The 72,089-nt window shown below is 40.4% G+C and overlaps 1 protein-coding gene across 4 annotated transcripts; it reads left to right on the top strand.

The window, feature by feature from the left end:
* Positions 1–20,759: 20,759 nt before the first annotated feature.
* Positions 20,760–71,301, top strand: ASB5 (ankyrin repeat and SOCS box containing 5). 4 transcript variants are annotated; one of them, XM_002928157.4, is made up of 7 exons: positions 20,760–21,059; positions 61,234–61,313; positions 63,931–64,038; positions 64,756–64,906; positions 65,071–65,205; positions 67,621–67,812; positions 69,241–71,301. In XM_002928157.4, the coding sequence occupies exons 1-7, from the start codon at positions 20,864–20,866 to the stop codon at positions 69,366–69,368; spliced, it is 990 nt and encodes a 329-aa protein (XP_002928203.1). In that variant the 5' UTR covers positions 20,760–20,863; the 3' UTR covers positions 69,369–71,301. The 4 variants fall into 4 exon arrangements, with proteins under 4 accessions (XP_002928203.1, XP_019664507.1, XP_019664506.1 ...); XM_019808948.2 differs by lacking the exon at positions 20,760–21,059 and adding an exon at positions 45,814–45,865; XM_019808947.2 differs by lacking the exon at positions 20,760–21,059 and adding an exon at positions 49,556–49,828.
* The last annotated feature ends 788 nt before the right edge of the window (positions 71,302–72,089 follow it).

Genomic DNA, 72,089 nt, shown 5'->3' with positions numbered 1-72,089 from the left:
ACTTTCTCCAAAAGGTGTCCCCTCGCTTCCCTAATTGTGGGTCATCACGGTTACGTTTTGTTACAAAGCTGCGTTTATTTCCCACATTACTCTCATCACAGTCTGTCTTTTAAATTCTTATTATTTGGCTTCTCCACAAGAACATAATAAGCTCCATGACAAAATTGAACGCTGTTTTGCTCACACTGGTCTTGCTAATATGTAACCTAGTGCTGGCCGATAGCAGGCACTTAATACATTTTTACTGAATCAATGAATGAATGTGAATCTTCAACACGTTTTCTCATTAGGGAAGTTTCATAATTGCCTACCTCAGACTGATCTAATTGTCTGTGTCTCAGTCAGACAGGCTAAATGCTGTGGTAACAATTTTAAAACTTCAGTGACTTAAAAATGCAAAAGATTTTTACTGCTCCCTTCATTTGTCCCTGCTGGGGACGTGGGAGGCTCCATTCTGTACTGTCTTCATTCAAGGTCCCAGGCTGCACAAGGCTTATATTCTTGCTTCCATTATTTGCTAAAGCAAGAAAGAAGGAACGTGATAAATTGTGCACAGACACCACAGGCTTCTTCCTAGAAGTGACCTACATGTGCTCACATATCACTGATCAAAGCAAGTCACATATTCAGGTCAGTCCAAAGGGGACGGCTCAGGGCAGCAAGGATTCCAACTTAGCTTTGGTCTTACAGGGTAAGGAGACAATGTCCACAAGAAAATGTCTGTGGAAACTAATATGTTTGCAGCAGTTTTGCCTTTTGTGATGAAATTACATTTTTATCTGGAAGGTCACATTATGAAGGACATCTCTGGGCACCTCACATAAAATATTTAATGAGAAGCCATCATGTGGCCAAAAGTGAGCCTACCTGGCATAACCCATCACTGGGGTATAATCCGTTTATTTATGGACATAGGTAAGGAACTTGAGAAAATCCATTGATAGCTGAGAATCGTTCCAACGGGGAAAACAAAACCTGTTTTTATAATGCATTTGCAAAATTATTCCAAGAATGCCTAATTTCATCTCAAAGCTGGATTGTAACAATGATTTTTAGCATTTGGGTTGCCAGAAAATACAGTTTGTGACATTATTTCTTTATATGCCTCAGCTGAGTTTAAGGAATTTGCAGCAAGAATCTTTTCCAAGTTATCATCCATCAATTCCATTTGTGTGTGCTTGTGTGTGTGTTTACATGGGTACTGACAATTGTAGGACATGTATTTCAGGGACATCGTAGCAATAATTAACACTAATATAGTATCAAAGCAACTTTAAAGTAATTATTACAAGTATAAGAATTATTACAGTGTCTGTCTTACTAGAAATACACAATATTGTTGCCATTAATTATAATAACAATAACTAAATTAATGATGGAGCTATCCCTACTAATGAATTGTTCAAGGGCGAGATTGAGAAAGAAGAAATAAATGATTAAAAACAGAGCTTGATACGTAGGTGTGTGGTTACTGGAAAGCATACCCGGTTGAAGGAAATTTAAATGATAATAACTTTACAAGGTCACCTCACACAATTATACAAGGCCTATAACATAAATCTGATTAGCAAACTTTGCCAGACATGTATCGATGAAACAAATCAACACTCCACTAAAACTAAATGCATCTTGGCCCACCTGGACATTAATCGATAAAGTGGATTATCATGAGATAAAACTAAGGAAGGAAAAAGCCTCAAGACTTTATATATAAGACAGTTTCTAAAATGGAGTGTTATGGGGTATTTAATTAATTAATTTGTGCTCAGTACAATTAAACTATTGAATAAAGTCGCTCCCTGTTTGACAGTGACCTGATTATGGTAATTCTCTGCTGTCAATTTATAAGGATGTACTTTTATATCTACACGCAGATGTGGAAGAGAAAAATGGGTCAGCCACTGACAATAGTCTTTGTGACTCATCACCAATCAATATCATTTTTTTAATTAATCATGGAGGTCTCAAGAACTCAAAGTCTACTCTTACCTTCTCGACTTTCTTCAAATAACCTTTATTTTTGTTTACTCTTAGAAAACTATGGATCAAAATTTGGGCATAATTTTTTTTTAGTGTTTGAGCCTAATGAATGCCTTTTGTTTTAAGATACAAGAACATAGGTTCCATGAGGGCAAAGAACTGCCGTGTTCATCACTGTATTCCCCAGTGATTATTGAAAAACAAAATGCCTCAAGTATTTTTAACTACCTTTATTTCAGAGGACTAGGCATAACTATTTTAAGAACTATTACTGGCTTATTGCGACACATAAAGCTTTTGCTTCAGTCCTTCATTTTTCTGCTTGTAGAATATGCTTAAAAAGTAAAAACAGGGGCGCCTGGGTGGCACGGCGGTTAAGCGTCTGCCTTCGGCTCAGGGCGTGATCCCGGCGTTATGGGATCGAGCCCCATATCAGGCTCCTCCGCTATGAGCCTGCTTCTTCCTCTCCTACTCCCCCTGCTTGTGTTCCCTCTCTCGCTGGCTGTCTCTATCTCTGTCGCATAAATAAATAAAATCTTTAAAAAAAAAAAAGTAAAAACAAAGAAACAAAAAAAACCGAGCATAATTTCCCTCCTATTCTGCCAGTCCTTTGAGAACTCCTAAATATTCTTAACATGCGATTGACTCTTTGGAGGGGAATACTTCTCCTGATGCTTTTTCCTAGGTGTAGGGACTCAAGTGATCTCTCCCCGTATTGCTTTGTTGACTCCCCCTCTTTCCCATCCCTGCACTGAGTGACTAATCTGATTGTCAAGTGTGGGGAAAAGAATCTAGACATGCTCCCCTCCGTTCTATGTTCTACCTCTTAGGAGCTAGCTTCTAACCAGAAGGAGGCCTTCTCTGCTGTTCCTCCAGGAGCAAGCTCTCCCCTGCTTCACAGAGCAGTCTGCTTCAGTCCAGAATTGCCAGCAACCGGGCAGATAAATGTTTCCCAGTTCTTATAGTAAGTATAAGAGTCAATGGATTCTCCAACCGAGGCTTTATTGATAATAACAGTGATATTTTGACCCCATCTTCACTGCTATTTGTCTTCTTCCCTTGGGAGGGATAAAGGTGTTCATTATTGGACCCTCTCAGGACTTCATCATTGGTTGCATTGGCCAGAATCACAGAGAAATAAGTTATAAGGAATAAAACCTAACAAGGTGTCATCGAAGTCTGGGCTTAGGGTTTCAATTTTCATGTGCGGAGGGTACACCTGTTGTCAGGACCAATTTACCCTGTAGACACAGTAGGCATAATGCCTAAAGCCAGGATACTTTTAGGGGCCCCTGAAAATGTTTTCATTTCTTTTAAAATCTGAACAAAATAGGGGCGCCTGGGTGGCACAGCGGTTAAGCATCTGCCGTCAGCTCAGGGCATGATCCCGGGGTTGTGGGATCGAGCCCCACATCAGGCTCTTCCGCTATGAGCCTGCTTCTTCCTCTCTCACTCCCCCTGCTTGTGTTCCCTCTCTCGCTGGCTGTCTCTATTGCTGTCAAATAAATAAATAAAATCTTAAAAAAAAAATCTGAACAAAATAAATAGATATAATCCACCTTGTATTTGTCTTTATACCAATGCAGTCATAAAATACAATTTCTGATATTTTAAGATACTTTTTCTATTTTATAAGGGGTCCCTGAAGGCAAAGAAGTGCCTAGGGCACACAGAGGGCATAATGCAGCTGGGCTTGATGGACCAGAGGAGACTTTATTAAACTGGTCAGACATCCACAGTGGTGTAGTCAGCTTTTACTGCTCTGGCCTAAGTTAAATTGGCTTGGAGATGTTATCCTGCTGGGTGCATGCAGCTTATGGCCTCTCTATTCCATGCAAGGATGAGAGGCTACTCCTAATAAAGGGAGAATTGCAAGTGTGCAAGGCTCTAAGCAAACAGCGCTTGGACAGCATCTTTCGGAAGCAAATGGCATGGGGACAGCAGCAAAGGTACAATCTCAGGGTAGAGGCTGCTACAGCTTGCCCTGGAGGTACGTCTGTAGAGTGTGGGGCCTCAGGGGATGCTAGTGTGACAAGCACTGCAAGGAGGATTCGTTAGAGAGAAATACACCTTACTGTATACAGACCTTTTAGACCACAGAAGGCAGAATATATCAATTGCTTTTAGAATGCAGGGTAACTGATTGCTTTGCTCCCACAAAACACTAGTAATGTTCTAGAATTTAAAGTGGGATGTCCCCAATTTTTTTTCTTTTTCAAGTTTTTATTTAAATTCCATTAGTTAATATACAGTGCAATATTTCTTTAGGGTGTAGAATTTAGTGATTCAGCACTTACATACAACGCCCAGTGCTCATCACAAGTGCCTTCCTTCAACCCCATCACGTCTTTCACCCATCCCACCTCCCCTCTAGTGACCATTAGTTTGTTTGGTTTGTTTTCTTTCTTTCTTTCTTTCTTTCTTTCTTTCTTTCTTTCTTTCTTTCTTTCTTTCAAGATTTTATTTATTTGAGAGACAGTGAGAGCACAAGCAGAGGGAGCAGCAGAGGGAAAGGGAGAAGTAGACTTCCCGCTGAACGAGGAGCCCGATGTGGGGCTCGATCCCAGGTCTCTGGGATCATGAGATGAGCCAAAAGGCAGATATTTAACTGACTGAGCCACCAAGGTGCCCGTTTCTTGGTTTTCTTCTCTTTTATCCCCCCGCTGTTCATTTGTTTTATTTCTTAAATTCCACATATGGGTGAAATCATATGGTATTTGTCTTTTCCCTAATTGACTTATTTCACTTAGCATAACACTCTGTAGCTCCATCCACATCACTGTGAATGACAAGATGTCATTCTTTTTTATGGATGAGTAATATTCCTGTGTGTGTGCATATGTGTGTGTGTGTGTGTGTGTGTGTGTACCACATCTTCTTTATCCGTTCATCAGATGGTGGACATTTGGATCCTTTCCATAATTTGCCATTGTAGATAATGCTGTTATAAAACATCCCTTTAAATCTATATTTTTTTATCCTTTGGGTAAATTCCTAGAGGTGCAATTGCTCGGTCGTGGAGTACTTCCACTTTTGACTTTTTGAGGAACCTCCATACTGTCTTCCAGAGTGGCTGCACCAGCTTGCATTCCCACCAACAGTGTAAGAGGGTTCCCCTGTCTCCAAGGATGTCCCAAATTCTACATTTAAGTGCAACCTGGACTACAGAACAGTAGCCTGGAATTCGTGTGGCTTCTCCATGGGATCAAAGGTAAAAATATTCAAAGAATCGACAGATAAACTTCAAAGTAAATCAAAGTGGAGTAAAGAGAGCATCTGCAGCAATTTTTTTTAAAAGATGTATTTATTTATTTTAGAGAGAGAGAGTGTGTGTGAATGGGGGCAGAGGGAGAGGGAGAGACAGAATCTCAACAGACTCTCTGCTGAGCACAGAACCGGACACGGGGCTCGATCTCAGGACCCATGAGATCATGACCAGAGCTGAAACCAAGAGTCAGACACTTAATCAACTGAGCCACCCGAGCACCCCAAGTAGCTGTAGATAGACCGCCCTAGGCCTCTCAGGGAGCAGGCTTTCAAAATCCCACAAGCAGGCTTCAGTTTAGGAGTTTCCTAAGAGTGATTTTCCAGTTTGGAACACATGTAGAGAATTTGATAAACACTTTCTCTGAGATACACGTTTCTTAAACGGTAGCAACCCTATAAGAAAAGACAGTGGCAGCAGCCTCTGAGGCACAAGACTGAAAATATCAGCTTACAAGATAGTGCTGAGCCCCAATTACCATAGAGGGCTCACACATAGCACCCTAATTGCCAGAAATGTGAGGCTCGTGGGGAAATGGACAGTACCATATTTTACTATATGGGAAGAAAAGTCCCCCAAAGGACCTGGTGACTGGAACTGTCTCCATTGCAAATTTCGAGTCTTTGCAGAAAGACTTCAGTGCCACAAATATCCCCCTCTGAGAGAGGAGATAGTATATGGGTGGGCTTTTCCTTCCATAAGTTTGTAAGTTCATAGTAGCCTAATTAAGCTCTTGCTGAAAAATCTCTTCTCTTGACATTCACAGTTGTGGATGGTGTACAATTGGCATCTTTTGATAGGCAATCTGGTGAAGATAAAACCCGTTTTTGTCTTGGTTTTGTTTTTTGGTTTTTTTTTTTTTTTTTTTTTTTGGTCTACTCTCCTGTGCTCAAATACAATTGAGTTTCTGCCATGGCTTTTGGCAATAGTAATCCTGGGTTCTAGAAATGTTATTTTCCCTGGGAAAATTGCCAGGAGCAGGGAATTGGTTTGTTTTCTGCATTTGTTGGGTGTGGGGCTAGAACTGCTGACGATCTGACAGGCCCTACTGTCTCTGAACTTTTTGATACGTTAGAAACATCAGAGAGTTGGCATTGAGCTGAAAGGACTTTTGATGCCCTGAAAGTATTCCAAGTGAGGATCTGGGGTGGGGATGTTGTAGGAACTCTGGCTGTACTCGGCTCCTGACAACTCCTCCGACTAGGCTGAGCAGAAGGAGAAATTAGGAAAATCATGTTTGAATCTTAATTTAGCTTGAGACTTTTTTTTTTTTTTTTACTTCGAACTGGTAAGTCACAAGAGCAAATGAGTGTAATTTTGGACTCCAAGTCCTTTACGTCAACATACTAAGGAATTTATTCCCTTTTTAAAACTTATAAAATTCAAAAGCATCTTGAAAATTGCACAAAACAAATGTCTGTCTTAACCAATGATGATAAAGTGGTAACCCAGGTGCAAGGAATAGGACATCGCCCCTGTTCCACGTGCCCATCCTGCTCCCAAAGAGAACTCCCAACCTGGTAAACCTGCCTGGCTATTCCTCATTATACTCTTACCACCTAGGTCTGTATCCCTAAAAACAATGGTCAGTTTTGCCTTTCTATGATCTTTCTATAAGTGAAATTATACAGTCCTTTTTGGGGGGGTGGAGGGGATCATCACGTCAGTATTATGTCTGTGAGAGTCATACGTGTGGACAGCTGCAGTCTGTTTCATAACGAACTAAAGGCCTGAACTAAACTGACGGTTTGGCTCAGCGGGAACCAGATGGCGTCCATTGGGTCGCTGTAGCTGTTCAACCTCAGTGCCCACAATGCAGACACGAACACAGATGTGGTTCTCCACTCAGTGGGGGAATTCAATCCCACACTCGTAGTTCTGGCCAATACTCCCCTTGATGAGCCTCATTTGATTTTTTATGGATTTTTGGGCTGTTGTCAATAGCCTAGCTGTTTGGTCTGCCACTGGGGAAAACCGCATGTTGGCGAATTTGACGCTCTTCTTCAAGGCCACGAACAATGAAATCAAATCGTGCTACTAAATGAACCGTCTGGGTCACTCATGCAGATGCCTGTGGTAAGGGCTCATTCTGATGAGACCTACTCAAGCGGCCGACTGAATCTACATGCCCGGCTTTCAAGCATTGCTGCCTGGATCCATCCAGCACAGACCATGGCAACACACAGACATAACAGAGTGGGCAAAAGAGAAAGATTCTGGTTTTTTTGCAGAGCTAACGCTGCATCAGACTTGTGACTCCTGTCTGAGGCTGACTCATCTATCCCGCAGTCGGGGAGTCTGCATGTCCCGCCCCCCCCTCCGCCGCACACTGACTATTTGGGGACTTTGACCCTCTCCTGGGGTTACCAGTGGTGCCTCACTGCTGATAACTCCCTTCTGTTTATGTTCCTTTCTGTTCCTCCAGTCTAATCAGCCAAACACCATGGCTCTCAAACTAATCTGTGCCATGTGTTTGGCTTTCTGGTTCATTTTCAGTCGGTCTCTCAATGGTGTGTTTTTTCTCACAAAAACTATGTGATAGATGGACAAAGTATTTGATGAAGCTTCTGTGGTCCCTACCATCCACCGGCATCTGACCCTATTAGAAAGGCTTCCTCAAAAATAAACTAAACAGGAAATTCTGCCCTTACCTCTCACGCTTCGTCCTGATCTACACACCTGGATAAGGCAGATTGATCTGTATGTGGCTGCCTCCAGGACAGGAGCCCCCTCCGCCATCTGCTTCCCGGCTAATAATCAGAATAAAAGAGACACAGTTTGAGAGTTTGGGGTTCTGCTCTGATCAGTCCCAGGCATAACACATCTTCCTTTCCCCCTAATAGCAACGAGCCTGGTTAGTACTCCCTTCTGGAGGCAGCCAGCAAAAGGCAGGCGTTGGATATTCAAACAATCCTAGTTGAGCCACCTGGAGACATTTCATTTGTTGGGCTGGCATGATCCTAGATCATGAAGATAATAATGACCGGTTGGGGAATCTGCTTGCCATGTCCCCACTACAGAGGCTAAACTTGGAGATGGAACAAGTCCCCGTGCCTTCTAGAAATTCCCTCATCCCTGTTGCATCTGACCCTTTTGGATAAAAAGTCTGAGGGTGAGTAGAGGAGCACTGAATACAAGGTGAAATTTCAGTTACTGGAGTGCAGCCAGACCATTGTGTGTCCCTGGAGGGGGGTCCATAATCGGGGCACATGAACAGGGAACCCTTAGACCCTGGGAGGCATGGGAAGGGAGGGACAATGATGATCTTTGCCCTCCAGATCTGCTCCCAGAGCGTTCCTCACAAATAAAAATGGCCTGTAGCTTTCCCAAACTGCTGAAGGCACTCTCAGCTTAATGGGCAGCTGGACGTGGTGCCTCCAGCCACATGGTTCTAAGCACAGTTTGATCACCATCCCTGTAACCATATTGGGGAGTCTACTGGAAACTGTAGGGGATGGCCTCAGCTCGTGGACCTCCCTGTCACACCTCCAATGCCTGCTGTACCTCCACTCCCGGAGCCATCACTCAGTTTTCCCTGAGGCAGTTGAAAGCTAGCAGTCGTGGTATGGACCAACTGGACAGGTTTTACTGACTATCCTTAGGCAGTTTCCTTTAAAAAAGCGGGGGAGGGAACTAGATTTAATTAGCAAACTATACTGGAGCCCTAGGATTTACCAGCCAACAGGAGGCCATGTTTTACGGCATCATCTACCTGTGCCCCCTGTCCCCAAGTAGTGTAGGGATCACTTGGAGAGTCCCAACAATTGTAAACAATGCTTTCTTTCTCAGGGCACCATAAGCATCCTTGGGGTGGTACCTTTTGTGTAGAAGCCAGATATTAACTTACCTCCATCCTAAAACCAAAGTGGGTTGCACTTAAGGAGTGATTCAGAAAACACCACCAGTAGATCATGTAATCCTCGGGTTGTAAGCAGAATAAGAAAAAGGAAGATGAGACATAGCTTTCACCACTGAAAAAAACTCATTTCAGGCCTCAGCCGCCTTGTGATGTATGCCTGACCAGCACTACTTGCCCAGAGCACGTTTCTTGCAGAACTTCCTGGGATATGTTGAAATGCAGAGGAATAGACTTCAGTAGTCAATGATTTTAAGGGAACAAAAGAAAGTGAGAACAAACAGCTACATTAAGGCCAGGAGATACCTTAATCATACCAGAACAGTGAATCAGTGGTAAAATTCCCACTGCTGTTTCAAAAGCAATGATTGACCTGACGCACATTCCATTGTTGAGTTTTCTTTGCAGGATTTAAACCCCTTTGAGCACTCAAACACCAGACCAACTGGAGCCAGAGAATCGATGATACCAACACTTGCTGATCCTCTTGACTTCGATCAACTAAGACCTGGACTCTGGCACCATAAGATGATTTTTGCCCCAATTCCACGCTGAATCCCCGTTATGCAAGCCCCTTCATGAATATGCATGCATTCTTAGCCTAAAATTTCCCTAGTTTCTTTGTTTAGGGAAACACTGCTTTGGGAAATATTCCCAGAGTATTCCTTTACTTATTGCAGGTAAAACCCTTCCTTTTCCTATTCTTTGGTGTGGTTGTATCATTTGATCTGACACCCACCAAGAGGCAAACCCATTTTTGGGTAACAAGATGACTGCAGAGATCTCTCCAAAATGGCGCTGCCCTTGATCACTTGGAGTTGCTCCCGAGAGAAATAGGCGACTCATTATTTATGCATACTTTGAGGGTAATTATCCCTACAATAAGAGAATTGCATTGAGAAAAGATGGTTCAAAATTTGTCCCTCATTCCTCAGAGCCCTCCAGCCCTTGGGTGCTGACCACCAGAGTCACTGATGGATGCTGAAGNAAAATTTGTCCCTCATTTTAGCGATCGATAAAACTACCTTGGCACAAGGAGGCAGACACTAATGGCATAGGAACTTGGCAGCTGGTTGGGTCCAGGAGTCTGGAGGGAATGGTTGACATCACTATTGCAAGATTTTCCTCATCCCACTGCTTGGAGTCTTGTAAACAGTAGTCTTATTTTCACATTGTATGAGACAAATTGGACGGATTTGGTCCCAGCCTCTGTCAAAGCTTCCGTTGAGTCTTCAGATTTGGCACAGTGGCTGACAAGAGTGACTTACTCATGGGAAAATCAACCAAAAGCCAAGATGGTACAGAAACGAAGGGTGAAGATGTTGGCATGCAATTCTCCAGGGGTCTCTTGAATCTGCGCTCTTCTAAGTAGAGGCACTTGCTGCTTTTTTCCCCTAGACTATCCTCTCAAGGGTGTTTGTAGAGTACATAGCCTTGGGAAATAGAGATAGATCAATGTCTTTCTTTGGAGCAGAGAGCAGTTTTGTAAAATGTTAATGGTCTCCCTCCAAGGCAAAGCTCAGGCTGGCTTTCTGTCCATTACAAAAGATTTGGACTCCTAAAGCTTGGAGTTCCTCAGCTGTGACACAAATACACTTCAAGTGGGGCATATTCCTGAGCCCCTCCATGTTGGCCCTGAAGGCCTTGGAGGCAAGAGGAATTGATGCAAACACTCGATTCTTGCTATTTTCTGTGCCATGAATAATAAAGTCCTCTGACCAGAAAGAAAATCTTTGACCCAGAAAGCTCATGTGTTCTGTCAGCAGCCAAGAAACTATGGCAGGCTAACCTACCACACTGCAAGTAGAATGCTATCTTACATCCTTCATAGTTCTTGATGGGGAGGGTTTTTTTTTTTTTTTAATTAGACTGCTTGAGAGTCAATGAGCTTCTTGATTTTGTGGATTGATATCTTTTATTAGTTTGGGGATATTCTCAGCCATTATCTTTCAAATTTTACTTCTGACCATTCTCTCTTTCCTCTCTCACACCTTGATTAAATATATGTTAGATTTTCTATTTCTATTCCTCTTGTTCTTTCTTCTGCTTCTGTCATCCTGGATGGTTTGTTCTGATTTATCTTGAGATGTACAAACTTTCTCTTGGTTTTATCTAACCTCCTGGTTCACCCATCCATTGAGTTATTAATTTCAGGTATTGTGTTGTTTTAGTTCCAAGACATCTATTTTTTTATATTTTGCTCTTAAATCTGTGATATCCTTTTTAAAGATTCCAGTTTCTTGCTGAGAATTTGAAGTTTGGCTTCCATCTCTTATCAGCTTAATATAATACTTGACACATAGTACGTTTCTGGAAAACTTCATTCTCCAAATATCTATGGGTCTGTCATTTGTTGTCTGTGCTGGTTTTCATTCATATTAATCCATCTTTTTGTGCTCCCTTATTTTTGAGTGAGTGCTAGATATGTGCGAAGAAAAATCTTTCCTTGGTTTCGTGGACCTCAGTGTTAGGCATATTCATCTTTATCTTTGTAACATGTTTACAGAGCCCACTACCGCCTTTGGTGACATTACAGTCTAGGGCCAGGTGGGGGAGCTCACCAAAGCACACTAGATAGAAAGCTTCACCAGGCCAAACTCTGGAGGCAGTTCCTATGGAAAACGAAGCCCAAATGACTTGTTAGAAAAAAACAGGCTTGAGAATGGTGAGAAAGATGAGGAAGGAATAAAAAACACTGAACGAGTGCTGAAGTTGGTGGTCAAATGAAGGCTTCTCCTGACTTTTTGATGATTTTACATTCTGGGCACCAGACAAAGAAAAGAGCAAAACAAGTTGCATAATCTCGAGAAAATCTATTGTTAAAAACTGGATAATTCATCTGTTCCAAGCGCGGACTGAGTCAGCTGATGCTGGGTTTAACATGTGAGAGCAAGGACCTCATCTCCCTTGTTCAGCATATGTTTTCCAGTGCCCAGCAGAGCCTGGACGCACCCAAGAGGTAGATGTTGAACGAAAGAGTCTTTCCTTGACTTGCAAAGCAGAGGCGGAAGTTTCAGACGTTAATCAGTGGTGAGCTGCAGTTCAGTTATTACTGGAGGGCGAGATTGTTTTTACTATTTTAGAAAGGGCAGTGAAATCAAAGGCTCATAAGTTGAGGTGTTGCCTTTGAAGGGAAATGAAAATTCTCATACACATGTACAAGTCCATGATAGACCTATTACCCTGTTTTACAGATAAGAGACCAGGCACAGAGGGTTAAGGAACTTGTCCAAATTTGACAGCTCATAACTAGAACAACTGGGTCTTCTAAAGAGCTCACCGTAGCACTCTTCACTGCCTTATCCAGTTTATCCTGGGATACACATAATGTCGCAGCTAGATGCTTATCGGACTAAATGTCCAGGCTCTCCACTGGCCATACAGCTTCCTCTGTCTTCATTCCCCTTCTTGTACAACTTCGGTTGGTTCATGGGCCAGTTTAGGGTCATAGACACATATAACAAAATATATTTTGCCATTACCATTCTTACTATCATTGCCATCCATTACCACTTCAGGGAGGATTTTTACATTTCCAGTACCTTAGTTTCTTAACCCAGAAACCATGGATCCCAATGTGAGATCAGCTTTATTTCTAAGCCTCGAAGTACCTGCTTTCCTCCTGTGTATCCAAAACTGCAGAGTACCTTTGTCATGGACCTGGGAAAATATATAAAGTATTACAAGATATTTGTGATGAAACAATTTCTTAGGAAGTTATAGCTGTCCTTCATATATTGATACAAAACTGTATCATTTATTCTGTTTCTAACATTGTTTTTAAATACCGGTTGTAGAAATGGGCACATTTTCTAACACTGGTGGGAGTCTGATAGATTTCTTTTATATGAGTACACATCTGTTGTTGGCAGAAAGTATAGTCCTACTAGACGTTGGACATTTAGTTAAACAAGCATACGACAAAATTTTAGTGCCTGTGATTCAATAAATTCTAATTTAAATAATTTAAATAAAATAATAGAAATCATTATAATACGGATAATATCTGCTGAACTCTTCTCACGCAGCATGAAGTGCTATGCATTATCTCATTTAAACCCCACAACACGTGAGGCAGATGCTTTTATAATGGAATTCATAATTGCAGGCAAAAAACAGATTTGAAAAGAGATCCTATAAGGCAGTACCTATGTTGTCAAAGAAACTGTCATCTCAGGATCCTAAACAGATCATTCACGGACTCCAACTTTATTAGCCAATTGACCGTATCCCAGGGAAATCGATATGTTTTATGTCTTTGAAGAAATGATAATTATTAATTCCCACAAGTTTATATATTAAAAAGCTGATGAAATCGGCATGCTAGAAGTGCTTGAAACAACATTGGTACATCATTTCACCTGTAATGTGGTCCCACCCTTTTGACCTTCAGAACGATGCCACAGGGAAAGTCTTCTTTTTAACCGTCTTGAAAATAGCTGGTTAGAATGAGATGGTTAGAACAAAATCTTAATACCAAAGATGTGAGTGGGCCCCGTAGCTTTAACTCCGTGAAATACACAGTATTTAGCCAAAGACTATTTATACCGGCAACATGGCAGGAATATGTGCTATACATCACAGGGTGGGATAGAGTGGGAGGACAGTGAGACAACATGAATGTTTCAGCTCTAACCTGTGAACAATGACGTGAGCAGAACTGTAGCAGGAGCTGCTGTGGGAATCGCAGCACCTGCACTTCAAGAGTTATCATCTCGTGCAAATTACCTAGCATAAGTTTTGGGTCTTCATTTGCTGCACAGAAGGGATAATGATAACTACACCTCATTATTCTTAATTTTTTAAAAAAGATTTATTTATTTATTTGAGAGAGAAAAAAGCAGACTCCCCACTGAGCAGGAAGCCAGACTTGGGGCTCGATCCCACCACCTGAGCCGAAACCAAGAGTCGGACGCTTGGCCCACTGAGCCACCCAGGCACCCCTCTCATCATTCTTATAATGACTCCAGAAAATATAATTGTATCAGGACTTTTTCTCTAAAACTGAGAGAAACCTCAATGCATATTGGTTTAATTAACAACAACAAATTTATTATTCCGTAATACCGTCAGAGTCAGCAGCCTCTGGTGCAGCTGGATCCAGTATCTGTTCAAATGAAGGTGCCGTAATACTACCTTTCTTTGCACTGGTTTAATTCCTACATGGGCCATTTCCTTCCCGACCAGGATAGCTCCTAGCATCTTAAGGCTTAGATCTTGCTATCTTGACTTCTGCTGAGTCAGAGCATCTCGCCCAAAATTCCAGCAGCCAAAATACCTTACGTTGGCTGAGTTTGGTCAAGTGTTCTTTTCTAGAGCCAGGATATCAAGTGCATGGACTGATCCTCTAAAGAAATGCCAGGTTTACAAAAAAAAAAAAAAGAAAGAAAGAAAGAAAGAAAAGGAAAAGAAAAGAAACAACAACAAACAAAAAACAACAACAACAACAAAAAACCTCCATTGGAATAGATAAAATATCTAGAACAGTGCTTGGCCCATAGTAGATATCAATAAGCGTATGTGAATTTAAAGATAGCATCTCCTTTTCAAACCCTCAGATACGTAGAGAAACCAGCTTTCGGGCCACACACACATGACAGAATCTCTTCCACCTCAGGCAGCCTCTAGGGAGAGGTGACCACCATCAACGACATTGAACGTGACTCCATTTTAAGGATAGAGGCTGTTCCGATTTTCCCCAAAGAGCCCAGTGAAATCTAAGTCAATGATAATTTGATGAATAACATGTGGGGTTTTTTTGTGGGTTACCATAACGTCAGCTAGAAGAAATTACTCTTGGGTTCCATTAGACTGGAAATATGGCTAGAGGCCGAAAGCCAGCATTTACTCCCACGTAGTACAATCAAACAGAATGTAATAGGTCTCAACCAAACTATTCCCAACTAACAGTATAAATAATCGTCATTACGATGATTATGATGTCTTTGAGAACTTATCCTTCATCGATAATTGAAGATCTCCAGCAGGAACCGGAGGCATCAGTATCCATAGTGCTGCTGTGAATACAGTAGTTGTCTGTGACAGGAACATGATATCACAATGTCTAGGTCTCCATAAGAAGTCATGCCAGTGTGCTTTGGTTCACCTTTGTGAGCTATCTATTTCCCCGAGTACAGCTTTTGGGTGAGTGAAGAAAAACCAAGGAAACCGAGTCTACAGAATCTACCATGTTGGAGATAAAGCTCAATTCAGTTATTAATTCCCGTTAAGGATTTCAACGAAAAGTGTAAACATTTATGTGTTTATTTCAAATTCTTATGTGTTCTGAGCATGTAAGACTCCAGGGCACTCTCAACATCAAAGAGCTTCATTTGTCTTTATGTTTACTAGGAGGTATCACAAAATGAGAAAAGGTTATATTTTCAATGGTGTTTTAAGCACAGCAGTGAGCTATTACGTCACCAGTAACAACTTGCATACTCTTCCCCTTACATTTTTATCAGCCATCACTGACCATCAGACTTATGAACAGGGGACTTTTCTCAGTTTGCATTTACGGGGTACAAATCCTCCTCAAAAACCCTGCTCTGGGGATGGGAAGATGCCTGCCATTACGCTGACCATTTACAAACTTGCTGTTTGAAATTATTCCTGTGGTTCTGTTTTTTGGAATCTTAGGAATAAAAAAGCCCATTTAAGCCTTGAGAATTCTACCAGAAAATAAGGGATCAGATTTCTTTTTTAAAGGAAATGATCATTTCAATGAGATGACTGTATTTCCTCTACGTAAAAATATTTATGCTAAAGTTTATCAACCGGAAAGCACTAGAAAGAGGCTTTTTCTCTTTATGTTCCATCGACATTTTCAATCTAATAACTTGCATCAGTACTGCAGCTAAATCAAAAGAATTTACCCCATAATCTCTGGAAATGAGATTGTTCTATGAGAATTTAAAGGGTAATCTGGCCACATGTGAAAGTCATTATCATATTCAACATCTGCATGACGAAATCTAGTCTATGAAACACGCCAAAAAAAAAAAACAAACCAATTCATGTCATTCCCTAGGATGCTAAAGGGGGTGGAGCAGGAGACTGGACAGGAGACAGGTTAAGTGGCCCAAGGACTGGCCATGGAGAAGACTCTTTGACACCCACATGGTGGAGAGGAGCGGAGCCAGTGCCTAGAAAGTTTACAACAAGTGGAAGTCAAGGAGCCTTGTTTCCTATGGAAGTTGCTTTAAGGATTGTACCTTAAAACTGACATCCCCATTCCCAGCCCATTACCTTATTAAAATATTGAGTTGAAAGTCACCCTGACCCTTTCTGGCTAGACTTAATTACCCTTTCTCCAAATCCTCATTCTTTTCGTTCCCACTCCGTTATCTGACCCTGTTTTGAACACTCACTGTTTCTGATGTACTCACTCTCCACTACCCTTCTCCTAAGCTCATCTCTCCGCTGCTTCTCTGTTGTTTTTATGAGAGCTTGTCACTAACTCTTTGCTGTGAATAATCCCTGAGTGTTAGCCCAGTCATGACACACTCCCACTTTCCTTTATTCCCATTTGTTGAGCTCACTCAAGATTCTGTCTCGTTTAATCATCAGAGCACGTGTGCCCTGCCTCACCTGTTCAGCTACTAATTCAGGCTCCTGATAAAATACAGTCTCAGACTGATCCCTTCACTGTGCGTGTGAATCTGTGTGACTTTGTCTCCGTGTCTGTATAGAGAAATCACATTTGCTCATTCAGACTGGAAAGGCTTAAAAACAGAAAACATGAGCGGTGACTTGAGCATATATTTCGGAGTCGGATCTATGTTCAAACAGTGCTAGTCCTCATAAGGAACGTGTGCAGGACACTAAAGCTCTCTGAAGCCAGTGCGCTTGATCTTTAAAATGTAAATAACAATAATAGTCATGCTGAGAGAGAATGAGAGAGTGAACGAAAACATTTATATAAAATATGTAGCATATACCGGACTCTCAATAAATTATTTCTTCCTGTGTTTTTAATGTCTCTCGTATCATCCATTCTAGAAGCACAATCGCTGAGCTCAATTTTGGTTTGACTGATCGATTGATTGATTGAAACCAACAAGATTAAGACAGTTGGGATACACTGACTAATCCCCCAAATGCCCCCACCACATCATCTCAACATGGTCAATAATGAAAATATTCATCTCAATAAATGACATAAGTTACTCATCGATATTTTATTTTTTTAAGAAAACACCAATGTCTGGAAAATAGGCTCATGATACTTTTCATGTGTCTTTTAAATATTACTAAAGTTATTCTTGGCGTTATTTACGAGGGTCTATAATGTGAAAAATACAACATCTAGTTTCTATTTGATGATTTCACTGACTGTGAGTTATTCTATTTAGTCTTAATTTTTATTGGTGATTAGAGATGGTAAAGGTCGCCAAAGGAGAGTATATACCAACACAGAAAATAGAGGTAGAGATCAAAGAACTCCTTAAAATGAAACCTGGCATCCTGACATCAAATCCTAAATATTGGGCAGGCGTGATTTTTCTCCTAGTAGAACCACAGGACTTTAAACTCAGTTCCCCCATGATACCAGCCTTATTGAAATAAATGTATTCCTCAACCCGAAAGTATCCAGGCCCCTGCTTAGCTGATGTGGAGGTAATTATTTATAATAGCACTTACTGGTAAAGAGGAGGGAGTGAAACCTTAGACGTACACTTAGGCGGGTTTGACTTCTGATTGTAAAGCACTAAAGTGGAAGTCAGAGCAGTGACTCAGAGCATTGTGATGGCCCAGCTGTCTGCAGGCAGGCCTCGCCAGGGTGAGGTCACGCCTGAGTGCCCGTGCCAGAGGGAAGACTGACTGGAAGGGGATCGTCATGTCATTGCTTCACTGACACAGTCTCACTACCAGTGAGAGAGAGGAACGGCGCGTTCCTTTCTCTTCAATACCACGAAGTTCATTGTCATTGATTCCCAAAGTGCATACATCTGATCCAAGTAATGGCCACTCACAGGGTCTAGTTCTGTGCCTGTGAATTCCATGCCACTGGCCATTTTCATAGAGAGCTCGGGAATTTCTTTCTAATATAGTGACCTAATTTATTTTTCTGGGAGCCACTCAGTCACTGGAGAAAGAAGCAGCCTGCTTCATTGGACACATTTATTTTTACAGCAATGTCTCCTTTGTCTTAGGAATGTTTCATGTAAATCACTCCAATCAGATAAGAAAAACAGCATGAGAAGCGTATGCCAAGACAGATAAGCACGAGACACTTACAAGTATGTCCAATCATCGATATGCTGCTTTATCACATTGAGCCACTTCTATTTTCTGAAGTCTATGTTAATATTTATTATTTTGGAGCTTCTCGGAAGGATTGAGAAGCAATACACAATAAACAGACTCCAAACCTGGTCACAAAACCATATGAATAAACTCCCTGTATAATATGCCATTTTTAAAATCTTGACATGCTATTTTTGACTTAAGTGCCAAAATATTGTCATTATAAATTATTCTTCTTAACAATTTGCTTTATTTCTCTTTTAAAAATATAGTTTGCCTAAGCTGGTACAGCCACTCTGGAAAAACAGTATGGAGGTTCCTCAAGAGGTTAAAAACAGAGCTATCCTACTACCCAGCAATTACACTACTATGTATTTACCCCAAAGACACAAATGTAGGTACCCGCACCCCATTGTCATAGCAGCAATGTCCACAATAGCCAAACTGTGGAAAGAGCTGAGATGTCCATCAACAAATGAATGGAAAAAGATGAGGTATACACACACACACACACACACACACACACGCACACACACAATGGAATATTACTCAGCCATTAGAAAGGATGAAATCTGGGGCGCCTGGGTGGCACAGCGGTTAAGCGTCTGCCTTCGGTTCAGGGCGTGATCCCGGTGTTATGGGATCGAGCCCCACATCAGGCTCCTCTGCTATGAGCCTGCTTCTTCCTCTCCCACTCCCCCTGCTTGTGTTCCCTCTCTCGCTGGCTGTCTCTATCTCTGTCTAATAAATAAAAAAAAAAAAAAAGAAAGAAAGAAAGGATGAAATCTTACCATTTACATTGACATGGATGGAACTGGAGGGTATTATGCTGAGTGAAATAAGTCAATCCGAGAAAGACAATTATCATATAGTTTCACTCACACGTGGAATTTAAGAAACAGCACAGAGGATCATAGGGTAAGGGAGGGAAAACTGAACGGGAAGTCATCAGAGAAGGAGAAAAATCGTGAGATGCTCTTAACTATAGGAAAAAAACTGAGGATTGCTGGAGGGGAGGTGGTGGGGGAATGGGGTGATTGATGACAGGCATTAAGGAAGGCACACGATGTGATGAGTATTGGGTGTTATACGTGACTGATGAATTACTGAATGCTACATCTGAAACTGAATGCTACATCTGANAAGTGAAATAAGTCAATCCGAGAAAGACAATTATCATATGGTTTCACTCACACGTGGAATTTAAGAAACAGCACAGAGGATCATAGGGTAAGGGAGGGAAAACTGAACGGGAAGTCATCAGAGAAGGAGAAAAATCGTGAGATGCTCTTAACTATAGGAAAAAAACTGAGGATTGCTGGAGGGGAGGTGGTGGGGGAATGGGGTGATTGATGACAGGCATTAAGGAAGGCACACGATGTGATGAGTATTGGGTGTTATACGTGACTGATGAATTACTGAATGCTACATCTGAAACTAAGGATGCACTATATGTTGGCTAATTGAATTTCAATAAAAAATAAAAATATAGTTAAATAGACTGCTTGCTTAAGGATGCCCTTATGGACACTTGCCCTTATGGACACTCATTCACAAAATAAACCAAATTAGGGTTAAAGACTACCAGCCTAAAAAGGATATTGTTTTGCTTGGTTTTGGACAGACTATATAAAACTCTCATGCTTATTTGATAGTTCTCTGAATATGCCACCTCCTCCTGGAAGTCTTTTCTGACTCTTCCCAATGAGGATTAGGCCCTTCCTCTTTGTGCTCCCATGGCATCCTGTCCTCACCTGTATTTATCTGCTATCTGTTTCCTCCGTTTGACTATGGTTCCTTGTGGCGGGGACATTACATTCTTCTCTGTCTCGCCAGCATCCAATAAAATACCTGACAGTCGGTGGGTGCCTAAAAAGTGTTCACAAGATGAATGAACAGTCTAAAATTATTATTCTGTGGCTTTCCAGTCTATCCATTTATAAGAAAAAAAATTTTTTTTTCTGACAACGGCAAAAGCAACATAATTGGCTAGTTGATGAGTTAGTCATTAAGATCATCCAGTCATGGACTATTTGATGTTTTAGCTCATGGTCTACAAATACGCCACTTTAAAGGCTTGAAGTGATGGACTGAATTTTACCCAATATTGTGGAAATTATTGACATTAACAACTGGAACCCCATACACAATCTTCAAAGCGTTCCATGATAATTAGATGCCCAGAAAGGAAATCATCCGTATATGAATCTCAATGTCTGGGTTTTGAAATTCGGAGCAGAGAGGCGGGGGGTGTCATTTTATATTGAGAATGGAAAGTCAGGTGCCTTGGCGAGTCGAGCACGTGTTGCAACTGCTTCCCGGGAACATCGTCAGACCAATAGCCGTTTGCGGAGAGCTTTTATGGACGGTATAAATATTTTGAGCTCGGGGCATCATTACCAGCTGACATTTTCCTCCCTCAGGACCAGCTGTTCAGGAGCATCCCGAACGGGAGCCAGGCACATTTGAGACTTGGCTGGGAGCGGAGAGCCCCCGCACACGCTGGTGCAGCAATGGCGGTGTTAGAAGAAAGCCGGCCATTTGCTCAACAGTTATCCAATGTCTACTTCACGATCCTTTCACTCTTCTGTTTCAAGCTTTTTGTGAAAATCAGCCTTGCCATCCTCAGTCACTTCTACATAGTGAAAGGCAATCGCAAGGAAGCAGCAAGGATAGCAGCCGAATTTTATGGAGTAACCCAAGGACAAGGTATGTTTACGGTAATGTGCTGTGTTCACGTGGCGCTTAACTATGGCTCCAGCCACGATCCAAGAAAACGTCGCATGTTTTCTCTACGGGCTGCTTCCAAGGGAATAAGCGCCGACCGTCCCCTTAGGAAAACATATGTTGATTTCATGGCTTCATAAAAAAGAAAATCATCTTGCTGTGTAAAGGTCTGGGTTAATAAAATCAAGGTGTCATTGCAAAATAGATGAGTGGAAACCTCCCACGGAGAAAAATGTATTTTTCTACTAAAAAATATTTTAAATCTTTAAACATTGCGTTGGCCAGCCTATACTTTTAGAGGCTTCCATTACTGATTGTACTTTAACTGTCCTTTAACACGTACCCAGACTTTTATGAATTTTTAAATCGGTTCTTTAATCATAGGTTAAACAATTGTTATTAACAAGAGAAGATTTGAAGGTTTCATATGTTTTTTTGCAACTTTTGTTTGGCCAAGATTATAAAATAAAAGACGGCATATCAAATACTGAGATTTATGACATGTGTTCTCTTGGATGAAATTGTCATTGCTTTGCTCAGCTTGTAAAAAGTTGACTATAAGACGATAGGAACATCAATTAACAAATTTTATGTGGGTAGCCAGGTGCATCTGTTCATGTTTTTTAGACGAAATCGAAGTATGAGACCAAATGAGAAACCATCATTTTAACCATAGAATTTCAAGGGTATAAAACCATTCACATTCTATTGGACTGAGGCTCTGTACAGTAAAAAAAAAATTGTTATGGTGACCTTCAAGGTGACATTTAATTTCTTACAGCCTTTTGATTAATTGCTGGTTTGAACATCAGCAGGCAACTATGCACATTTTAGAGCCCAAATGCCTCTAAAGTAACTTAACATTTCAGACTCAAAATAGACTATCAGAGAACATGATTTTTTTTTAAAAGAGCATTTAGAATGAAGAAATTGCCTTCTTAAAATCAATTCTTCTACCTTTTTGGTTCGTGGAGTAATTCATTTTAGAATCTAGGTTACTCTGTAGGTACATGAAAAGCTAAATGAAGGTAGATAATCTCTTATGGTATGTAAGGTGGATAGTAAGTCCACCCCCACCCCCAGGAAGAGTGTTCTTATGCAAAGTGAGGAATTTATGTACTCTTTCAAAGCGAGGTCAATCTAAATGCCAGTATGAAACTCTCACAAGAAGAGGAGTTCTGCAGGAAAGAGGAAATATGTAATCCTTCAGCTGACAGCCCTGCTTCAGAAAGGGAATACTATTTAAATGTGCTACTCATTATGTTCTTAAATGAATTATTTTGTTTCAAAAGCAGCAAACATAGGAAACTAGATTGTAAAACAAAAAAAATCCCCCCATATTTCTAGATCTAATTTGAAATCGAGCACATGATCATAAGATGATGAGATTTACTCTCATAGGCCGCCTATAGCTCATTACTTCATAGTCAAATTTCTTGTCTACCTATTATGAGAATTGCCATACATAAAAACATGAAATACTGGCTAAAAATCTGCATGTTTTGTGGAGTGGCAAGTGTTTTAGAGAAAGCTATGGAAACTGCTTTTGGTACATATTTATAAATAACAGGAAGCAATTGTCCTCTGTTCAACCTGATCTCATTGTTCTTACGCTGGAAGACACAGGAATATATGAAATGGCTCCCATGCTCCCGTTTAGTTTCAGGAGTTTGTGTTAAGATATATTAGAACTCTAGGATGTCCCAAAAAGGAAAGAAAGAAATCAGTACTCACTAATGGAAAAACACTTTTCCTAGGAATATAAATTGGGAAATAAGATTTTTAAAAATTATTGTGTTGTTTTAATATTATATCTATTTAACAAAATTCTTATTTCTCATATCTTGTATTAAGCTATAGACTAAACAATAGAATACATTATCATAATTTTTATTCAGTGCAAGCATAATTAGTCTCCAATTTTATTGTAATATTCGGAGGACAATCAGGTACCTTACAAACTCTTTTTCTTTTCTTTTCTTTTTTTTTTTTACAAACTCTTTCTTGATCTCCTACCTTTAAGAGTTCATTTTTCTTTGCCTAGGAAATTATTAAATTCTTCATTTTGACATAGCTCTTCCTTTTATTTACTACAATTAAACTATTTTTATTTTGTTTATATTTTTATAATTAACCAATCAGGCTTAATTATCTTTGTTTAATCTAGCAATTTCCTCCTTCCTAGGAAAGATTATCACCTTCACTCCACTTTGAATTAGGCTTCTCATTCCTACTTTCAAGACTTAGCCAGATGGTTCCCCAACATTTTTGATGTGGAGTTGCCAAATCCCACGAAATAGTAGATGATGTGTGTATTTTCATGTCTCTCATAACCACAGAGGGCCTTGTTGACAACATTCTGGATGTCCTCCCCATGCCATAGTACTGTGGTACGAAATAAAAGAAACTCTGTCTTACTAGATCCTAGTGCAAATCAACTTATTGTATTTGAGTAACGCAGGGAAGGGTTTTTTGTTTTTGTTTTTTTCTTCAAGTACTTTCTAGTCAGGCTTGAGACCAAGGTAGGATTACACAAGGACGCTGGAAGCTAAATGGCAACTAAAATAGTTTTAAGATTATTTCCTGCTTGATCTCCTTGAGATGCCAATAAAGTTTACAAATCTGCCTCTTCATCTTTTAAACTGAAGACTTTTATCAACTCCACCATCACAATGAAGGGACCAATTTATTACAACGTTTCTCTGTACCTGCTTCCTTTTTCATTCCTGCTGTTAAATGTCCTGATTACAATCTCTAAAATATCAGAGCACTAGTCTATTTTTAAAGCTAGCACTATACTTTGAGACTAACAGTGAGGCTAACAGGAGCTGAAAGGTGTTTTCAGCTGTAGTATCAAACAGTACAGACAGCAAATGAAGATGTGGGGGGTACATAGATTTTATGAAATCACTCCAAGAGCCAAAAAGAAGCCATTAACTACTAATGCCCCCAAGGACACTTCAAGAGGCAGCAACTCTCTTCTGTTAAGAGTAATAATTTTCACATTCTATCTTGGGCTCTGAAGAAAGTTCAGTAGTATTACCTACAAGTGGACAGGGCCAGTTCTAAGCGCCTGTTTTTTGAGCACCCCTGGTATCTAGGCACTGAAAAAACGAGATATGAAAAGGCAAATGTATTTTTTCCACTTGAAGGCAGTTGATTCTAATTGAGAAGGCGAATCTTGAATTGACCTCGGGAATGAGCAGAGACATGGGTTAGGAGTGCTCACAGAATATTAAGAAATGGTAGATTTGACTGGAGTGAAGTTTCATGCAGCACAAAAATGATAATAAATTGGGCACAGATATGAAAGAATTTGAATAACAGGTTAAGCAATTCGAACACAACTTTGAAGGCAGCAAGACTCACTGAGAGATTTTAGTGTGAATGAAAGTGGGAAAATGGCAAAAGACATGTATAAAACCTTAAAGTATATGTACATATCGTAGTGATCTTGGGAGCGGGGCAGTGGGACAGGCTTGAAGTAGATAACGAAGTCAGGCTCCTGCGGTGGGGAGATGAGGACGTAGATTTTCCCGGTGGTGGTGGTGTGGATAGAAAAGAAAGAATGATATACAAATATATAAAAAGAAGAGAGGAGCCTGGCTGGTTAAGCATCCGCCCTTGGCTCAGCTCCTGATCCTGGGGTCGAGCCTGCATGCGTGGGGCTCCTTGCTCAGCGGGAAGTCTGCTTCTCCCTCTGCCCCTCCCCCACTGCGCATGCTCTCTCCTTCTCTCTCGCAAATCTTAAAAAAAATGAAAAGAAGAAAGGAATGAATTTGATGATACCTTTAAATGGCATTAGCAGAGAGCAGATGTTACTTTAGGGGAGCTGCCGTCTCCCAGAACTAGATGTGGACACACCTAGAGGAAAAGCATGTCGGTCTGCAGAGGAACCGATGAGCTGCGCAGGCGCAGGCGAGCCCGCAGCGTCCACCCAGGACCGCTGCTGGGGCTGGACTCTTCGCTGCTTGGTGAGTCTGTGGGGTCACCTGCCCCTAGTGTGAAACATTGGGGTAAATCAGGAAGCAATAAGACTAGAATCTGTATTCTAGCCTTACATCTGATTTATTTCTGTCTTCCTTTTGTTCCGCTTTTTCATCACCAAGTACCCTTCTGATTATGATTTTCTCTTCCTGTGGCTCTGTCCCCAGGAAGAGAATGAGCTGGCTTGCCCCCAGGAGTGTGTTAGTCCGTCTGACATTGACGCTTCTTGTTGTAAATTAATATATTTGCATCTTGATACCACTCTTTGGTAGTGTTTTGTGTTCTTCGAGTCGTAAGTCCACCTCTGACGTGTGAATTTGCTCCGGCTTTGCTGATAGATCAGGTTTCTGAGCCAGCAAGGCCACAGACCAGATTTTGCACTGTGGAAAATTCATCAAAGTAACGTCTCTCTGGGAGGCTGTTTGAAAAACAAACCTCGTGACATCCAGACTCTTCAGGCACTCCTTTCACAGTTGAGACTTTATATAGAATACAGAATGCATGTGTAATCATCTGAGAGAAGATCGGTTTTGGTGATTTCATAAATTTCGTTTTGGGAGTTACCTTTAAGCATGCACCTTTTTTTTTTTTTTTTTGACATGTGTACTGTTGACACTTGAAAATAGGCTAAACATGCCACCACAAGTCAAATGGCAAAAGTGCCGGCCATTTTGGAGAATAGGGTAAGCTGGGTAGGAAAAGCGGCTAGAATTTTAAATACTGTAATACCTAGGTTTTCCACCACAAAAAGCCCCTCTTAGGTCTGAAAGCAGCTTCAGGAATTTAGCTTTCCAGCAGATGTCAACCACATCAGCAGCAGTAATAGTCATTTTGTCTGTACCCAAGGAACCACATGGTTCATAGAGTTTCTGGTGCCGTGTGTTGATTGTGTTGGGGTTAGTTATGTTAAGAATGTGTCTCAGAATCTCAGCAGTGAGAAATTGCAAGAGGCAGGTCTGTAGGATGACTTCTTTCATGGTATTCATTATATAAAGGTATAAAAATACCTTGAAGATGTGAGAGCTTTGGACACATTTTCCATGCTTAGGTGGAGCTCTCTGTAAGAAAAACTTGAGCCAATAGAACTGTTCTTCTATGACAAAAGGCAGGTCATTATAATCGAAAGTGCTACAAAAAAAATTTTTTTAAGCTATTTTCATTTTGCCCAAGCTCTACTAGTTTTTGGAAATGTCAGAGCACTTTTTTTGGAAGAGACCATTATAATACTGTGAACGAAAAACGGAATCTGGGAACAAAGTTCCAAGTTCATGGAAAACTGTCATATTTTTAATGTATTACTATCTTTCCTCTCCCTGTATATTTGGAGGAATGAATGGCTATTTGGCATTAAAGAACTTGGCATACTGATAACAGCTTGCAACGGGTCAGTTTTCCTGGGAATAGTCTTCCCGTGCCTTTTGTCTCTCTCCCTTCCTTACATCATTCAATTATTTGCTTCTTTATTACTTATAGTGTTGACTTGTGTGTATTCTGTGTCACAGGCCCTGTGCTAGGCATTAAGGATAAACTACACAAACGAACCACAGTCCCTTTCCTAAAGGTGTGTATCATCTAGTGGGAGACAGATAGATAACCGAGCAGTTTAAAAACGTGGGAAGTGCCATTTTACAAAGCTAGAGAAGTTGCTGTGAGCATACCGGTGAGAGAATAGGGATAAGAATAGTTCTGCCCAGGACATGTCAGTTAAATAGAAGTTGTACTAGGAACATACATATTCTTTCCTGTAATCGTGCATGTATCCTTGTTCATAACTCTCAAAACCTTCCCAGTTCCCCACTTTCACTCCCCCATTCTCCTTTTCACCTCAATTATTATTAGTTATTTATTATTATTATTATTTATGACTCACATTTCTCCTGCCTAAATTTTTATCTAAAAGCTCAGAGTTTTATAGTTAAAAGAATGTATTTTTAGGAAAGAATAAAGTATGCTTATTATTTATCCACTAAAGTTTTTGAAAAACAGCAGGCATTGTGGAAAAAAATTTTTAAAAACAAATTTTGTATCTATTAATAGAAGGCATTGTTATAATCAGTTCTATAGTTTTTATATAATAAGGACAGTTAAAGAGTGAAAACTAGGTCTGGACCTTCTGCTTTCCAATTTACTATCTCTTTTAGAAGATGATAAATTATTAAAATAAGATTTTTTCTTGTTAGTTGACGTAACTGATACAGTTTTCAATTTAATTCCACTCAGTACTTAGACCCCTACTGTGTTCCGGGTTCAGTGTTATGTGCTACATGTAGATAGATGAATACATATGTCTGTATACACGTGGATATACATATGGAGAGATTTGTATATTTATCACAGGTACCGCAAGACTCACCTTTTGAGCCAAAGGAAACTTGGTTAAGTGGAGCCAAACTCTGCACATATAAAACAGCCGAACAGCAAGCAAGCAGAAATTCATAAGGTGGTAAATAAAACATTAAGTTCTGTAATGACTGTTTTCTAAGGAAGTCCGTTGAGAGTATCAGGTGCTTCATCAAGAAGGTGGGGCTTAAGATAAAATTTCAGAGGCAGAACGTTACCTCGTTATGTACAAGGAGGGATGAAAAAAGGTGAATATAAATGCAAAGAGGAAGTTTAGAATGTGGAACTAAACAAGCCTGGTTCATGGGGGCAAAGATTGTTGTATAAATATTAGATAAGGACGCATAGTTGGGTGGTTAATAATAAATGCACATCTTCTCAATCACATATCCAAAAGTAAACAGTTCTATTAAGAGCTTTCTGCTGCCTTTACTAGATTCAGGCTCCACAAAAAAGAGCCATTACCTAACGATGGAAATAATCACCACTAGGGGTATTTTACAGAATCTTTGGTGGGATGAGATAATATGTCATTACATTTCACGAGCTCCATCTCAGAGAAGACAAAGAACCTCTCGACGGGGACTCAGCAGCGCCCATCCTCAGACTGCCTCGATGGCAGTCCTGTGGATTCCTGCGGTATCGCACAGTCAGCTCATTTTCCAGCCTGGGGAGAAGAGAGGAAAGTTCGTCCCCAGTGACAGATGAACCGTGTCATGGAAAGCAGGTGGAGTATTTGGAACGCCTCTTACTTTGAAACCACCCTCAAACCCTTTTAAAAAAAAGAAAGAAAGGAGAGTTTGCTTACGGACTCTGTAGACCTTTTGGCATTTCTTCTCTAACAGCTGCACGAAGAACAAATCATTCATTCTTTCCAGCCTTCTCTCAGCAGTGCTACAAAGGAGACCATTGGGTTTTTAGAAGGCAAATGCCCAAAGGGTATCAGATCAGGGAAGGAGAGTAGCATAAATTGTTAAACTGTTAGCACTTCCAGGTGGCCTGTGATTAAACAAGTCCACTCTGTGAAATTAATTGGGGGAGAACATATATAAGAATGATTTTTTTTCCTTATAATTTCTTTTCTCAATCTTATAATTCTCCATTGGTTACCGTGGGACAGGTTTTTAAAAATCTGCCCTCTAAGTAGCTTTAGGAGTTTTCTAGAAAAGCCCATGGGATTGAGAGGCTAGGGCAGTGTGCAGGGGCAAGATTCCTATGGGCCCCATCCCCTTTCTAAACAGACGGCTCTGCCGTTGTGAGGTTTCAGAAGTTGGACTTCCAGAGGAATTTTTCTTTAAAGAAAAGGATAAAATGATGTTTATTTTTTAAAAATTTTTTTATTGTATTATGTTAGTCACCATACAGTACACCCCTAGTTTTTGATGTAAAGTTCGATGATTCATTACTTGCGTATAACACAGCCAAGGAAACAGTCAAAAAAAACTAAGAGGCAGCCCACAGAATGGGAGAAGATATTTGCAAATGACATTGCAGATAAAAGACTGGTATCCAAGATCTACAAAGAACTTCTCAAACTCAATACACAAGAAACAAATAAACAAATCAAAAAATGGGCAGAAGATATGAACAGAGACTTCTCTAATGAAGACATACAAATGGCTAACAGACATAGGATAAAATGATGTTTAAACAAAAACGCTCTCAGTTTGTTGAAAACATGATGCAAGTTACACGCATCTTTACAGAACCCAACCACCTTATAAAATGAGTCACAACGGAATAGCCTTTCAACATTCTTTCCTAGGGATTAGAACAACAGTAAACATGCTGGGCCCGTCAGGAATGTGCGCGACAACGCGAAATGGCGCGAGTCCATTCTGTCTCCATGAGGGCAGCTAAAATTTCCATGCCACCATTACCTACTGAGCAAAATAGAAACATTCAGAAATACACACACGCTTTCCAGAAGGCTTAGAGGCTTAAGCTATGGACGGAGGACAAACAAACTGAAACGTAATACCGAAATGCCATTCATGTTCTTAAATAGAAACATTGGCTCATCTCAGTCATCAAGTGTGAGGTTCGATTTAAATGGAAACTGACAGTGATACCATGAACGTTAAGGCCCATCCGTTGAAATCTGCCCTTCACCCTCATAATGCTGCAAAGTTCTCGGGAGCTGATGGAGTGGGGTAGCCTGTTGCCAGAGTGCTGGAGGAAGCTTTCTCCTAAGGAGGTCCCAACACAACACAGCGGAAGTCCATAATGAGCACAGAAGTTGTGACTCCGGGGGACGGAAGCCCTCCGTAACAACCGAACACATCTTTGATCAACCACCGAGGGATTTATGAGCTCCTTCTGTGTTCCAAACGACCTAATTCACTAGAGAAGCGATGATTCCTATCACCCATCAAGAGCAAGTAGTAGGTGCTGTTCAGCGTGAATCGATGCACCAAATGCATTTCTGAATTTGGAAGCTTTGTGTCTTCTTTCTCTCTCTCGAGCCACGATCCAGAATGGGGAAATAGGAAAAGGAAAAAGCGCTAGTTTCTTCAGAGCTCAAACACATCGAATCACAGATCTATTGAGTCTGGGCAGGAATGAATATTTCTTCATAGTGACTCTCCAAGAAGTAAAAGAAAGGAAACTAAACGAAAATGTGAACATTGTTCTCTCCATTCCCTGTGGTTATGACAAAATTGTTCATCTAGTAAAATCTCCTTTGGCAGCCAAGTTTTATGGCTACTTACCATCATTCAAACAAAGACCAAAACAAGAGTGATTTGGGTTGGAGGGACTATCTCCTATGTAGCAAGTATTGAGTCCTGAAAGAGTACTTGTGCCCCTCATTGGCATGACCCTCCAAGGATGTGGAAGGCGAATCTGTTTAAATAAGCCCAATCTTTAGGGCCCGCTGGAGGTAGTACTGGTTCTAAAGAGAATTTTATTTATGAAAGTGAGATTCCATGATATTTTTATAATCATTGAAGGGTTCGTTTTAAGTAGCACACCCAAATGACCATAAACCTGGTTCTACAGCATTTTAACAGCTATTTTCATTATTTAAAAAAAAAATAAGATGTTTGAAAGACAAAGGATTTAACTAGAACAGAAAAAAAATATAAATTTGTAATTAAGGCTCAAGAGGCAAACACAATTCTTGCCAAATTCGTGGATACTGAATTGTAACAAGACTGCAGGGCAATTACAATTTACTAAGCAAAAAGTCGCTGGGACTTTGCAGTAACTCCCAATGGCGTGTAAGAAAAACAGTGTCTGGGATGTGGGAGGAACTCCGCTACTACTTATGGAACGAATAAAATACCGGAAACTAGGGGGAAATCGAGTTTCAGATCACTTTGCAGGTAACAGTGACTTAGCCGTACATAAATTGTTCTGCCATGTTTCTAGTGCCTTCCAGCTGTGAGATCTTAGGAAAATTGTGAAGTCTGCAGCTCTCAGTTTCTTCATTATTAAAATGGAGATACCGATATTTATTTCAGAGGGTTATTGTAAATTTCCTATGAGATAGACTTTTAATTACTTCAGCTATTTGTCACAGTGTCTTGGAATATAGTTACTCCATAGAAGTGAGCTCTGTATATTATACAATTTACAAGACTTCAAAAACAACGCAAGACTGCCTACAATTCAGTCGCTCAGAGAAGCATCGATGAAAAAGGGTAGTGGAATTATAATACATTGTGTTGGCTAAGCACTTGCTGTAAGCACATGCTAATGCTAGGACATTTTTACTAAGCGACTAAGTGTTCTGCCCAGCATCACATTAGGGCTTCGGGTAGATGGTTTCAGACCTTAAGTGCTTGGCTTTATTTATGTGTTTATTTAAGAATAAGTACCTGAAGTTCTGAAAGGTTAAGTCTTTCTGAGCTATCACTTAGGATTGCAGTAGAGCAAGGCTGAGGGTTGGCTGGTGTGTGGCAAGGACCTAGATGGAACGCTATGGTGGAAAGGCGAGTTTAGAGCTGGCTGTTTTTAAATTACTTGCAGACATTTCTTCTACCATCTTACTCTGTCAAAGGAACTCTTCTCGGCAGAAATCCTTTGGATGGGAATGTTTTCCTGGGTCAAATACCTGGTCAGGCTATACTGCAGGAACGCTTGGTCTTTTCTGGAAAGGCATTACCCTGAAAGCGTAATGGCACGTTAGCATAGACTGTCGCAGCCTATCTCTGTTTACTGCTCCGGGTGAGTGTCTTAGAAGGAGCTGAAGCTGCTTAACCTCCAAAATACCAAAGCACCGGATATTAGCTGCCTCTGCCAAGCCCTCTTGCCCTTTTATTTTCTTTCCTCTTAATCCCTGGCAGCTGAAAAGGGAAGACAAAAGCCGGAAATGACAACAGGAGCTGTGAAGAGCTGAGTCAGCTCAGACAGGGATTTGGCTTTTTTCCTTTATTTTCTCTGCTTCTCTCTACCAGCTGGTCTCTCCAGGAAGCAAGCAAAACATAATTTTTCACTGGACCTATCTTACAAAAGTTTTTTTTTTCTTATGAGACAGGAGAAAAATAACCCTTTAAAAAAAAAGCAGATCTTATCTGGAAATAAAGATGCAGGATTATTTCATAGGATCATTGAATAACCTCAAAGCCTATCAATATTTTAAATGGTCTGGGGCTCTGTGCACAGGTTTGCAAAATATAGCTCCAGGAGCTTTCCGAAACACCTGCTTCTTTATGAGGCCACCGCAAAGGTTATCTGAAGGTGGCTATGCCTCTATTCAGAAAAGAATACATCACAGATAATGATCTCGCCTTCCCTCTTCAATAGGAAACCATTAAACTGTGTGTGTTATAACCGGGGAACAAAGTGATGATCCAAACCACAGGAATATTCAGGCCCTTAGTTGCAAGGTCTGAGACAGGAATACGATAATGGACAAAGCACTTTCTCAAAATGGCGACTTCACTAACTGGGGAGTAACACAGGGACCCCCACATTTTCCTGACGTAGCTCAGTCTAGCCTCATCTGCAGTAGGTCTGTGAGGAGCAATGAAGTTGATCCAATACTGGCCATTTGTTTTATGAGATGAGAGGAATCTGTTCCCTGTTGTAATATCAAAATTGTAATGTTCTGAAAGAAGCGCTGTTTTTCCCCATGGCTTCGTCCTCAGCGCTTTTAAAGCTATGTTTAAAACTTGGTAAAATACCCATCAAATACATATATACCAGAGTACATGCACAGCTGTGCTTAAAATTTGTGTACAAAGCAGCTTTTAGTAAATTACTGGATTTTTGTCTTCCCATGTATTTGTCACTTAAAAGAGTTCCTTTGGAAATAATCTGTTTATTTTGTAAATATAAATTTTTCATATACTACAGTTTCTTAAATTGAGGTGTTTTCCTAATAAATATTAGTGGTTAATATTGTAGGAGAAGATGAGAAAAGGAAAAAAGTGAATCCCTTGTTTTCCAAATTCCCTGTAATTGGACTTAATAAGGGTGCTTAGCATGTCTCTTGACCTTTTATAACCCCAGCTTTGATGCTAAATGACCTACCTCACACTTTCTGATGGCAATATGTTATATTTTTTTGTATTTCACAGTTTTCCATACATTCTATCCCTTTTCATCCTCATAATTGTCCTCTACAAAGTCATGGTATTAATGCTTTTTTTTTTCTTTTTTTTTTTTTTTTTAATTTGAGAGTGAGAGAGCGAGAGACAGCATGAGCTGAGGGAGAGGCAGATGGAAAGGGAGAAGCAGACTCCTCACTGAGCAGGGAGCCCGATGTGGGACATGATCCCAGGACCCTGGTTCATGACCTGAGCCGAAGGCAGACACTTAGCCGACTGAGCCACCCAGGGACCCTTTAATGCTTCTTTTACAAAAAAGGAGTGGTTTAAAATTCAGAGGAATTTGCTCAAGGTTATTGATCTTAGAGGAAAGTCAAAACAGGTGTCCTGGTATTTTGACATTGTTTCTGACATCACTCATCCTGCCCATTTGTGGGACTTTGTTTTTTAGTTTATATTATGAAGCGAGCAGTATTCTTTTTCCAGAGCCAGCTCTTTTTTGAGTTGCAGTCCTTCTATCAGGGTCTTCATAATAATTCCAGCCAGACACAGAATCACTTAGCACTTTTTGGGCTGGTGTCCCAGCCCCCCTGCACGTGATATCCTAAACAAATTCAACACTGATTATACCACAAGGTCGGATCCTTACCAGACTGTGAGCTTCATGAACACAGGGATTTGCGTCATCCTCAGAACTTAGAAAAGTGCCTAGGACATGGCAGGTACTTACCAAATAATCAAAGAAGGAAGGAACAAAGGAAGAAGGGAAAAGGGAAAGGAAAAGGAAGGAGATTCAAACTGAAGTCCATGGATTTTGTTACCATTTTCAATGCAGTGCTTTGCCTGTTCTCCTCATGCCTTGCGCAGTGGTGTAAATGTTCACACACTGAGTAAACGCTCATGGAGAGACTCAGGGAGTTAATTCTCAAAGAAAATGAAGACATAAAATCAACACTGTCCAGAAGTTAAATCTATAATAATGCCCTCCACTCCTCCTTCTTAATCAGACTTTTTGTCCCTTTTCCCTGATTCCTTTTAACCTCATGGATTGGTATGAGCCCTCCACCTCAAATAAAACAAACCCATTACCTGTGTCTTTTTGACTGGAATTAGTTAATGGCTATTAATGTATTCAGGTATCTTACTGAGCTCATATAAACTTAAAGATTGCTTGCCTTTTGTGAAGGATGCTACTTGTTAACCCTTGGATTTCTCACTTTAAGTGAATGCATTTTTATTCTTAAAATGTTAGACGTTCTGAGCCAACCTTCAAATATTACTAAATGTTCATTCTTTGTTCACTTTAAGCTGAATGATCATTACGGCCCTTCAACATGTATATGGCACACAGAAAACACCACAAACGCCATATATGAGAACTATAACTGAGAGGAGATTGCTCTCTTTTTTCCTCTAAAGCAAGTCAGGAAATGGTCAAGTGCTAGAAGATGTTAAAAGAAGGGGTTTGGCCAATAGAAAACTTAAAATCAATACCTGTTGTAAACAATACCTCTGGACTTCAGCTCTTCACTCTTCAAGACTGTGCCCCCAATTCTTTAGAATCTGTTTTAGATAGCAAAGTGGTAGGAATGATAAAAATATATATTTTTTTAAATCTTGCTTTTGCCAGGGTGCCTGGGTAGTTCCATCGGTTAGACGTCTGCCTTTGGCTCAGGTCATGATCTCAACATCTTGGGATCGAGCCCTGCATCGGGCTCTCTGCTCAGGGGGGTGTCTGCTTCTTCTCACACTCTCCCTTTGTATGGCTCTCTCTCTCTCTCAAATAAATAAATAAAACCTTTAGGAAAAAGTCTTGCTTTTCCTGTGCACACAACTGGCTTCTTCATACATGGGCAGTGAAAGGATTACAGTGGGAGGATTGGTTTGTGTCCATGTCTGGAATCCTCTGTAGTTAAGGTAACACAAAGGCAAGAGAGAGCAGGAGCCCCCACAGCGTGGGGTAGGACCTATTTGGGGACAGTTATGCAAGGACAGACTGACCCTAGGACCCTGGAGACGCCCGCCAAAGTGTATGTGATGCCACTGTGGCATGCAAGCTGCAGTTGAGGCCAGCACACCTGGGACTCCTGACTTTCTCTGCTTTGTGCTTTAAGACCCTTTTTTGCAAGTACATTCAACGCAGCAGAGACAAATGTCTGTACACCTCTCTGTTCAGTATCAACAGAAAACGCCGTAGCTGTTGCCAGCACCTCAGCCTTCCATGAGCACATGGTTCATGGTGATAAAACTATTTGTGGCTAGAACTATGGGGAGGAGAGGGGCATGTGTAAAATTGTTCTTATATTAAGTCCTTGTCCGGGGTGCATATCAAATTTTCTTCCTGGCAGCTGTTGCGCTCAGACCAGAGAACCCAGGGTGCTGATTTCATTCCTTGTATGAATTTGTGGACCTTGTTTAAATTTCATGCTGGCAGCTGGTAGAGATAGAACGTTGTAACCAAGTGGGTAAAGAGAAGGAAGGAGGACAAAAGTGTCATTTTATGAGAATATGATAGCAAACACCAACCTGGTTCTTAGCTACGTGCCAGGGACTGTTCTAAATTTGTATGATCATAAACTCATTTCATCCTTACAAAAAAGTTATGATGTAGGTGCTATAGGTTGTTAGATCTGTTTTTTGCCTTCTTTATTTTTTTTTAAAGATTTTATTTATTTAGAGAGAGAGCACACGTGAGAGGTGGGAGGGGAAGAGGGAGAGAGAATCTCAAGCAGACTCTGAGCTGAGCGTGGAGCCCCATGTGGGGCTCGACCTCATGACCCCAAGACCACGACCCGAGCTGAAATTAAGAGTTGGATGCCCAACTGACTGAGCCACCTGGGTGCCCCTTGCCTTCCTTATTTTATGTTCACTGGTTTAGATTTGTCTGCCTGTGGTGTTAAGTAGCAATACGGTACATTGGAAAGAGAACAGGTAGGGAGCAGACAATCTTGGCTCCAGTCTTGCTTTGCAGTGACACTCTGGATGACTCTGGGGACACTGCCTACCCTTTCTCCACTTCAGTTTCTTTATCTGCAAAATGAAAAAGTTAGACAAGATCAGTGGGTTTTGAATTTTTTTTTTATGCTGTTGACTTTTTTTTTTTTTTTTTTAATGATCTGGAAGCTCAATTTGTGAAGCAGATAGAGTGGCAGCTGCACTGTTTGAAGGCAGAGCCCCATGCTTTGCCGGCACGCGCCAGGGCAGCTCTGTTGAACTCCCAGGGCTTTGAAACCATTCGTAAATCACTGAAGTAGATGGCATCTAAGTCCACGCTTAGCTCTGAAGCACCATGATTCTTTCATGTTATTTTGACTATTGGTGGATCATTTTTGACCAGAGAAGCCTTTAGCACAGAGAACCTGAGTTCCTTTTTGTGAATTTATCACACCCGTGACCTCACCTGCCCTAGGCCGGAACATGGAAAATGTAACTCAGCTGCACTGCTCAGAACTGGTGCGAGTCACCACATAACTGATAATGACAATGATTTTAGGACAGCCCCTGTGGTCCTGCAGATGCATTTTCACGTATTCACTTCAGGGGTCACCCAAGGTCACTGGAGGCTCATGGTTGGCAACTTTCCTCCGCAAACATGCTAGAGTAGTGCTCTGCCATGTGCTCTCTCTTCCTCTCCCCCGTGCTTCCCTTTCCATCCACAACATCCTCTCCTTTCTCCAGAGAGAGAGTAAGCAGTAAGCACTTTCTTGCCTTTATGGGTTTCGCTCCCCTGACTGTGCCTCAAGCAGGTAACGGTCTGGTGTAGCCTGCTTTTAAATTTTCTATCATTTGACTCATTCTCTCAATATTCTTTCATGATTTACTTTTTTCACTGACCAACATGATAGAAAGATTTATCTACGTGTACCTAGAGTTCATTCTTTTTCGGTGCTGTAAATTCCAAATTTGGGGTAATTATGAATCACATTGATAGAAATATCTAGTACAAATAAGTTTGTCTAGCTGCAGGAGTGGAAATGCCAGGTAACACCACATGTGTATCTTTGGCTTTTTAGTTGCTGTTACACTATTTTCCAACATGATTTTATCTATAGTGAGATCCACAGTGTACGGGAATTCGTGGTGCTTCCCATTATTGCTAATATGTGGTGTTGTCAGTATTCTTAATTTTTCCCAATCTGGTGGGCATGTAGGGCTACCTTATGGTTTAATTTTCATTTCCCTATTAATGCCATTTTAATGTTTATTGGCCATCTGTACTTCCATTTTTTGCGATATGCCTTCCAAATACTTTGCAATCTATTCTACTGGGTCTTCTGCCTTGTTTTTCATTGATTCTAGAAGTTATTTATATGGTCTAACAATTACATGGAAAATGAAAAAAAATCTTAAAAACACTACTTACAAATATGTTTTGTAGCTTGGCTTTTCACTTTTCATGGTTTTTCTTTGGTGAACAGATGCTCTTTATTTAAAAATAGTCAAATTTAGGGGTGCCTGTGGGTGCAGTTGGTTAAGCGCTGGACTCCTACTTTTGGCTGGGGTTGTGGCATTGAGCCTCGCATATGGCTCCATGCTCAGGGTTCAGTCTAATTGAGACTCTCCTTCTTCCTCTGTCCCTTCCCCCCCATGCATGTGCTTGCTTGCTCTCTCTCTCCAAATAAATAAATAAATAAATCTTTATAAAAAATAGTCAGATTTATAAATTCTATTTTGGTTAATACTTTTTGTGTCATTTATTTTTAAAATTCTTGCTGTACTTCAAGATAATCAAAGTGTTTTTTTGTATTCTCTTCTTAACGCTTTCCTTTCAAATTATCCACTTGCAATTGAGTTTTTGAATGGTGTAAGCCCATTTTTTTCTAAGTGGGTAGCCAATTATATTCACCCCATTTAGTGGAAATTCAGACATGCTCTCTATAAACCATAGTAACTGCGGCACCCCCTCCACATAAGTTTAGTGTCTGTTCATACAAAGGTCTCTTTATGGGCTTTCTTACTGGGTACGTCTCTCCAGACCTAAACCACACTACGCTGGTTTCAACAGCATTCTAATATCTTGATACTTGGTAGAACAAGCCCTCCCACTTTGTTCTACTTTCTCAGTGGCTTTGGCTGTGCTTGGTAATTTGAAATTCCATATTTTAGAGGCAACTTCTATCGTTCACAAAACACCTGTTGGGTTTTTTGTTGTAATTCATTTAACCTATCAATCATTTATTAAAGGGGTAATTCACATCTTTGCAGTACTTGCCTTCCAATGAATAAATATGATATATTTCCTCATTTATATAGGTTTTCTTTAATGTTTCTCAGTAAGGTTTTAGTATTATCCCCTGAGGAGGTCTTACATATTTTTGTTGAATTCATTCCTAGGTATTAAATTGTTTTATGCTATTGTAAAAAGTATCTGGTTAAATTGTTTCATTTCCTATCTCTATGTTGTAGGCATAGAGGAAGACAATTTTCATATATTAATTTTATACCCAGCAAACTTGCCAAACTCTTATTAATTCTAATAAGAATCTGTAGGTACTATGGGGTTTTTTTTAGGTAGAAATCATATTATCTGTGAATAATGCCAGTTTTGTTTCTTCCTTTCCAATTGTTATACCATTATTTATTTCTTCTTCCTCAGTTACTCTGTGGATTAACATCTTCAGTACAATGTTCAATGGAGTGGTGATAATGAGTGTCCTTTTTTTATTTTTCAATTTGGAGGAAAGCTTTCAACATTTTGCCATTAAGTATGTTTTCTGAAGGTTTTTGTTTCTTTGGTTTTGTAGATAACTTTTATCATTTTTAAGGAAGTTCCTTATTATTCCTGTTATGTTAGCTGAGTTTTGTGTGTTTTTAATAACTCCAGCACTTTCAACTGGGTGGACATCTGGAAATTCTATTAACTGAAGGAACACTTAACTTCTGCAAATGCATTTTTTTCTTTTTAGCATTCCTAATACTATCAATGGTGTAGTTCATATTTTAGCCTAATTATCTGGAAGACAGTCCACTCTTTCTACTCACTTCATCAGTGATATGCTATGGCATGGGGTGCCTACACCTGCATTCTGTGGTTGTGTCTGGTACTATGATACTGATTTAAACTCTTTGATCTCTCTGGAATGCACATTCATGGTAGATGGTCTGGAAAGTTCTTCTTTTTCACAAGTTTCTTTTTCAGCTTTTAAAAATCTTGTCTCAGAAAAATCTGACTTAACAATATCATTTTTCCTTTCTCCTGTTATACCCTAGCCCACCAATTGTCTTTAAAGTGTCTGTAAAAGGTTTAAATAACCATTATTAATTTTACACCAAGGTCAACTTTGGGATTTTTCTGTGTTTTATTATGTTTGCAAAGTTTCTGTAATATGCACTTCACTTCCTGGTAATGAACTGAGGAAGGATTTTTTTTTTTTTTTAACTGAGGAAAGATTAAGGTAATCTGGAAACTCTTGAAAAGCCAAATTCAGAGCACAAATTATAAAGAGCGTGGTGGCTGAAGTGGAGGAATGGGTCATTTTAACTGAAGTGACTATTCAGTTTGGCTATTTTCACGTGGTAGCAAGGTAAGATGGAGATGTGGCAGAACTGGCCATTTGTAGAGAATGATTTTTTTCTCTGCATTGGATGTGAGGTCTTGTGTCCCAAGAGATTTAAATCCATATAGTAATTCAGAGTCATAATTGGCAGGTAATAAGTAGCAATTTTTGTATTTTGTGCTATAGATTTAAGTAGCTACGATGTCAATGTGGTTTACATGTGATGCCCCATGTAACAATGAATTTGTGCTTTGGCATGTGGGACATGTGCCACTCCAAACTTATACGTGAAAGATGTCACTTCTGCAGACAAGATTTTGGGTATAATTTTATTCTAGCTCTCTTTAGTGTTTGAAAATTTTTTGTTTATTTATTTTTGTAAGAGAGAGAAAGTGCACTAGCACTTGAGCAGGGGGAGGGGTAGTGGGAGAAGCAGACTCCCCACTGAGCAGGCAGACCAATGCGGGACTCGATCCCAGTACCCTGGGATCATGACCTAAGCCAAAGGCAGACACTTAACCAACTGAGCCACCCAGGCACCCTCGCTCTCTTTAGTGTTTGAGTCTGAATAAAATATTAGGCACAGAGTTAAAAAGATACGATACTTTCAGAGAGGAATAGGGGAAAATGGAATTATCAAATTAATCAAACCAAAAGAACTAAAGAAAGAGAACATAGAAACGGTGGGGAAAATACAAAGTACAAAACTAATATGGGAAAAATCAATCTAAATATCATACCAGTAGCTAAATATATCAGTAATTTAAATAATTTTAAATAAAAAAATTGAGTTCTCTAGGTTAAAGATAACAATTTTCAGATTTTTTGGGCAATACCCAGCAATATATTTTTTTAAATGATCCATCTAAAACATAAGGATTCAGAAAAGTTGAAAATCAAAGGATCAAGAAAGATAGGCACAATAGAAATACTCCCTGAAAATGTGTCACCATATTAATATGAGCTAAGACTTGAAGGCAAAAAAAACGTGACTAGATGCTACTATATGATGATAAAAGATGAATTTACTTAGAAGCTATAACGATTCTGTGTATTCACCCAATAAAATTGCTTTAAAATGTAAACTTGAAATACTGACTTAACCAAAAAGAGAAAGAAAATTTTAACAGAATTCTCTTACTTATTGATAGATTGAGCAGACAAACATTGATGACTGTGCAAACATCCAGAAGAAACTGAAAATGTAGATCTAATCCGGATATGGAACTCTCTGTTCTCATTGCTTCATGTACATTTTGAACATTTGAGTTCAACTGAGTTCAAAACTTGAGTATACACAGGGCCATAAAACATGTCTCAGTAAAGTTCAAATGATTAGTATTATATAGTCCATAGGGTGGCAAACTTTTTCTGTAAAGGTTCAGAGAACAAATATTCTAGTCTTCGTATGCCATATGCTCTCACCGCTGCAGTTATAGTGTAAAAGCAGATGATGTGTAAATGAACAGGTTTGGCTCTATTCCAATAAAACTTTATTTACCAAAACCGATGGTAGGCCAGATTGGGCCCACAAACCATCATTCACCGCCTCCGATATGGAACATATCTGCGACCCTCAGTAAAATCAATGTAGAAATCATGAACAAAATGTAATTCAATGAAAACTCCTGTGTTTGGAAATTGAGAAAATGTCTTTAAGGAACTCAGGGGTGTAGAGATCAAAATTATAGAAAGAACAACGCAGTCAACTTTCACACATAGAAGTAAGAAAATATTAGAGCCACAAGCAGAAATTAATAAAGTAACTTATTAGAAACAAATTATAAACAAAGCTAAAGGGTGATCTGTTGAGAGACTGACTAATGAGATTAGTATACCTATGTCAAAACAAGGTGTAAATAAACAATAGCTGGAATTCAAAAGAGATTGTAAAGCAGATGTCATTGATATTTTTACAATAAGTGGTTTTATTTAACAACGTAATGTCAATGATCGGGAATATTTGGATGAAATAGGGAATTTCCTAAAAAACACAACTTGTCAAAGCTGTTTTTGAAGAAATGAGGAACTTAACTCATCCTAAAATCACTAATAGAGATATATCACAAGTTTAAAAACTTCCTCAAAAAAAAAAAAATCCAAGAGCTGATGATTTTACCAGGGCCTCTACCAAGCATTGTAAGATAGAAATATTTCTAACAGGTGAACCGTGACAGCAGAGAAAGCAAGGGACTCGTCCCCAACTCATTTCATGGAGTTGGTAGCCGTTCCCTGTAGAGGCTTTGTACCGCATCAACTCAGTTAATAGCAGAAACGCGTCCCAGAATTCCCTTCCTAGTGTTTTTCTGGGTTGGGACTGGCCGGCCAGAGGAGAACTTTGTATAACATTCGGGTCGCAGATAAAGGAGCTACGGGGTTTTACGCTCTCAAGGTTGGGGTAGGCACTGCTGGTGGCTTACACACGTCACTGGTCACCTGGGGCACCAAATCCAAAGCACATTCCGCTCCCTCCAGACTGCCTGCTTTGATGTCTCGGATCCCAGGCCAGGTGTGTGTGCAGTCTGTGGTCAAGGGCTCCAGCTTCTCCTCGGGTCACCCACATCGCTGAGGTTGAAGGTGACTGTTTCCGTTTTTCCTCAGAGCTTCCAGAAGTCTTTGCTCTCCCTGACATCGCACTCAGCTCTGTTGCCAACCGTCAGCCAGACAGCCCACGCCCAGCACGTCTATAAAGACAGCAGACTCGCAGAGAGAGATTCCTTAACCTGCAATTGTAGGGGGTCTATTTGGTATGATAAATTCCTCATTCTATAACACTCACAGTGATCAAAGTTTCACTGATACATGACCCAAACTCTAAAAAGTCATGACAAGACAGGCAAATTACAGGAAGCCAACCTCACTCATGAACACAGCTGCAAAAATCTTAAATAAAATATCAGCAAACCAAATCTAGCATGAAGAATCAGGTTTCTGAGAAACCTCTTATGATAAGGTTTCCTACTTTAAATAACATCCTGGCCCATCAACTGAACGGAAAGATAACACTCTGTTATGAGATATAAGCTGGCTTTTGCAGAAGCACACAATCAAACCTGCAAGGGTTACCTTGGGATTATTTTGAGGCAAATCCCAGACGTGTCACTTAATCAATAGAGAATAGATTGGACAATGGCCAGAATGGATGTAGGGAGAACTGTTAGTATGTATTACAGTACAGGAATATACAGCAGCTTGGTCTAGACCTTTGATCAAGAATTGGAAATGAATGAACATGGTTACAATCAAAGGAAATTTGGGAAGAAAACTGGCGTGGTGAAGTAATGGATTGGCTTATGCACACTTCCATGTCAACATTTGAGAGCCCTGGGGTAATGGCCATTAACTTTATGAAGGGATTTTCAGAATAGTACATTAAAGTACATTATTGCACATTTAGGAATTGTTATCAGTTCTTTGCCGGTTAAGCTGACATTTACCTAGGAAAACACTGAAGTAAAATTCAACTCAACAAACCTATGCTTGGGAATTGTCCAAATCATCTGGCTTCATCACCACTAGCAAAAGCCTTCCAGAACCTAGGGACTGTTGATAAGGATATCTGAGAGACTGCTGTGCTTCCAGAATATTGCTGCTTCCCATTACTTCAAAATTTGGGCTTCTCCCCTTTCCTTTTTAAAATTTTCTCATTTCTAATATTTTAAGTTTTTTCTATTTTTTGTTGTTGTTGTTTTTACATGAAAATGGCTGGTCTGTTGTATATCAACCAGCATTTCTTTCTTTGCAACCAGTGGACTCACCTATGACATATTTTTGGGTCCGTAGCTGTTCTAGTCTGTGTTTTTCATTGCTTAATTTTTGTGAGCTATTTTTGTTTGGTTGTTTGTTTTGTTTCATTTTGCTTACAAAGTAGCAAAGTTATATCTAGTAGACCAAGAACTATTCAAATAGGCCACAGTCACTGAGCAACTAATGAACCAGGAATATTTGTGGGGCTTACCAGTAACTGAAAGTTCTTAAGTGCTGTGTGTTTTTAATTTGCTTTTTAACTTTACTACTAAATAAAAAGACAAGATTTGATGAAGAAAGCATGAATGATGTATTTATATCTACATTATACACCAGCAAGAATAATGTCATAAAAACTAACATTAATTGAGGGCTGACTGTATACCAGGCATAGTTCTGATTTATCTATTAATTTATTTAATTTGTACAGAAATATTGTGAGGTAGGATTATTATCCCATTTTCCAGATAAGGAAATCGAGGCACAAAGAAATGAAGTAACTTTCTCAAGGTAACAAATTTAGTATTTGCCTGGCCTGGGATATGGACCCAGCTTTGGTAGTTTGGGGGCAGTGTTAAGGCTCCTAAGTGTTGGAATGAATAGCTCTGTTAGAATGTGGATCACCAGGGGCACCTGGGTAGCTAAGCTGGTTAAGTGTCTTACTCTTGGTTTTGGCTCAGGTCATGATCTCAGGGTCATTAGATCAAGCCCTGGGTCGGACTCCACGCTCAGTGTAGAGTCTGCTTAAAATTCTCTGTCTCCCTCTGCTCCTCCTCCCCCGCCCCGTCCATGCACTTGCTCACTCTCTCTAAAAAAATAAATAAATAAAAGTTTTTAAAAAAAGAAAGCGATCTCCTGAGATTTGTTAAATCAAGTGTAGGTACATTGCTGATGCCATGTAGTTACATCATTGAGAGTTTTAAATCTTTTCGTTCTATGTAGTGTGGCTAAAACATAACATTGGTATTTTTTTTTTAATGCAGTATATACTTTCTTCTAAAAATATGTTTAGCAGAAGCCTGGAGAAGTGTTGAGTTCTGTTTTCAAAACCAGAATTGATATCTTTGGTTAGATTTTCCTTGTTTATTTTTTCCTTTCATAATGGCATTGTGATATCTCTCCATTCATTTCACAATTTGCACGCTAGCCAAATGCTTTACAAGATACCATGTTAAGAATAACAGCAACAGCAAAAAAAAAAAAAAAAAGAAAAAGTTTTTGCCCACTTTTTCACAAAACTGTTTTGGGCTTCATAAAAATCTTAGTAATGGAAATACACTGTCTAGATACCATCATGTCTTCTTTATTGAGAATTGCTACTTACAGTTCATGAAACTTCAGTGAAAATTATACAGAAATCCGATATTTTGTGGACACTTCTAGCAGTTAAGGAGCATCACTGCAACCTAGCTATGGGAATTTCCAAGTTTGTCATGACTCTAGAAGCTCTTGATTCCCAGACGTACAGACGTTTCTTAGACAGTGATGAAGGTTCACCCCAATTCTGAAATGCCTGTCTAGAGTGTAAGGTTCAAGTGGACAGCAACTGTCTTTTCATCTCTGTGTACCCAGGACATAGCACCCAATAGACATTTGAGAAATACTGAGTGAATGGGTGAATAAATGCATGAATAAATGACATTTCCTCACCTTACTTGTTCATTACACAACTAGAAATTAACATACTTTAGTCGTTAGCATTTATGCTAGTCTCTCATGGCTTAAGAACTTAGGGATTTTGAATTTAAATTGTTTTTTATTATTTTCTTTCTACATATGGGGGTTTTTATGTCTTTCTGAAAAAAATCATTTGCATCTTTCGGTGTAGTAAAGAAATATCCCAAATTCAGAGACATCTTTTATATTATAATGTTGAAAAAGGTATTTCAAATATTTTGAGAAGACTTTAACTTTCAATATGAGTATGCTAGAAATCACCTTTATGTGACAGCTAACAGAGACTCACTCTGCATTGTGTAGTGTCCTGGACATTGGGGACAGATACATTTTCTTCGACAGAACCCCTTATCATTCTGTTTCAAGATCTATCATAAAAACTACACTTTATGAAAGCATATAATTTTGTTACTTCAAACTACATTTAACTGGATTTTATATTATGCTTCTACTTTTTAAAAAACCATCCCAAAACAAGTTGGTGACATTGAAACTGCCTCCTTACCTAACATTTATTCTCAAAGCCTTGCCCACACCGGCTCATAAATTGTCCTTCACTGTGGCTAGGCATTGCTGTGATACATGTGGTTTTGTGAGGATCCTGACCATATATTCTCTCATTGTGATTTTTCAGACCCCCGTGGCCTTTCCTAACCACTCAGTTTCAACTAAGAGAGGAGCTGTCACGGACCACAAGATGTCACTGTAGGTTTCCCAGCAACCTTTAGAGGAGAAGTGAGTTACCCTTGGAAAAGGTTCACTGTTAGATAACAATCACCCCGCTTTTCCCCAAGGTCAGGCCTGCCCTCAGACCTCATCTGCCCTCATTTCCCATCCCCTAGGCCAACAGATTTAGGTACCCATGTTTACATAAAATAGAATAAAAAATAAAATGGAGCAAAAAGAGTGGGGCCTATGGATGACGGTTATGAGCTCCATGTGTGCGTGGCCTGGTAGAGACACCCACAGCAAGGCTGCCTCCCAGAACTGAACAATGGCCCATTCCAGATGCGACTGTGCAAGGGTGGAAATTTGGCACTAGCAGGTACAAGGGAATCTAGCATATCTTGCTATGATTTAAGGTGACGTTTGTATCTTGCACTTAGTCATTGGTACTTTAGAGAAAAGACACATTTTTTTTTTTAAGAATGGGAATCTTGGGGCGCCTGGGTGGCACAGCGGTTAAGCGTCTGCCTTCGGCTCAGGGCGTGATCCCGGCCTTATGGGATCGAGCCCCACATCAGGCTCCTCTGCTATGAGCCTGCTTCTTCCTCTCCCACTCCCCCTGCTTGTGTTCCCTCTCTCGCTGACTGTCTCTATCTCTGTCAAATAAATAAATAAATAATAAAATCTTAAAAAAAAAAAGGAATGGGAATCTTACATTAAAAAAAAAATTTAGAAAATGGAGGGATCACAGAATTTTGCCCTAAGATAAAGAATCTAAACATGATCAATGTAGGTGTTATTCTAGAAGACAGTTTATGAACTGGGTTGCTCTTCAGAAAATGAAAATTATCAACGTGTGTTTGATATATGGAATTACTGTTCTTGTGTGATTATGATGCGATAGTTATGCTTGCAAAGAGTCCTCATCTTTTTAGAGGTAGATACAGAAATACGTAGGGATCAGATGCTATAATGAGGTTTGCTTCAAAATAATCCCAGGAGTTGGGTAGGGAGGGCTGTGACTGGGTTGAAGATGAAACAAGGCGAGTTGTGACTTGGTAGCTGTTGCGCTGGGTGGTGGATAGATAGTGTACATGTTTAGAATAGTTCATTGTCATACGTGGGGGACACTGCCAACCCAGATCCGAGCTGCGGTCTCTCCATCTTGATCTGTTTCTGAAGATTCAGGTGGTAGGTCAACACTGCCTTTTGGAAGCAATGAGCTCCTGAAGTTTGTGATTGGTTGTATAAACCAAAAAAAAAAAAAAAAGTGTACGTTTGTGTCCTACATGTCATTTTAAAACTGTCAGAAGTGGATCCAACTGTCTAGTTTTTCAGAATTTCTTGAAAATGTTTTCTCACCCCTTAACAGTGCTTTGCATGATTACATAGATTTCTTTCTATCATAATCCCTCTTCGATGTCAACTTTCCATTTTGAAATTCCTCAAGTATTAAGAAGCACCTTTAGCCCTTTGATGGTGTCCAGTGTCCTTCTTTGAAACTTCTCCAGCCTTCACAGCACTTTCTCACTGAGGATTGGCAACCAGCCCAAACTTAGGTCCCCGAGTTTTCAGACACATTAGTGTTGGTTAAAATGGGAATAGAATGGCCCTGTTTCATTTCCCATATCCTGCCTAAAAGGTGTAAAATCTTATTTTAGCCTTTGTAGGTAGTAATAGTCTGTCATCTCTAATCTACCGTCTATTTCAGATGCTTTTTCTGAGACGTAATATTTCAGAGTCCATTACCTCCTATGTAATATAATTTTAATTGTTTCCTGGAGTGTTTTACTGATACTGGTTTGCTTTAAAACTTGTGCCTCCTCACAGGGCCCAGTGATATCCTGCCGCGTATCCAATCTGCTTTTGCATTGACACAAGGAAAGATGCTAGATTCTTCTATATATCCAGAGATTTCGTAGTGTGTTCATATTTATACAATCACAGATATCTAGCATTTAAATGATTCCCAAACACATTCACTTCACCATGCATTTTTTAATGAAATCATACAGTTGAGTTACTCCGTAGATTTAACATTTCGTTCCTTATTTTTTTCCAGTAAATTAACTGTAATAACATTTTCCTTCAATTTCCTGGTTTTTTAAAAATTACTTTTCTTTGGATGCACTTAAATTTTTTGAAAGAAGTAATTATTTCCTGTGTCCATTTGATTATTTATGTGAATTTTTATATGTATTCTGTTGGCCAGCACATACCTCACTTAACTAAGTATGTAGACTTAACGATGAAATTCAATGGCTTTTTTTCTCCCCACTACACTGAAAGTTTATTACCCTCATGGACTACATAAAAAAACCCTCTTGGAGTACTGAAGTATTCTTTGGAATTCCGTATTCAGATTACGTTTTAACTCATTTTTTTTGAGTGACCATTATTTGAGAATTGCACTGTGAAGATCTGTGACATCACCAATGTACGTGCTCTGAGTACCCAACCCAGTGGAGGGGCGAGTTGTAGAAATAATTACAATATCTGGTGTCCAAAAATTTTTAAGAACACAAATTGTCCCAATTCTTAAAATAGAGCATCCTATATTTATCTTACAACCATGAATGAAAAGTAGGAAGCCAAAAAGTCAAAAGCTTAAAACCGGAAATTTTTTGAAGACAAAAATTAGTCTTTACTTTTACAGTGTGGCTTGTATAAATCAGCATACTCCCCGTATGGGAACCACCTGGGAACAAAGGGCCTGTGGTTACTGATGCCTGGACGTGGAAATATAGTGGTCTGAATAAGCCCCTCATTGACCGCCCTTTAGCCTTTGCTAATGCCTAGGAATGAGCCCCCATACAAGCTGCCTCCACTGAGCCGGCCTGGAGGTCCAGTTACCCTGGGAGGGTCTGGCCTCCTTTGTGGGCATGCAACATGCGTACAGCTCACGTGCCACCTTGCCCTTTGTATGTGAGTCATAGAATTGGAATCAAAGAATGTTAGAGCCAGAAGACAGTAAGCTTACCAAAGTTCTTCATTTTACAGAAGAGGACACCTACGTATCCTTAAGCTGCTTGTCCCCAGGTCATATAGTTTGTAGGATTAAAGCTTAATTCAAGATAAGGAGAAGATAGCGGTGTCCATCAGTGATAACTTTGAAGTAAATGCTGGCGATGGAATATGGCAGCAACTCTGAATAAGATAACGCATGGGAAATGATTTTACTCACGAAATGTTTTTGTTCTTACCTGGCTTGTTATATGAAGGCAATAACCCAATAATTTTTTTTCTGTAAATACCAATGGGACATAGAGCCTAAAAGTAGTGATAAAAAGGTAAAGACAGAGACTGGAATCCGTGACCATTTTTCATCAAGACAGATCTGGGTATGTTAATACCATGTAACACGACCCCCAGCTCAGTTAATCCTTGGAGACCTACTGTGGTTAGTTCTCTCGACTCAGTCATGGCCAGTGTACCTCGTTCAACTTTACGTGCCAGCTGAAAATACCAGGCACATGTGTGGTTTTTCCTCTCTCCTTGCTCTGCCTTTTAGGGTGAACGCTCTCTGTCGTACTTAAAATTGACCACTGATGCCTTTTGGCCTAGAAATGACCTCCAGAAAAATCACAATGGTGAGCTGTGCCTATGTAAATAACAGGACTGTGATTTTTGTTTGGAAGCCAGTTCTAAACTTAGATTCTTACCAAACGAACATGAGCTACCTACCAGCTGACCCTAATGCACACACACTGTTTATTGCTGAAGATGAAGAAGAAAGGCTCGCTAGTCACTGATCACCGCTGAGCTCTCTGGCTGTAGCATTCTGTCTGTACCTATTTTCAAGAGGCAAGTTTACAAGGGATTGATTTGTACATAATTCAAATCGGCTCTCCTATTTTAAATATAGAGTTCATGTCTATTTTGTTTCCGAGTAGGAAATGCAATTTTACACATTTTTTTTCCCTTTCTGTACCATGCAAATAGTTAAATACTTCCGGCTGCAGCCAAGTCTCCACTTTAAAAATAGAAAATGCTACTGCTCTTCTGGCCCATCCCCCACCCGCTCCTTCCCAACCCTGCTGCAAGTGCTTCTGAATAGAGCTCAGTGTCCAGGCCCCTCTCCAGTTAGCACACAGGAATCTTTGTGAAAGTCCGAAGGGGAGGAAAACGTAGCTAGAAATCCAGTCGCTGGTATTTCTTGTGGCTGGAGCATTTGCACCATGACACCTGGCTGTCACAGACAGAGACGTCAGCCACACTATGCCCGCAGATGTTGCTGTTGAAAGGAACTGCATAAAACAGATCCTCACGAAAAGAAGGATAGCGAGTGCAGAAGAATGTGCTTCTAAACGAAAAGCTAGCTGGGGTATTCTGACCAGTCAAGGTTAGTAGAGCAGACATTGCAAATCTCTCGGTGTCCTGAAATACACTAGATGGACCTTTTTGTTTGCAAATACTAACTTTAAACTGGGGGTGCTTTCCAGAATGTGGGTTTTGAAATGTAAATGTCTGGTGTGGCAAAGGAGTACACTCGCTTCGCTGTTCAGTGTATGGAGAATGCATCCGTGGACTCCTTTTGGTGGCTGTATGTGAAACACCACGGTACAATCTTAGTCCCTAGGTTGATTACCTTGCCGGTTCTTGCTTAAACAGTTGGGAAGGATATACAACAAAACGTAATGGTTATATTTGGAAAATATGTTTTTTTGTGGTTTACGATGTATTTATTGTCCTGTTTAATGTCCCACTCTTACAACTGGAAAAGAAAGTACAGCTGTTGTTGCTACTATTTCAATTATACATATTATTATATGAAAATGTAGACAACAGTTCCACAGCTCTTTTCATTTTTAGAAAGCAACTCTTAGTTTGTTTAATTAGTTTATGTTTAAGTATTTATTATGGAGCCCATACGGATTAACAACCCACTAAATACATTATGTGCTCTGGGGTTGAAGAGAGAATAGTATATGATAGTTTCGCTGAACATTCAAAAAGATCGAGTTTGCTTCCTGGCTTTATCGGTTATTGATTTTCACTTGAGGCAAAGCATTTAATCTCTGTCTTAGTTTTCTTGGGCCGCCATAACAAAATACCAGAGACTGCGTGCCTTAAACAACAGAAATTAATTTTGTCACAATTTTGGAGGCTTCAAGTCCAAGATCAAAGTTGCCACATAGTCAGACTTGGGTGAGAGCTCTCTTCCTGGCTTGTGGATGGCCACCTTCGCACTGTAGGCTCACATGGCCTTTTCTTGGTGCATGGTTGTGGAGAAAGAGATCTCTCTCTTTCTCTTTTTATAAGTCCACCAACTCTATCAGATTGGGGCCCCATCCTCATGGCCTTGCTTAACCTTAAGTACCTCCTGAGAGCTGTAACTCACGTTGGGTGTTAAGGGTTCAACATAGGAATTTGGTGGCAGACAAAATAATCCCATCTTAGTCCATGTGTATTGCTATAACAAGATGCCACAGACTGGGCAGCTCATAAATAAATTTATTTCTCACAGTTCTGGAGGCTGGAAGTCCAAGATCAAGGTGCCAGCAGGGTCACGTTCTCAACGAGGATCCTCTTCCTGGCTCATTGCTGGCACCTTCTCACAGTAACCTCACATGGTGGAGGGGCTGGGATCTCTCTGGAACCACTTTTATAAGGGCACCAATCCCATTCATGAGGGCTCCCCTCATGGCTTAAGCACTTCTCCAAGGCCCCACCTCTTAATATTGTCACATTAAGCACTAGGATTTCAACATACGAATTTTAGGGGGCACAATTCAGCCCATAGCACTGAATCTCAGTACAATGGAAATAACAGTCAGGGTTCTATTAAGGACATACTTTGGGTCAAACACTTATCACACAGGCCCATTGTAACAACTAGAAAATGTAGAAATTGTTGCCCCCCATTTTATAGATAAGAAAACAGATTTAGCAATTGAAACTTACTGAGTTGCAATAGCAAATACTGAGAGTCAGATGTCCCATCCAAATATGCCTTCCTCCACAGCCTATTGTGAACCCCACTCCCCAGCTCCACAGGACCTCTCAGACAGAGTTCTTATGAACATGGACTTGACTATAGCCGAGGAAGCAGGAAGATTCCACTGTGGAGCAGTGGTGAGTGAGACTCTGATTTCAGAAAATCCAAGTTTGCAGCATCGGTCCTGGCAACCCAGGAAGGCCACAGGGCTGACGCGCTCACTCATTCGGAGCTGAGGAGAACACTTCTGAGCTGAGTTCTGCAGTGAGGTCAGGGAAAAACCCATCTAGTTTGGTGAGAAAGAATCTGACTCTGAAAATTGTCGTGGTCAAAAGAGGACAGCTTTCTTTAACTTCCGAATTAAATCGGGCCTCAAGCTCCCATCCCTCAGGCTGACTGGAAACTTTATCTTTTTAATAATGTCCCCTCCTATCTTCTTCTTCAACTTTGAGCGGAGGTGGGAGCTGAATGTGAGTGCAATAGGGAGGCCTTCAGTCCACAGGCTTCCTGCTGATGAAACTGCTGGCCAAGCCCATTTATCCCTTGAAACAAATTCAGCAAGTCTGTGGCCCCCATGTCAAACTTAAAGCATGCAACTTTGTCCTAAAGGTGCAGACACAGAGCCTAGAGCCCCCCTTTCCCTCAGTCCTATCACATTTCCGGGGCGTGGCCAAAGCAGGGACTTATGTCCTTGCTGTGCCTCAGGATTGGCATTGAAAACCATCTCTATTGTTCTCTGCCTCTCCCTCCCTCCGTTCCTTTGCCCCTCCTCTCTCACACTTCCCTCCCACCTCTCTGTCCTTTCTCTTCGCTGTCTTCTCCTCACGCTACCAACATACCTTCCCCCCGACCGGGGTCCAACTCTCCCCATAAGATAGGGTGGCTATCTTCGAGCCACTTCTGCTGTCTGGACTTCTTAAGCCCCTGTGAGCAGAGCAGGTAACCCAGCAAAGCAGATCCACCCAATAAATGACTCTGCAACAAAAGGAAGAGAATTGTGGGGCTCTTGGATGACACAGTCAGTTGAGTGAGGGACTTGGTTTCTGCTCATGTCCTGATCTCGGGGTTTTGAGATCAAGCCCTGGCTGGGGCTCATGCTCAGTGAAAAAGAATTGAGCAGGGGGAAGATGATATGAAAAAAGAAAAAATTGGGGGAACATGTACAACAGCCTAACTTAATTTAAGCACACGGTGTGTGAAAGCAGGTAATAGAACATAAAAACGGAAGGTCTGATCCACACTGCAGATGATCTTTTACTCTAGGATGGGAACGTTAGACTGTACTCCGTGGCGAGCCATTAAAGTTTTTGAGGTGGAGAGCAACAAGATTCCAGAGGTGTTTTCAGGGCAGCCGTGTGCGGCTGTGCAGGCGGAGCACGTGTGCCCAGCATGGGCCTTGGCTGCTATGGAAACGGGGGCCCTTTCTCGTTTTCCTAAAGGCACTGTAGGGGTTGGCTGGGACTCTAGATACTCTTGGAGGTTTAACTCAGTGTGGCAGTAGTAAGAATGGTGGGATAGAGATGGCAATCGGGAAGACCATTCAGGGAGGGGACAGTCCAAATTGAATTCCAAAGGAAGTAGACCATACTTCATCCATCTTTGTGTATCTCTGGCATCTAGAAGGGTGAAATTGCCCTCGTAGATCACCAGAAGTGTTGAATAAATGAATACACAGTGGATGAATGTGAGGGCCAAGATTACCACTTTAAGGAAATACTCTTAGGACTCACTGATGGGGAAGGCCAGAGGCTTGGCACAGTGCGAGAACCCATGACAGCAGCTCTACGACTTATGAAATTTTGAACATATATACATATTTTTAAAAGATTTTATTTATTTATTCGACAGAGATAGAGACACAGTGAGAGAGGGAACACAAGCAGGGGGAGTGGGAGAGGAAGAAGCAGGCTCATAGCGGAAGAGCCTGATGCGGGGCTCGATCCCATAACGCCGGGATCACGCCCTGAGCCGAAGGCAGACGCTCAACCGCTGTGCCACCCAGGCGCCCCCTGAACATATATTCATCAGGCAATGAACATTATTCATGTGCTAGGTCTTGGGGACACAGTAATGAACAAAATATACCAAGTCCTACTTTCTAAGACCTATATTATAGCAGCAATCAGTGCTCAGGAAAACAGAACAAAACAAAACAAAAAACCAAGACGACAACAGCAACAAAAAAACCAGGGTAAAGAGAACAAAGAACAGGACTAGAAGGGCTTTTTCCTATGAGGTGGTCAAGGAAGGGCCTGTCCCATAAAGTGACATGCCAGGGCAGAACAGAAGTCAGACAAAGCCACGTGCATCTCTCGGAAAGAGGCAATGCAGGCAGAGTGAAGGAGTGGTGTGTTTGAGGAGAAGCAAGGAGGCCACTGTGGCTGACGGAAGGGTCTGAGGTAGAACCTGTTATACTTGTTCCCCCAGTTTTTTCTTTTTTCACATCAGCTTCCCTGCTCAATCCTAGACTGTATCAGAGAGGAGCCTGGAGACACTTGGAGGGCATGACAAGGACTTTGAATTTTCTTCTGGGTAAAAGGGAAGCCATTGGATCTTTTCGGACCCAAAAAGGATCATTTTGGCACCTGTGGTTACAACAGACTATTGGAAGGCCTCGAGTGGAAATACACAGGCCAGTCCACGGACTTTTGCAAGAAGCCGGGTGAGGGGAGCGGGTGGCCCGCACTGGGGCAGCGGTCGTGGAGGTTAGGACACTGGAGTCAAAGGCTGGGTTATATTTGAATGGTAGAGGCAGGAGACTCACTGGAGTTTGCCTGTGGGGTGTGAGAAATGGAAATGAAGGATTGCATGGGAGTTTTGGCCTTGGAGCACCCGGATGGGTGGAGGTGCCAGGCACTGATAGGGAGGAGATCTAAGAGGAGCACAGCATGCGTTCTGTCTTCCCTGTGAGCTTGAATTGCCCATTTAATTATCCAAGTGGAGAAATTGAAGAGCCAGCTGGAAATTCAAGTCTAGAACTTAGAGGTGAGAGCTGGTCTGGAGGTATAAAGTTGGGCTAATCAACATGTGGATAATATTTCTATCAGTGGGACTAGAAGAAATCCCCCTAAGAGTGATTATAGATAGGTGCTAGGACACCACTTGGAAAGATGAAGAGCCATTGAACAAGAAGTACCGAGGCAATAATAATGATCTCCTCGCAGAGAAGCACCTGAAACAGTCAACACATATGAGTTTCCTGGAAAATTATTGTGCTTAAATTTAAGACCATGCTACTAGTGTCAGGTGACAGAGGGATTATTTAAAACAAAAGAGAAGCAAAAAGAAATAACTGGTTTTGAGAGAAAGATGATGCGTTTGATTTTTGAAATGTATCGAGAGACCAGCAAAATATCTAGGTGTAAATGTTATAATTGGCACTAAACTGTGGGAGAGGCCAGGGAAGAGCTATAGATTGGACAGCTATCCATATGGATGAGATCATTGTCCCTAAATTTTGACCATTCCCCATCTATTTATATCTCCTACAGAGCTATAGACAAGAGGAAGAAGATGAGCTAAAGCCTCGTAATCTTAAATAAGTTAAGTTGTTCCACCTCCTGTTAGAAGAGGTAATCAAATCTCATGGGGTAGGAACACGGAAATAATCGTCTAAGATGGAATTTCGATTGTGTTGTCATGTTTCTGATGTGTTTGGTACTATGCTAAGTACTTCACAGTCACCACAAGCCTGCACTGTACATAGACTTATCCTTCCCTACGTGGCTGAGAAAGCTGATGTTCAAGAGGGTAAATCACTGCCAAGTTCACACAACTAGAATCTGTGCTGGAATTTGAACTCAGATCGATCTGAAGATGTCCAGTGTGCTCTGCCCACAGTCTCAGGGACCAGTGACAGTTACTTGGGATGACTGAGTAGTCTCTTCCAAGAGCAGCACTGTTACCTGAAGAGGGTCTTAAAATCTCTTTCTCTCTTGATTTTGGATATTCATGGATATCGTAGGGGAAGCCACTGTCTTCACTTTGTTGGAAATTTTTTTTTTTTTTTTTTTTTTTTTTTTTTAGATCAACCCCAGCACTTTTTTTACTCACCTGTTGTTTTTTTCGGTTCGGGGCCAGACACTATCTTCTAGGAGATAATGAAGGGATCCTAGACTGTGAACAAGAAATCAATTAGAGTACGTCACATATCCGTGCAACGCACCACTTGTAACTGAAGTTCCCAAGCACAGCTGGTGGTTTCAGATCTGGACTAGATTTTTCTGAGGAAACTTTCAGATAAGCAACAGGAATGGAAAGAAAGGACAGTCTCAAGCTTGGAAGGGACTGGTTTTAACAGCATGTTACTTCCCTCCTTGTCAAGCATGCCCTCATGGGTCTATGTAGCTCTGTTAATGTGGTAAAACAGACAAAATACACAGTCGAGGTCAGTAAATGCCTGGTGGTTTTTAATTATTTTGCAAACCTGTGCATAGGGATGGGGCAGATGTTGAGCCTGAAGCTTATCTGCATTTAGGGATCTTCTTTAAGCAAAATAACATGAAATTACAGAGTCTTAGAAAGTGTCCGTGCGCTGTAGGGGTCTTGAACTTGAGTTTCATTGGCTTCATGGTAAATCCATCGCCATTAGGAAGAAGATTGTTGATTTAATGCTTTATAGCAAAGGGAGCTGTAAAATGCATTAACATTTGGCACTGATTCGTATGTGAAGATGCCATTGCTCCCCACCTCTTATCATTTCCTGTCTGAGAGAAGTGTCCTGACTTTCCCATTTGGGGGCCAACTGAGGCAAGTCAGTGTGACCAAACTCAGAGAGTCCTCTGAACCACTGCGAGGTTAGCTCTGGAGTGAGTCTGCATCCTACTTCTGTGCCTGGGCCTACGAAGGAGAGCCAGGAAAAGACTTTCTAAAAAATAGATTGGTTTCATCATAGCTCTGGGCAGAGCTGTAGTTGTTAATACTTTGATTTTATCACAAGGCACATAACTGTAAAGAAAAAATATGTCAGGATAAGCAATTTGTCAAAGAGGAACAATCAATAAGGAAAGGCAATTTTGAAAATAAATCAGATTTTCGCCAGCTGTGTTTGGTTTTGGAGGTGAAAGGTCATGTTACAAGGAGCTTAGAGCTCTTTAAGATGGCCGAATGGAACTAGCAAATGACAAGCGATTTTTTTTTTTTTTTTTTGATGCTGATAAAAACAAAAAGACATGAGCCGGATTTACCTCAACAGTGGCTGGCTTGAAGTGCCATGGGGAGATGGTGATTTAGGTATGGTATAGACCCTTACCAAACTGTAGATTATCTAAGAAAGTGACTGTTTTTACTCTAGCAATGCGATGTTTACAGAATGGGGCAGGCGCGCTCCCCGTAAATCATATACCAGATGTCTGGGGACTGGTGTTGTTTCTAAATATAGTCAAGTCAGCTCTCGTGTAACCACAGCGAGACCTTCACAGTAGGCATTCGATTAGTGTGGGGAACGTTAACAGGTGTTTTGTAAAACAGTTGTCACACTGAATAACTAACTTATCCTTAGGAGTTAATTAAGTTGGACATTTAAAAAACCTGAGCTACCCCGTTAAAGTCTAACGAGATTGAAAAGTTACTGAACTGCTATCTATGAAGCTATGTATAATTTTGCTTGGTTTCGAGAAAGCTTATAAATCTTTCTAATATAAAGCATATCCATATTGAAAGGTAAGAGATTTTATATTGAACACATTTGAATAGAAATTTGCAGTTAGTTGCCGAATTTTAGATTTGGAAGGGGAGAAATAGGGCAGGGTGGAGACTTAGCTGGAAACAGGAGCTAGAATATGACCTGGTATCCTTTGGTTCTCACCTGCTACCGAATTAATTCCAGAGATTCTTCTATGGCGTCACGAGGAAGCTGGTGAGGTGGGGTTGCTTGGGAGTTAGGTGAGCAGAGCTCAGACAGACAAAAAGCTTTTTGCATTGAGTCCAGGCATGTGCTATAGGTCACTCCTCAACAGAGGGCCCTATCTTTATTCCCTAGAGCTTACTCGGGAAAGTAAAAAGGTAGTAGCAGATGTTGATTGTTGGCTTAAATGCATTTATAAATCATTCCGTCGCTTTATTTAGTTTAATTAAACTGATAGCCCTGAAAATTCTTTTAGTCAATAGATGCTGCTCTGTATGGCTGGAGAAAAACGATTGTTCCCTAAGATTCATATAAAAATCTCCCCTATTTACCAGTTAGCTTAGTAAAGAATACTGGGCGATGATTTTCTGTGCATTTATAGAGCAGGCACTTCACCAGCTTATTTCCAATCCCTCCTCAATGCTGTCTAATTGTTGGTGATGCTTGCCCCATTTTTCGGGGAAGCTGCATCTGGGAAAACTTAGGTGACTTCATGGAAGCCACTGTCCTACACTGGGATGCAGATCCTGGCCTTTCCTGTCCTGAGCTGCTGGGCTCCAGCCCCTTAAACTCTTCCCTTCAGTCTCTTGCTCCTCCCCCTCTCCCTCCCCCTGTTCTTGAAGAAATAACGACAGACAGCAGGGGTCCCAGGCACGTGTGCAGAGCTGAGTTCATCCCAGGAAACAACCGGGCAGTGCACTCTCCTACCCGTTGTTCCTGCCTGATGGGCCAAGGGATTCCTCATCTAACATGGCCGATTTCCAGTGGTTTTGTCAGTGACACCCCCGCGTGCTTTCCTGCAGATTACTGTGACATTTAACTCCTTTGTCTTGCTGTTGAAGGTCATGTTAATAGAAATAATAACAAATACACATAGGCTTCAGCCTTTTTTCTTCCCACCATAATAGACCTATGTCTTGGTGATGAAGAAAATGACAGTGGGGCAGGAAGCTGCGGGACAGTCTGAGGGGAAACGTGGCAGTTGGGGTATGGGACACTACATTGAAATACTTAAGTTTATTTTGTTCCTTCTGTGGTCTGTTTTCTAAATGACCCTTTTCCCTTTTTTCTCCTTTCTTTTGTGAAGCAAGCAATGCTGAAATTGTTCAGAAGTCTAATATAATAATTTTGATGGGCAAACATATTTGTATGCAAAAGAGGGATATCAAGTTTCCATAGGCTGCAAATACTGTTAACTTTGCTGCCCCTTAAAGGTCTTCATAAATATACCAGATAGAAATAAGCCCAAAATGAATCCAAAAGGCCATTTCTCTAAACTTCTCCCAATCCCAACATCTGGTCAATTGCCCTTCAGCTAGTGACAATGAAAGAACAGGCAGCAATCATGATTCGGCATCATGTAATTCAACATCTAACTTTCAGAGATAGATTAAGGTAATGAAATTTATGAAGCCATTATTCAGGAGGGAAAACATGATCATTATTAATACTACAAATGATTATTTAAATCATGTATTTAAGCATTGATTACCTCATTAATTTACTACTGCTCTGCTGAGTAAGCTGAACTTAGTGGTTTCGCAAATGTGATCTCTTTGGAAAGTTAATATTATAATTTTCTTATTTAAATATTCACAATAAAATGGATATTATGTTCGAAGTCCTCCAGAGTTTCACTCTGCAATCAAGTTGTTTACTTTAATGATAAACAGACGTGTATGATTTCTAAAGCATCAAATTTCATCTTAGAAGCTGAAACTTGAATCACAGTTGTTCCCCCAAATAATATTACTTATGATGGTGACTTTTGCACTTTATTCAGTAAGAAATCATGTTCCACTTTCTTAAGAATTATTGCTTTGTCGCCAGATTTGATCCTATCAACAGATGTTTACTGGTGTGCATTATTTCAATTCTCCTTTTACTCATACTGGAAAGAAAGAATACCACAGAGCTAATAACAGCAGCTCTTCTTTCATTCCCCAGCTTAAAGAATTGTATGTCTGGCTTGCTAATCTTGGTGGATGGAAAGGAAAACAGAGCAGTGTCCTAAGTAGGAGGACCAACTCTCGTTAGATTATGTGACTCTCCTTGAATGATTTTGCTCCTTTTGGCTCTCATTCCTCAGCTTTAGAAGAGAACCAGTAATTGTATACACGGCAATGCGGGTGAGAAGGAAATGAGAGAATGCGCAGCGTGCCTGCGCGGCTGTCGTACACGTATCATCACTGTTTGGCCCCAGCTACCAGTACAAGAAGGACCCTCTGGTCCCTGCCCTTAGGATTTGTATCTTCTGTAACATCTCATAAGATCACTGGATATAAAAAAAAGATGGATGATTGGCAGTTGACTTCTCCCCCCTCCACCAGGTTCACTTGGGCATTTCATTAATCCTGCGATATCCGTGTAACCCACATTTTATTCAGTGGAGTCGCTTGGACCTCCCTTACGGTGTTTTCGCAAAGTTCTTCTGTAAGATCACAGTGTAGAACTAAGTCTATGTGTAGCCTTTATCAAAGGTATGAAAACACAGGAGCAATGAAGTGGTTTCTAAAGCACGACTCTTTACTATGTTTCTCCTATTTTTCCTGACCTATTTAAGAAGCTTTAGACACATTTTTCATAAAATTTATGCTTCTAACAGCTGAGTGACTTTATTGAAATTGCACTCGGACTGATTAGCACCGTTTTAAAAAATTATGCTTATTTCTTGCCTCTCATGGATAGGAGGAAGAAGCAGTAGATAAGAAGAGACTGGGTGGCGCAGTCGTTAAGCGTCTGCTTTCGGCTCAGGGCGTGATCTCGGCGTTCTGGGATCAAGCCCCACATCAGGCTTCTCCACTGGGAGCCTGCTTCTTCCTCTCCCACTCCCCCTGCTGTCTCTCTCTGTCTAATAAATAAATAAATCTTTAAAAAAAAAAAAAAAGAAGAGAGATACTAGCAAACATAATCCCATTTCATCAGGAAGATTTTCTCCCTGGTCACCCTCGCTTCAGTTTATCAGCCATTGATACCCTTTAAATTAATGTTTTTCTGATTTGCATAGTCTGCATGCTTAATCCCATTAAAATCTCCAACATGATCTCTCATGTCCGTTAAATAGAATCAACAGTGCTGATCCTGTTTAAATCACAAGAAAATCGCTGTGCACCAACCCAGTGTCGTATGAAATCTCCCAGGCAGACCACAGGGGGAGAGATGGGGGTGCCTGGATGCCAAGAGGCACTGGGGCAGAGAAGGACAGGGGCATTTCCACATGGGAGGGCATTGATTTTTCTAATGGGACGGGTGCAAAGGCATGTAAGGAGGGGGAATTGGGGGAACATGGCAGGTCAATGCCTTTCTCATCAGGGCATGGGGCTAGTCATCCACTAGCCACTGGTATATGGAGAATCAGTGAGCCCTGAGTGAGCCCTTGGTACTTTTCAAGGCCATTTCCAACACTGACGACAGTCTGCTCGTCCCAACCTGTGACACCCCTGTCTAGGGCCCACCTGCTTGTTCCACAGCTCAGGACTTAGGCTACTCAATGTCCTTGGCAACCTGCTGCAGCCCCCTTGTACCCTAGGGCAAACTGTAAGGCCAGGGAGGTCTGGGGGTGCAGAGAGAAGAGGGGACAAGCAGGGCGGGGCATGGAATGTAGAGAGCCGGTGTTTCAGCTGCTATCCTTGCTAGAAATGCCCTGAGAAAGTATTTTTTGGACACATGTATTTTTGTGGCATATCAAGCGACCTTAATCCTTCCCTTCTTTGGAGAATAGTTCAGAAGGTCCAGGAGTTCTGGGACAGGTCAGTTCCAGAACATGCATTACAGTACTCTGTGTTTGGAAACTGCCAATCTGGTTCCTTTAGACAAGAACCAGATTTTCTGGTCTGTGGTACAGGTATCTTGATCACCTTGTTGAACACGACCTCTGAAGAATGTATATTTTACAGGACCTGATTGTATCTGTTAGGGTTAAAACAGATGACTCACAGATCTTGTTTTCTTTCTTTGCTGCCAGGTTCTTGGGCAGATCGGTCACCACTGCACGAAGCAGCAAGTCAAGGTCGTCTTCTCGCCCTGAGAACATTGTTATCACAGGTAAAGTATTACTTATGGCTTGAAATACGCTTTCCTGCGAGCATAGCACATTGATTTTCAAAAGTAATCAACTTAAAAATAAGAGAGCTGCCTGGTCGATGTCATCAGTCTTTTTTGTTTTAATCCCTGTAGCAGTCAGGTCCCTCGTTTCCATTTGTCTTTGAAATTTCTTTATAAATATTTCGGTATAGTCTTATGTCTTAATAGTTCAAGTTTCTCATACAGTGTACTTGTTCACTGGTAGACCTAGTTCAGCAAGAAGTAATTGGATGTACGTGTTATCCATTAAGCACTTCAAATATGCTTAACTCTATACAGTGTGGACGGCTAGTTGCAAAGGAAGTTTTAGTCATTAAATATCCAAAAAGGGATCATCAGAGCAGATGCCTACACAATCTTTTTTACATTAATCGGTAACACGTGGTGGGGAATTGCCCACAGACGGGACAGAACAATGCTTCTCCACCTGCCTGCTCCTCAGACACATCAGAGGAAAAATGAAAAGCAGAGATGCCTTACTGACATGGAAAAGATTCTGGGTTGGCCTGTGCATTTTTAAAATTTTCCAACATGATTGAAATGTACACCCAGATCTGTAAGTCATTGTCCTAGTCCTTCCCAGTGTCAGGGAGAAAGGGATGTTGTCAGATGGCTGAGAGGGAAGGAAAGGTGGTGTTGCCCTGGGACTCAGGGCATCCAGGACTCCAGGCTGGTACTTAAAGTGAATCACAACCTAGCTGACCTGCATTTTCTTTTTCTTTTTTTTAAGATTTTATTTATCTATTTGACAGAGAGAGAAAGAGAGAGCAAGCACAGCAGGGGGAGTGGCAGGCAGAGGGTAAAGGAGAAGCAGGCTCCCCTGTGAACAGGGAGCCCAACATGGGGCTTGATCCCAGGACCCTGAGATCACGACCCAAGCCGAAGGCATTCACTTAGCCAACTGAGCCACCCAGGTGCCCCTGAGCTTTATATTCTTATCTAGAAAAGGAACATGTAGGCCCAGATGTTCCTTTAGGGTTCTCCAGTTCCATGATAACCATGTGATCATTTTGTTTGCTCATCACTTGATGGGGGAAAAAAACACCCACAAAAAAGTCAATAATTTCTGGGGTGCCTGGGTGGCTTGGTTGTTAAGCGTCTGCCTTCAGCTCAGGGCGTGATCCCAGAGTCCTGGGATCGAGCCCCACATCAGGCTCCTCCGCTGGGAGCCTGCTTCTTCCTCTCCCACTCCCCCTGCTTGTGTTCCCTCTCTCGCTGTCTCTCTCTCTGTCAAATAAATAAATTAAAATCTTAAAAAAAAAAGTCTAATTTCTAAAGGTAACCCCGCTCTCCCCTCCCCCTACCAAAATGGTCCTGCAGTTCTCTGAGAAGAGGGCAGTCTTAGGATATTTTTCGACATGTATCCTCATATCCACTGACATGCCAGGCAGGAAGAGTCAGGGGCTGTCCCCAAAGCCAGACATGAAAGGGAATCCAGACCTTCGCAGATGCTCTGCCACCTGGTCACCCGAACGTGTGGCATTTAGGAATTAGCTCCCCACGTCTGACTGCTGGCTAGACACTTCAAAACCTTTGAAAAGATAACTGAAGGGATCTAAAAAGTTGCCACTTGCTAGTGACGAAGATTTGGGGTGGTGATTTTCTTGCCTTCATCTTAAGATTCCTCCTGTCCGTGCTGGTATGACAGACCATGGTAATGCATAATGTTATGGGGATTTGGCCACGAAAACCTTCCTGTTACAGTGCTGAGTATGCTTGTCAATAGACAGTGAGTTACCAAAAATAGCAAGAAAGCAAAGAGTCTCATGTCCTAATAAGATTTCATTATTTTTTCTGATTTCATATTCATAAAATATTATATTTTTCTGATATCATTAGTTTAGCTGGAATAAGGATGTTTAAAGCATTTATTTGGTTTTGATTGGATAATAAAATAAAGTGGAACACTTTCCATCTTCTCGACACTGTAACAGTAATTGGTATACATGCATCATGTCATTTAATCCTCATGATGACCCTCATATTTAAAGGTTATTGTACTCATCCACATTAAAATACTTACTGCATTATGGAACAGGGCCTCAAACCCAAGTGTAACTTGGTTTTCAGAGCTCTCAACCACTAGTATAGACCTTTGTCACTCCTATCTAGGGACAAAAATTCACGAAGCAGCTTACTACAATTAGAGTATTTTCCCCCAGTCTGGACTAATCTATAATGTTACAACCCCAGTCAAAACAAGTGATCCAGCCTATAAACAGTCTTTAGTTCTACAAAACAAAACAAAACAAAACAAAACAAAACAAAACAACAATAACAATCAAAATAATTCATAAAGACTAAAGAAAGTTAAGGAAGCAGAATTTAAAGAAAATATTCACAATTTCTTAAACAAAATACTTAAGGCACACTGGGGTTTAGATATGGTTGTGTTACGATAATGAGGAGTTTTGACAACTGATTGACTCTATGGCATTGGAATTGGCCTCTCCTGTTGAACTTAAAACCTGATTTCCTGAGGGTCTTTGATCTTATATATCCGTCTCTGATGACATTTGTAAAGATGATTTCATATAACTTTGTGCTCACCTTTCAAAATGACTCATGTCGTATTTAGGGTTATAATGTGAATGCAGTAACCATAGACCAGGTCACCCCCTTGCACGAAGCCTGCCTCGGAGACCATGTGGCGTGTGCCAGAACTCTGCTGGAAGCTGGAGCTAATGTAGGTACCCGTTAAAACCATTAATAACTTCACATCTCCTGACCAAGAGACTCGAGCAGAGTTCTCATTTTGCTGGTCTTTCCTTCTTAGCAGTTTTCAAAAATAGCAGAATCAAAGTCACATTGCTTCAATCTTCTCAGTGCGCTCTAGGAAGGATTTCCAGTCATTGCAAAAATGGGTAGCCTGCTGCATGATAACAGAGAATGCTGTCTAAGTTATCTCCTGCTTTCATGATTCTAAACAGCGATAGGTGGACCTCTTTATGCCTATAATGTTTGCCCATCTTTTGGATGATTTTCTTTAGCTGACTTCTGAGAAAGAGAATTTCCAAGTTCGCTAATTCACATTGCCACCAGCAACATGACCCACCTCATCACAGCTTTTGTCAACATTACATCTGTGGACTTGTTTTCCTAAGTGAAAGGCACCTACCCATTGAATTCATTTTTGTGTATTTGATTCTGGAGTATGCATTTATTTTCATGACATTTACTAGTTGCATGCCTACTTTTGCAAATTACCTACCACATCATATTTCTGTTTCTCTCTTGGCTCTTAAAAGCCGTGCTTGTTGATGTGTACGAACTCAATATACTTGGTTGTATTTACTGCACACGTTTTCCCAGTGATTCCTGTTGGATCGTGTAACTGTTTTAAACGCCTCGCATTTAATCACGTAAGAGTCTGAATCTAGTCTTAAACTTTGGTTTGGTTTAGGTAAACGCAATCACCATAGATGGCGTGACTCCGTTATTCAACGCATGCTCGCAAGGCAGTGCCAGCTGCACGGAACTTCTTTTGGAATATGGCGCCAAACCCCAGCTGGAGTCGTGTCTTCCTTCTCCCACCCACGAGGCCGCCAGTAAAGGTAACTTAGTTATCAGATTCAGTGACAAGGGGAGGAAGTTCCTTTAGCACCATGCAGTGCTCCAGTTTTTTTTCCAATGAGTCACTGCAGGGACCAGCATGAGGTGAGGTGCAAGGGGATGGGCATTGAAGAACAGTAAACTCATCTCTACCTTATGTTGGCAGGTCACCATGAATGCCTCGAAATACTGATATCCTGGGGCATAGACGTTGACCAAGACATTCCTCATTTGGGAACGCCTCTGTATGTGGCTTGTATGTCACAGCAATTCCACTGCATCCGGAAGCTTCTTTATGCTGGTAATTTTCTTTAAAACACCTCCCAGTCTGTCCCTATACACAAGCAATTATTCAGGTCCGTATTTAATTCTCTAAATAATCTGTATAAAGATATCTCACTGCTAAAAGTGTTCTTGGGGCACCTGGGTGACTCAGTTAGTTAAGCGTCCGACTCTTGATCTCTTGACATCAGCTGAGGTTTTGATCTCAGGGTCGTGAGTTCAAGCCCTGCATCGAGCTCCATGCTGGGTGTGGAGGCTACTTAAAAAAAGAAAAAAAAATGTTTTTATTCTAAGCATTGTTGCATGTAAGTACATAGCCAATAATAAAACAACTGTGTTCCTGATAACCTACTTCACCCCACAAGTCCACAAGCCCTGCTTATAAAAGCCATAAAATTTAAAACCTCAAGGTTGAATATAATGTTGCAAAATATGTATCTATCCATGAATAAATCCATCAAGAGAAATTTTAGGGATAGTAATCACCTAGATACCTTATTTTCTACCAATCATAAGAACTCGTGCTTTCCCAGACTTTGTCCTGTCCCCTTTCCCTAAAAAGACTGAACAGCCTTCTCCTCTTACTTGAAACAAACCAGTTCCTCCAGGTTCAGCTTTAGCCTCCTGAGAAACTTGTCCAAATCTTTCGAGACCATAGCGGTGTCTCCCGCTATGGGAATGGGAGCTCTGCTAAGGATGTGGAGTAGGTCCTTTCTCCCATCATCTCCTTTCCCTACCACAGTGCCTCTCACGTGGTAGCGGCCTAAAACATATGTAAAATGAGTAAATGGATATCTACTCTATTACTGTTGTTTTTTTTTTTAAGATTTTATTTATCTATTTGACAGAGATAGGGACAGCCAGCGAGAGAGGGAACACAGCAGGGGAGTGGGAGAGGAAGAAGCAGGCTCCCAGCGGAGGAGCCTGACGTGGGGCTCGATCCCATAACGCCGGGATCACGCCCTGAGCCAGAGGCAGACGCTTAACCGCTGTGCCACCCAGGCGCCCCTACTCTATTACTGTTAACGCAATCATTTGGCCTCTGATATACACTGACAGAGTTTTAGTAACCCCTTCCTGTGTTGTTCACATTATCTTAGCTAAATTATAAGCTTCTTGTAGGCAGTTTCTGTTCTGCTAGTTCACTCCCATTACATCTAGTAAGAGTCTTAAATGTGGCCTCTGCTAGTCACCATTGGCACATTGTTATTTTCTGGCTGTGATCTCCCATGAATTTGTATAACTAGAAGACTTTATTCTTTATCACTTTTTTTTTTTACTTTGCTATGAATATTATCCTTTCCATGAAATATTTTATATTGGGTAAAAAGCATACTGAGAAAGTGTTGTTAGTAATTGTGGATCGATTGTTATTATCAGGCTCTGTTCTCCCATAAAATTGACATAACCAACAGAGTTTATGTTTTCTCTATGGAGATTTTGTTATGGACTATCATTCTTTCACTAAACATTTTATGTTTGTTAAAAAATATGAAAATGATTACATTTATTGAGATTTGAAAGTAACAGGAAGGCCTAAAGGGACTCTTAAAATGTACTGCTTCTTGTAAACATCATTTGTTTTATTAATAGTATCAGAAAACAGAGTTGAAAAGGACTTACACATTTTTACTGATAGATATTTCTCTGTGTCCTAACCACTTACATACTGGAAAATGAGGTTTTCATTCTTTCCAGTATTACACAGTATTTATTTGTCGCATATGCACTGAATGATCACCACGTGCTTGTGCTCACACTAAGAAAAAATAACTATGGAATAATAAATAATTTAACAGGTAAGGTTTTTTTTAAATGTAAGATTTTTTAAAAAATTACTTTGCGTGTAGAAATATAATGTGCCTTTCTACTTAAAGAGGCTCAATGCCTTTATATATTTACTGACTTACACTATATGAGTGAGAAGTGACAGGAAAATCTATATTCACTTTACCTAAATAGCTCACACATCTAGATTCATGAGTTTTCCAGGAAACAAAAGAGCTCTATTGCCTCAAAATAAATGAAAAGAAGAGCATTAAACTCTTAAACAATCCTAAGAAATACCAGTTATGATGAAAACAGATATGAATGAACCTAATTGTTTTAATATCTGTGTATAATACTAGTTAATAGGATTACTTTGGGGACTTTAAAAAAATTTAAAAATATTGTGTAGTATGGGATCTTTCAAGCATAGAGAAAAAATATTAGAGAGCATAAGCATGTGTACTCTCTACCCAGATGTACCAAGTTTTAAGATTTAAATATCTCTATTTGTATATATGAAGTATATGTACATATATATATGGAGAGAGAGAGAAATAACTCATCACAGACAGCGGTGTGGTCCTCTTGGAGGTAACTGACTGAGGTAACTGACTGGTCTAACGGTTCTTGTTTGTATTTATCATCATTCCTTATTTACATGTAGGTGCTGATGTCCAGAAAGGCAAATATTGGGACACTCCATTACACGCGGCTGCCCAGCAGTCCAGCACGGAAATTGTAAACTTACTGCTAGAATTTGGAGCAGATATCAATGCCAGAAACACAGAGCTTCTGCGACCTGTGGATGTAGCCACTTCTAGCAGTTTGGTGGAAAGGTTATTGCTTCAACACGAAGGTAAGAGTACGTGCGCATTTAAAAACACAAAAATACATTTCCCTGGAGTAGACAAAACTGAAAATCTTTTTGTTGGCATATAAACTGATAACGGCATAACATTTAAAATACCTTGTGTGGAAGCAGATAATTTTTTAACTTAGGTTCTATCTATAAAGAAGATAACCACCATGATCTTAATTTTCTTTTTTTCATCTTACCTAAGCTTTATATTCATTTGGTTCAGTTAAATAGGTTCGGCTTGTTTTGAGCATACACAAGATGTATTTCTGTTTAATGTCTGCTCATAAATATTTGGAAACATGCCCCATTTTCTAAAGGCATGCAGCTTCTCTGATGTGTTGTAGAAATGGAATCAGGAAATATTTTCACACCTAAGATTTTGTTATTTCTAAAACAGAATCTCTCTCTCTCTTTTAAAGTTTTTCTTATTTAACTAATCTCTACATCCAATGTGGATCTCGAACTCACAACCCCGAGATCAAGAGTCACATGCTCTTCCAACTAAGCCAGCCAGCCTCCGCTTAAAGCAGAATTTCTTTTTTTTTTTTAAGATTATTTATTTATTTATTCGACAGAGATAGAGACAGCCAGCGAGAGGGAACACAAGCAGGGGGAGTGGGAGAGGAAGAAGCAGGCTCATAGCGGAGGAGCCTGATGTGGGGGCTCGATCCCATAACGCCGGGATCACGCCCTGAGCCGAAGGCAGACGCTTAACCACTGTGCCACCCAGGCGCCCCTAAAGCAGAATTTCTTAAGCCTGGTTCAGACACTACAATAAAAATTCATTTTGGCTTAACTAGTAAACCTAATTTGATAAAAAAAGATAAAAAGGTAACTTAAAAATTTCCCCCTTTAGTGCCTGACCCTTCTTGAGGTTTTTGATTTCTACCTTCCTTGAAAAGCAGAATATATTATTATTTTATTTATTATTTTTGTTTTATTATTTCTAAGGCTATAAATACAACAACAGTTTCATTAGCCTGATGTTAATGTTTTAAAGACCCTGGGTGGCTCAGTTGGTTAAGCGTCTGACTTTTGTTCTCTTCTGAGGTTGAGATCTCCAGCTGTGATCTCGGGGTCAGGAGATCCAGGGGCGCAGAGGGCTCCACACTCCACGGGGAGTCTGCTTGAGATTCTCACTCTGCCCCTCCCTCCCCCCCACCCTCCCTTTCTCTCTCTCTCTCTCCAATAAATAAATAAATCTTTTTTTAAAAAAAGAACCCATATGGAATATACCACAATTATAATAAAAGCTCAGAAATAACAGCAATATAAATGCTTTTGCAAATGGCCCTGAGATAGTGGTCATACTACCCTCGTTTGCTTGAAAGCGCGTAGTTTTTTTTATGGTTTCTTTCATGCATCTTTAAACGGATAAAAATCCATTTTGGTTTTAATTAACAAAGACTTTCCCGTCTTTTGTAGCTACTCCGACCACTCTTTGCCAACTCTGCCGGCTCTGTATCAGAAACTACATTGGAAGACCAAGACTGCACCTTATCCCACAGCTCCAGCTGCCAACATTGCTGCAGAATTTCTTACAGTACCGATAAAGCCGTCAAATAATTCTGAATACTTTCAAACTCATTTCTATTTCATCTGCTTAGTGTACATTTTTAATTAAATTACGCTAATGATAGAGTGTAAGTGAATAGGGGGCCCCATTCAGGAAGAGGTGAATTTAAATTTTAAGTGTACTAGTGAGTACTACTGTTTTATGCATTTTTACTGTTTTTTGGACTATAGCATATTTAACATCCCTATATGCTATTAGCCATTCCCATGTACCCTTTTGGATTTGGGGGTGGGTGGAAAGAGGGAAATCTCCTTTCATGTCTTTTTAAAATGAAAAAGAAAAATGTGAACTCTTACTAAAACTTCGTATTCTAAAATGCCTTCATTCTTCGAATAATGCATTAACTTTCAAGTGTTAGCCACTGGAATTGATTATCTCTGTATTTTTCATATTAATGCAGAATATGCGTATGATTTAGAAAATAGCAAGTAATATCCTTTTTGAAATAAAGATGGCTGTCATTCAGGAAACCCACTATGTTGAATGTGGACCTGTCGTTATAATGATCAATTCATGAATTCATCCCTCTAAATTCATGAATTCATGAATTCATCCCTCTAAAGATCTCACTAGTCACTTCGCCGCCTTCAGTGTCCCCATTCCAGAAACTGGTGGGACTTCGGTGATGGCTCCTTCTGTCTCGTCCTGAGATGGTTGGAATATTACACCCCTACTAAGGCTATTTTAAGACCTCCTCCTTCTCCACGATAGGCTCTGAGGGTCTCTCTTCAGTGCTTTTGTATATACACTCTAGCCTTCTTCGGCCTGAGAAACTGTCACTAGCTGGTGGGGTCTAGACCGAAGAAATTGAACTTCAAACCCAATTGATAAAGAGACGTCCGGTCACACTCCAAGATCGGGGCAGTCCAAGGCTGTGGAAACCAGAAGATCAAAATCTCCTTAAATTGTGGGGTTTTCAAAGAAAAGAAAGAGGGGATGCTACTTAGCAAACTTAGAGACCTTAAAAAATTTACCCCATACGTAGACATTACTAGTGCCGTTTCCAGTCCTTCTTACACAAAGCAGGGGTTCGGCGTAGCCTGTATTAGCAAGGCGGTGTTGAGGTACGTAGTAGTGTCCTCTGCAAAGATGTTTACTGTGTTCTGCTTTGACTGTACTTCAGTGCAGTAGAAAACATAATAAAACAAATTTCTGCCTCCTTTGTAATTTAGACTAGATGTGAGTCTATTGTGGACTAAGAAATAAGATAATCCGGACACTCACAACTGTGTGAAGTAGAAAATATTTTGATGAGTTTTATAAATTTATCAAATTTTGATAAAATATTTTGACTACTACTTAAATAACCCAGGGGCTTGTTTTCCTTTGTTCTTAGTTCTTGACTGACTTTTGGAGACCCATGGGAAATAAACTATTCTTGAATGTAACCCCAAAGTCACAAAGATTGCATTTTTTAAAAATCATGTTTAGATTTTCAAAAATAGAAGTAAGGCTGTAGCATGTTTCCTTAAAAATGTCTTCTATGTGGCTAGAGAGTTTTATATGAGTCTATTTTACTGAATATCCCAGCCTAACAAATTTGTAATGTCCTCATAAATAATGTGCATTTAATTTATTACAGAGTAACCTCATTACATATAATTAGGTATTCAAACTGTTTTTCTAGTAAAACAGGTTTCTAGTAGTATTTTCCTGAGCTAGAGGTAATCTTAGAGTGTAAGGTAATATAATTCATCCCTTATCGTTGGTTTTGTACCAATAAGAGAAGTAAATACCAAATATTAAAATTAAAATGGACATTTTAAAATTTTAGTATGCTGGTATCTTTTATCTTTGCTTGAGTATGGTTGTCTTATCAAAGAAGTGTTCTAATTTAAATATATCATCTGTTTGTTAATGTATTAAAGTGTGACTATTATCCCTGGAATAAACACCTTTTCTTTTTTCTCTCCTAATTAGTACTTGATTTTTTAATTGAAGGTAATGGAGAATAAGATTTAATTGCTTTAATTTTTTCTCGCCCAGTTTTCAAATTACTCTATTACGGGCATTAAGAGTAGAGTCGTACACATTGAAATAGATACCTCAAAGGTCTCCTAATCCAAATATTATTATGTGTGTGTACACACACACACATACACACGCACAAAGATGCATGGACAAAATTTCACAAAGGCAAAGACCACACCAAACCAAACTATTTGACTTGAGATTAAAGAAATGTAGTGAAATAATCATTGTAGCAAGGCACTGCTGAAACATTTATTTTGTAGGAGAAAGTATTTCATTTCAATTATTGTTTTAGCCAGAGTATAGTTGATGTTTCCAAAGAAGTAAATAGAAACACTGTGAATGGATAGCCCCTTGGGAATAGAAGGTCCACATGTACTCACCATGTTCCTCACTCGGTGACTATGGTTATCTATTTACAAAGTAACCTTATAAATTATTCTCTCTCCCTTGGATTCTTCTCACTTTTTTGCTCTAATTTTTCTACTTTCTTATTCTTTTTTTAAAAGCTTTTATTTATTTACTTGTCAGAGAGAGAGAGAGAGCACACACAAGCAGGGGGGAGGGGTAGGCAGAAGGAGAAGCTGACTCCCCCTGGGCAAGGAGCTCAACATGGCACTCCATCCCGGGACCCTGAGATCATGACCTCAGCAGAAGGCAGATGCTTAACCAACTGAGCCATCCAGCCACCCTCTACTTTCTTATTCTTACTATCATTTACAATTAG

Source organism: Ailuropoda melanoleuca, chromosome 18 (assembly GCF_002007445.2).
Source record: "Ailuropoda melanoleuca isolate Jingjing chromosome 18, ASM200744v2, whole genome shotgun sequence".
NCBI classification, from domain to species: domain Eukaryota; kingdom Metazoa; phylum Chordata; class Mammalia; order Carnivora; family Ursidae; genus Ailuropoda; species Ailuropoda melanoleuca.
This window is presented reverse-complemented; position numbering and strand designations above follow the sequence as displayed.

Excerpts from the sequence above, each read along its gene's own strand:
- ASB5 (XM_002928157.4), top strand. The coding sequence starts at position 20,864 with ATGGCGGTGTTAGAAGAAAGCCGGCCATTTGCTCAACAGTTATCCAAT. Across the intron at positions 65,206-67,620 it reads CCGGAAGCTTCTTTATGCTG|GTGCTGATGTCCAGAAAGGC; the intron begins GTAATTTTCTTT and ends ATTTACATGTAG. Across the intron at positions 67,813-69,240 it reads GTTATTGCTTCAACACGAAG|CTACTCCGACCACTCTTTGC; the intron begins GTAAGAGTACGT and ends CGTCTTTTGTAG.